The 53,717-nt window shown below is 41.8% G+C and overlaps 2 protein-coding genes across 5 annotated transcripts; both read left to right on the plus strand.

Moving 5' to 3' along the window:
• The first annotated feature begins 9,755 nt into the window (after positions 1-9,755).
• On the plus strand, positions 9,756-21,697 carry SULT1C4 (sulfotransferase family 1C member 4). 4 transcript variants are annotated; one of them, XM_084844498.1, is made up of 10 exons: positions 9,756-9,890; positions 10,053-10,164; positions 12,508-12,713; positions 15,114-15,242; positions 16,293-16,390; positions 17,086-17,212; positions 19,247-19,300; positions 19,393-19,487; positions 20,633-20,813; positions 21,023-21,636. In XM_084844498.1, exons 3-10 carry the CDS (start codon positions 12,542-12,544, stop codon positions 21,133-21,135), a joined length of 969 nt encoding a protein of 322 aa, XP_084700624.1. In that variant the 5' UTR covers positions 9,756-9,890; positions 10,053-10,164; positions 12,508-12,541; the 3' UTR covers positions 21,136-21,636. The 4 variants fall into 4 exon arrangements, with proteins under 4 accessions (XP_084700624.1, XP_084700626.1, XP_084700622.1 ...); XM_084844500.1 differs by lacking the exon at positions 19,247-19,300 and having other exon boundaries at positions 21,023-21,697; XM_084844496.1 differs by having other exon boundaries at positions 9,756-10,164.
• Positions 21,698-22,294: 597 nt separating this feature from the next.
• Positions 22,295-53,457, plus strand: GCC2 (GRIP and coiled-coil domain containing 2). Its single transcript, XM_084844495.1, has 23 exons — positions 22,295-22,400; positions 25,414-25,476; positions 26,525-26,609; positions 26,901-26,968; positions 29,104-29,208; positions 30,260-32,731; positions 33,859-33,919; positions 35,135-35,235; positions 36,425-36,523; positions 37,923-38,042; positions 39,636-39,800; positions 39,914-40,018; positions 40,265-40,427; positions 40,987-41,087; positions 41,213-41,290; positions 42,515-42,652; positions 43,965-44,080; positions 44,845-45,021; positions 45,323-45,540; positions 46,064-46,258; positions 47,656-47,795; positions 49,763-49,964; positions 50,634-53,457. The coding sequence occupies exons 1-23, from the start codon at positions 22,395-22,397 to the stop codon at positions 50,702-50,704; spliced, it is 5,049 nt and encodes a 1,682-aa protein (XP_084700621.1). The 5' UTR covers positions 22,295-22,394; the 3' UTR covers positions 50,705-53,457.
• The last annotated feature ends 260 nt before the right edge of the window (positions 53,458-53,717 follow it).

Genomic DNA, 53,717 nt, shown 5'->3' on the forward strand with positions numbered 1-53,717 from the left:
CCTAGTGTTAATAGACAGTCTAGTATTATTGTGGCATTGAAAATTAGTAATGTTTGACAATGCAATCCAATCATGTCTACACAGAAGTAAGTCCCACTGAGTTCAATGGGACTTACTCCCAGGTAAGTATATATAGGATTCAAGCCTAAATCAACAGTGTTTTCAATAAGGGCCACTAGAGGGAGATGGGAGTAGTACTAATACAATGCAGAAAATATTTTATTAGTAGTGGGTAGTTTTAAAATCGAAAATTCAACTGTAAGGGTTACATTTTTTTTTTTTTAAGCCATTTTCCTTACTCAAGAAGACAGGGGCATGTTGGTGAAATTTAGTAGGAACAAAGCAAGAAAAGAAAATCAGAACTGGATAAACAGAGTTCAGTGGCTGGTAAACTCACCAGTGATGGAACTCTTTATACAAAATCAGATCAGTCCCATAGTATTCATTCTTAACATGGAAGCATTACAATCTGAGAACTAAAAGTACAAAGATCCTGATTTTCTGATACTTCATAAATTGGAAGCCTGCCCAAAAATATTTTAGCAGAGTTCATTTAATTAATAAATAGAAGGAAGATGGTTCTAAGGTCACCTTTTCTAGTATGTCTTTAAAGGAATAAAAAGCTAAATATAGCTTTCAGAAAGGCACAAATGCCAACTCATAATTTTTTTATTGCAGTTTATCAAGTTAAACATTAGAAATCAATAGCTCTAATTAAAGTAAAAGCTTGCCATGGATGTGATGAGAGCTTTTTTTGCAGAACACTGCCATCAGTGGCATAAATTTTTGTCTGGAAATGGAAACTTCACTACTCTTCTTTCTCCCTCTGTTTCCATTATATTTATTGCCCTTTTGTACTGGCTGTCCTCTCTCGCCTCTTATTTAACTATCTACCTAAAATTGCTATCTTGTCCTTCCACAGAGGTCAATACATGCATAAAATAGTACGAGGAATAAATTAAGCCAACTTTGCAAAGACAGTTAGTGTCCTCCTATATTTCCATCACTCTTTCTGGTGCTACTTGGAAATACCCTCTGCTCTTCCCCAGTAGTATATTGGACACCTTCCGACCTGAGGGGCTCATCTTCCGGCGTCATCTCTTTTAGCCTTGTGATACGTTCCATGGGGTTTTCTTGGCAAGAATACTGGAGTGGGTTGCCATTTCCTTCTCCAGTGGACCACATTTTGTCAGAACTCTCTGCCATGAACTGTCCGTCTTGGGTGGCCCTGCATGACCTAAATCATATCCCTTATGAATATACAGTGGAGGTGAGGAATAGATTTAAGGGATTAGACCTGATAGACAGAGTGCCTGAGGAACTATGGACGGAGGTCCATAACATTATTCAGGAGGCAGCAACGAAATCCATCCCAAAGAAAAAGAAATGCAAGAAAGCAACATGGCTCTCTGATGAGGCTTTACAAGTAGCTGAGGAAAGAAGGGAAGCGAAAAGCAAGGGAGAAAGGGGAAGATATATCCAACTGAATGCAGAGTTCCAGAGAATAGCAAGGAGAGACAAGAAGGCCTTCTTAAATGAACAATGCAAAGAAATCGAGGAAAACAACAGAATGGGAAAGACTAGAGATCTCTTCAAGAAAATTGGAGATCTCAAGGGAACGTTTTGTGCAAAGACGGGCATGATAAAGGACAAAGAAGGCAGGGACCTAACAGAAGCAGATGAGATTAAGAAGAGATGGAAAGAATACACAGAAGAACTATACAGGAAAGATCTGAATGTCCCTGATAGCCATGATAGTGCGGTCACTGAACTTGAGCCAGACATCCTAGAGAGTGAAGTCAAGTAGGCCTTAGGAAGCATTACTAACAACAAAGCTAGCGGAGTTGACAGTATTCCAGCTGAGCTATTTAAAATCCTAAAAGATGATGCTGTTAAAGTGCTGCACTCAATATGCCAACAAATTTGGAACACTCAACAGTGGCCGCAAGACTGGAAAAGGTCAGTTTACATTCCAATTCCAAAGAAGGGCAACGCCAAAGAGTGTTCAAACTACCGCACAATTGCGCTCATTTCACATGCCAGCAAGGTGATGCTCAAAATCCTACAAGCTAGACTTCAGCAGTATGTGAACCGAGAACTACTGGAAGTACAAGCTGGGTTTCGAAGAGGCAGAGGAACTAGAGATCAAATCGCCAACATTCACTGGATCATGGAGAAAGCAAGAGAATTCCAGAAAAATGTCTATTTCTGCTTCATTGACTATGCTAAAGCCTTTGATTGTGTGGATCACAACAAACTGTGGCAAATTCTTAAAGTGATGGGAGTACCAGACCACCTTACCTGTCTCCTGAGAAACCTGTATGAGGGTCAAGAAGCAACAGTAAGAACCAGACATGGAACAACCGATTGGTTCAAAATTGGGAAAGGAGTACGATAAGGCTGCATATTGTCACCCTGCTTATTTAACTTATATGCAGAGTACATCATGAGAAATGCTGGGTTGGATGAATCACAGGTCGGAATTAAGATTGCTGGGAGAATTATCAACAACCTCTGATATGCAGACGATACCACCCTAATGGCAGAAAGCGAAGAGGATCTAAAGAGCCTCTTGCTGAGGGTGAAAGAGGAGAGTGCAAAAGCTGGTTTGAAACTCAATATTAAAAAAACTAAGATCATGGCATTTGGCCCCATCACTTCCTGGCATATAGAAGGGGAAGAAATGGAAGCAGTGACAGATTTTATTTTCTTGGGCTCCAAGATCACTGCAGACGGTGACTGTAGCCATGAAATTAAAAGACGCTTGCTCCTTGGGAGGAAAGCTATGGCAAACCTAGGCAGCATAGTAAAAAGCAGAGACATCACCTTGCCGACAAAGGTCCATCTAATCAAAGCTATGGTTTTCCCAGTAGTAACGTATGGCTGTGAGAGCTGGACTATAAGGAAGGCTGAGCGCCGAAGAATTGATGCTTTCGAAATGTGGTGCTGGAGAAGACTCTTATGAGTCCCTTGGACTGCAAGGAGGTCAAATCAGTCAATCCTAAAGGAAATCAACCCTGAGTGCTCATTGGAAGGACAGATACTGAAGCTGAAGCTGAAATATTTTGGCCACCAAATGCGAAGAGAAAACTCCCTGGAAAAGACCCTGATGCTGGGAAAGACTGAAGGCAAAAGGAGAAGGGGACAGCAGAGGATGAGATGGCTAGATAGCATCACCGATGCAATGAATATGAACTTGAGCACGCTCCGGGAGATAGCGCAAGACAGGAAGGCCTGGCGTGCTATGGTCCATGGGGTCACGAAGAGTCGGACACGACTGAACGACTGAACAACAAATATTTCCATCAAGAAACCCCATGCCAAATTCCCATTTCTGAAATTAAAATCTGTCTTGAGTTACTGGTCACATTAAGATTCATATCAGTTTTTTATTCAGGCCTCAAATTGTTGAGAGCAATGTCTCTGAAGACAACTCTGGAACTATCAAGACATCACCATATGTGATGTCAAGGCAACCCTTCAAGTTTAAGACTCATCCCTTTCCTGCTCATGAAAATGTGTGAAGTGTTACATTTACCTGCGAATTATAATTTGTATTTCAGAAGAATCTATAGTCCAGATTATTCTTTTCCAAGTTGATAGGTGTATCTTTTTCTTGGTAATGTTTTTGAGTCTGTTTACAAGTTCAGGATTTTTACTTTGTTCCAGGAACAAAGATTCAATGAATCAAATTCGATGTTTGGATTGGTATGTATCTGTGATGCCTTTTGTGTGATGTCAGTGCTTCCATTGTCTTTGTTCCCCAAGGATAAAGGAAACGAGATTATAGAAGCAATTTTGGCACATTTTGAAGGTGAAGATTTCACTAGATTCCTGAAGGCCCAGCTGGACATGCCATGGGAGATCCATGAAGAAGGGAGATCCAGAGATGACCACAGGAACAGCCAGGGGAGATTTAGTTTGGGACCACAGCACTGGTGGAGGGTGAGGGGACTTTAACCTTTTCCCTGACTAAAATCCTCCCCATTCCCTAAAGTTGCTATTTGCCCTGTGGAACTCCTGCATCATGTCTAGTTTGGCCACGAGACTCATATAGATGTGGCAGAAAATAAGTTTGTGGCTTTGAATTATGCTTAGTACCCATTATTTTTGGCAGCAGACTGACATATAGATATATTTTTTCAATGTGGTAAGCAGTATATAAACCTATTAAATAAATAAATTAAATTAACCAATAAAAGTCTCCTGTTCTATTAAACCCTAGCAGATTTTGAGCTCCCATTGAATTAAAATATGTCATTTTACACTAATACATTAGTGTGCCATACTAAGTAGGTAACTTGCAAAGGTAAGCCTGATTCTCATATGCGACCAGAAAAGGACACAATAAACAAAGATCTATTAAAAATAGATATTAAAAATGCGAAGCCTAGTATCAACAGCAAAATAACTTCCATGTAGCTTCTGAAAGAGAGTGTGGCTTTCCAAGAGAATGTGACGACTGTCACATATGACCTTTTAAACATGTACTATATTCCTGACCTTCTCTGTTTTCTAAAATTCACTTTCATCCTTGCTCCTTTTTTTAACCTCCCCACATTATTTTTTCTGTTTTATATTTCTTTTCTTTGTTGAAGTTTGATATGTGTTATAAATATTTATTGTTTGTAGATTTTGTTAGCAGAAAACTTGAAAATAAAAATTAAAAACCATAATATGTACATGTAATAAATATGTTCTACTGCTGCAGTTTCCTAATGATATTCATATTGTGTAAATTCCCATCTGCTCTCATGTAATCTGTAAAGCAGCCTTGACCACGCATAGCCCTGCCTATGCAAGAATGTTTGTTCAGTCCATATGTTGTTGTTCAGTCGTTCAGTCGTGTCCGACTCTTCGTGACCCCATGGACCATAGCACGCCAGGCCTTCCTGTCCTCCACTCTCTCCCGGAGTGTGCTCAAGTTCATATTCATAGCATCGGTGATGCTATCTAGCCATCTCATCCTCTGCCGTCCCCTTCTCCTTTTGCCTTCGATCTTTCCCAGCATCAGGGTCTTTTCCAGGGAGTTTTCTCTTCGCATTAAGTGGCCAAAGTATTTGAGCTTCAGCTTCAGTATCTGTCCTTCCAATGAGCAGTCAGGGTTGATTTCCTTTAGGACTGACTGATTTGACCTCTTTGCAGTCCAGGGGACTCATAAGAGTTTTCTCCAGCACCACAGTTCGAAAGCATCAATTCTTCGGCGCTCAGCCTTCCTTATAGTCCAGCTCTCACAGCTATACGTTACTACTGGGAAAACCATAGCTTTGATTAGACGGACCTTTGTCGGCAAGGTGATGTCTCTGCTTTTTACTATGCTGCCTAGGTTTGCCATAGCTTTCCTCCCAAGGAGCAAGCGTCTTTTAATTTCATGGCTACAGTCACCGTCTGCAGTGATCTTGGAGCCCAAGAAAATAAAATCTGTCACTGCTTCCATTTCTTCCCCTTCTATATGCCAGGAAGTGATGGGGCCAAATGCCATGATCTTAGTTTTTTTAATATTGAGTTTCAAAACCATAGCTTTGATTTCAGTCCATATAGAGTCATGGAATTATACACACACATAGTGAACATTGTTTTATATTCACATATTTTCCAGTCTATTTAACCAAGGGATTAATGTATTATCAAAATGGTTGAATAACAAGTATCAGGTTCCTCTCAAAGGCTCCAGGTGAACAAAGGTAAATTGACACACCCATAAGGGGATAAGGTGTGTGAAAAGGCACAATTATAACCCTAAAACTCACTGGCATTTCATTAGCACAAATGCTGCTGAAATTAACAGAGCTTCATACATTTCTCTCTCTGCTCTTTATCCATCTCCTTCAGGCATCCCTATTACTACACACACACACATTATTGAAGCACTGTCTTACAAAAGAAGAAGAAGAAGAGGAAACATGTATAACCTATCTTAGAACAATCCTAACGCATTTTGAGTAAAAGGATCTTCAGCGGATTTACTCCACTGAAGTGATAATTCTGCAGTGATTCTTCTTCACAAAGCACATAGTCTTTGTGCTTTGGAGTTATGGAACTCGCTACCATAAGACATAGTGATGACCATCAGTTTGGATGGCTTTAAAAGGGATTAGACAAATTTATGGAGGATACGGCTATCAGTGGCTACTAATTATGATGGCTATATATTACCTCTAGTATCAGTGGTAGTATGCCTCTGTACACCAGTTCCTGGGGAACATGAGCAGGAGGATGCTATTGCATTCATGTTCTACATCTGGTTGGCCCTTGTGAACAGAATGCTGTATGAAATGGACCCTTGGTCTGATCCAGCAGTGCTCTTCCTATGATCCATGGAAGAAGAGCCTTTTGCTCCAAATGTGTTGGGATTTTCTTACATTGACCAGCACCATTTTGCATTTTTCCTGTTTTTTGTGTGTTGGGGGGGGAGACTTCGACTGGTGCTACCCTCCTTTGCTTAATACTTGCTTCTCCCCTCTTCCCTTGGTCTAAATCTGGACGGTACTCTTCTTTGGGCAGGGCTTGATCTGCTTATGACACTCTAAAAACTGTCATGTACATAGGCAGCTCTATACAAATAGTAATGGCTGTAAACAGACAGAAAGTTTATAATGTCTTTGAGCAGGAATATCTCATCTTAATGAAGTGGGGAAGGACATCCAAAGTCAATGTACATTTCTGTGTACTTTCCCTTCTTTGGGTGCCACAGGATGGGCAGTTTTTCACAGGATGGCTATTGTGTGAATCTTGCAGTCCACATTCTGCTGCCACCTTGATCTCCTACAGATGTGCACAACAAGAATTCCTGTTAATCTAACCAGTACAGTCACTGCACGTTGCACACAGGCAGGGCCAACTTGTGTTTCCTCCCATAATGAAGTCTGAGTAGCCTGAGACTTTTAGCATAAGAATTCTCATGTTGATATCAATGGGAGATTAGCTGCAGTCCTGTACTCAGTGAAGTAAGTCCCATTAAACTTAATGGGGCTTACTTCTGAGTAGACATGTATAAGATCGCACCGTAAAGCTGCTGTCCTCCACATATTTATTAGGAAGTGACTCCTTCTCAGACCTCCCAAAAAGAGTTAATGTATTTGGGCAGTGATATATAGTTATGAAACTTGACTCTAGCCAGGTATTAAGTCAAGTTGTGCAGATAGAAACCTCACTGCAAGACCAACTCCAGTGAAAGGGGACAATTTATCAGATGTGCTGCAGTTTTTCATTTCAATTGCCTATTGATTTCAATAGGACTTTGGCATATTTGATTTTACGAGGGTATACCCAACGTCTAGAGAATTAGAGACAGAAATCTAAGGATTTCGGGCATTCATTGAACAATGCATATTAACTACAGAAGTTACTATCCAGAAGCTAGCACAGTTCAGATCAATACAAAGTGGAAGAGCAATAAGTGAAAAAAGCATATAATGAAGTCCAGAGGATACAAGGAATTCCAGAGGAAAAGGTACAGAGGGGTCTATTATTTTAAAATAAAGGTTTGAGTGGATAACTTGGAGTTAGAAGTTAAATCGCTTGGATTAAAGGCATGAAGGTGATCATGAAGCCAGGCAGGTCAATAGCTGCTGACTCTATACAGGGAAATATATCATCATCATCATCATCATGCAATCCCATGAATGTTGACTCTCATCACTCCTGGCATTTTATCCCACTACAAACCGGTCCTCTTGATTTTGGATCCTTTCCAGGATTTAGGCTGGCCCTGTATACAGGCATCTCTCATAGCACTTCCTTCCGCTCTAAACCTTTTCATGGCTGGGTGGAACTGCATGGAACAATCAGAACAGAAGTGGGTTGCTGGGCCCATGCACCCTCCCCTCCCTGATCACTGGTTCCTGTAACATGATTGATGGCTCTGCCCATCCTTCCACTCCTCCACAGCAGGAGGGAAGTCAGAAGCCCTCCTGGTGACTGGGATAGTAGGCTACGGGAGCTGGTCCCCTGCCCCCCCTTCCTCCGACTTTGTGGCAAGGGAGAGAGTCTTCTCGGTGGCTTACCCCAAGGTTGCTGGCACTGCTAGTCCTTCTCTGCTAAATATGTCAGTGTGTGATGGAATTAAATGCAGTATATTGCTTGCACTACTGAGTTTGAGGGGTATACCGATTTCTGGGTTCCCAACTACAGAAGTAAGAAATCCACAAACAGACTTGTATACAGTCAATGACCAAGCCATCCCTAGCAGCCCCCTCCCGCAGGTGACCGCTTCACAGGGGATACCTTCATTACACCCAGCTTGCTTCTACCCGCCCCTGCCCCAGCCCCCATGCTGTTGTCGCTCTTCCCCCTTATTCTGGCTTCTCAGCGACCCTGCAAGGTGGGGTAGGAGAAGAGATAGTGGCTGGCTAGCTTCTGAATCATACGGATGTTTTCACAGGCATGAGTGCAAGTCCATTCAATGGCTGTATGAAAAAAGCCCATCAGACTGATGACCAAAAGGGAGAAGAAGCAGTCAGTGAAGTGAATGAGAGGGGGAAGTTCCAAGTAAATGCATTGAAGGGGATAGGAGACCTTAAGACTGCTACTCTAAGTTGACTTACAATGCACTCCTATCCATGCCTACTCAAAAGCAAGCCACACAAATTTCAATGGCACTTGCTCCCAGGAAAGGAAAGCCTTACAGCCAATGAGTTTACTCAGAAGTAAGCATTGCTGCGTTCAGGAGGATCTTGGAGAAGCATTTAGGATGATTTACCACTATACAGTTCAAGGCCCATAGTGGAATGGGAGACAGGCAGAAACAGCCACTGGAAGTGTGGTCAGTGACCTGCCCCCACCCTCCCACTGATTTGTTGTCATGACAATGTTATTCAACACTGCCCAGAAAGACCCCCTAGCACATGCCCACACAAAGCAGGACAAAGCGCTAAAGGGGAAATACACAGGGGGGAAAATGGTGATTTCAATCACAAGCACAGAAAATGTGGGTTTTTCCCCATTCTCAGTTAACAAGGGAAGAGGGAGGGAAGTTGTGAGATAGCAGCAGGAGAGCAGCAGCATTGTTTAAAGCTCCTGCGAAAACCAGTGATTAAGGGCTTCTTTACATGCAGCTTTTATCCTGCTATTGAGATGGCTCCCTCACAGAAGTTTGCAGGCTCTTTACATGATGCCGTGAACCTCCAGGGCATCTCCTGCACTCATTGCCCTTTGTTCCATTTTTAAATAGATCACCGATAACAAGCTATCAAATTACCCCACTGTGATCCGCTTGAGTTTCCTCCGTGAAAAGAGGAAAAACAGCAAGAGAAGATCACTGAAAGATACGGAAGAGTCAGATATGGGGAGAAGGAGGGGGAAAGGGGAAGGGGGAAAGGAAGCACATGAAAAAGGGAGTCGTTGTGATACTACATTTAAAACAGAAGCAGGAAGCCCAATTTTAAATGCAGGGTTTTAGGCTGGTGTAGAGATGCCCTAAAGAAGAACGATCCTGCTAAAAAAAAAAAAACATGTGAAGCTGGCCTCAGAAGTAAATCCCACTGTTTTCAGTGGAACTTACTCCTAAATATGTGTGCATCAGATTGCAGTCTGTGCAACTTGTGTAAGTTTAATGAGTGTTTCAAATGTTGGCTATTTTTATATTTCCAAGAAGCTGGAAATCATTAACCAACTTTGCCCTTCTCCCATTTCTTAAATGTAGACATTTCAAGCATTAACAGAAACCTTGCATCATGTAAAAAGCTAACTCTGTTTTCATTGGCTTCTTGTGAGTTGCCTTCTCCACCTCCTTCACTTCCTCCTCTTATTTCCACATTCCAAAGAGAAAGTTAAGCTCTTCACACCACACCTGTGTCTAAGGGTGCTTCCAGATGGAGAGGTCCCAGCACTAACCATTAGAAGGCATTGTGCAGCTGCTCTGTCTTTTCTTGCCTAACGGATTTTCCACGGTAAGAAAAAAGACAGGGCGACATCTGGACTCCCATAGAATTCCATGAATGAGGCAAGAAGCCTTGTCTGGAATCATTATAAAAGATTAGCATACTCCATCGTTCAGTTGTGCCCCCAGGAGGCAATATCTAAGAAACTGGGTCTTCCTCATAATTCCGCAGTTCAGAGACCAATACCTTGAAGAGAGAGGACAACTGCAATTTCTTCACAGATTCACTCGGGAGAAAAGTGGACAAGGAATACAAGAACACACCCCACACTTCAGTTTGCACTGTGAGTATCTAGCTACAGTGGAGAAGGGGGACCAGAGCTCACTGGTAGAATAACTGCTTTGCAGGCCGAAGGCCCCATCATCAGTCCCTGGCAAGCAGAATAGCAGATGATGAGAAGGACCTCTGTCTGAGACCCTGGAGAGCTGCTGACTGTCAGAGGGCAGAAAATACTGAGCTAGATGGACCAATCATCTGACCTGGTATAAGGCAGTTTCATATGTTTATGCTATTTCTACTGATGCCTCTGAGGCTTGTGAAAAACAAGCTGTGAGGAGCTATATCAACACTTACATTCCAGTCTGATTGATTGGAAAACAACATAATGAGGCACTATTCTATAAGACCTCATTCAGAAATAAATGGATTTCACTCTGGCTCCAAATATATTTCAAAGTGTTGTTGATCTAAAACTGTGTATGATATTGAAGTGCCTTGGGAATCAATTGGGCGCCTAACACAGCACTTATCAATGTACTGTACTGTTTATCTAGTAATAGATCCAGGATATTCAACATGCCTGTGGCAAGGTATGTGATCAAGCAGTCCCAGTATTTCAGCTGAAATTTCTCGCATAAAAAATTGACAGGATAAATATATTGAAGTTAATAAAACAATTAATTTATTTCACTTCAGGCACAACTGCTTGCAATTGCGCAAATGATTGTGCAAGTAGCTGTGCAACCAGTTATATTAACCAGTTACGCAAGCCCTTGCACCACCAGTTGTGCAAGTGCTTGCACAATGGAAACATTTGGAGGAACTGAACTTGCCCTATTTGGTTTGTGGAATGACACCACTGGACACTGCCCTAAGTCTCCAGTGCCAGTGGGAAAATGTTTGCCTCTTCCTGCCCCCGTGGATGCTCCCTGAGTGCCACATGGGTGTCTGCACTGTGGTCAGGTGGACAAGGGGAGTGTAGGTGGGCTGATTCTGGGGGGGCAAGAGTGGCTGCTGATTGGACAGCAGATGCCCTTCAAACATTATGCGCTAGACGTTAGGGTGGCTACTTACGCATAGCCAAAAAACAGAAGACAGAAGAGGATAAAGATTGGCATAAGATTTACTAATGTGATAATATGTATGTATAGATGCAAATTTAGAAATAGTTACTATAAATTAAATATAAATGCAACATAACTCACTCAAGTAGGGAAAACCAACCAGGTGATTTGTGTGCCTGCTCGGTCTGCTGTCCAGATGCTGTTGCTGGGAAACTTCAAGGCCCCAGCTCTCCCTCTTTATGGTTCTTAATCTTTAAATGGACTTGGATTGGACAAACCTTCAAATTAAGAATGCCTTCAAAATGGAAGAGAATCCTCAGGCAGCCCTTCAAATAGAGAACTTCCCCCTGTAAAATAGGACACATGGACACTGTATAGAAGAGCCACCCCTCTGGGATAAATTAGTTATGGGGGATTTGATGTAGGGGTTGACATTTATGGCTCGGACCACAATTCTGGATAGCAGTGCCAGCTCCAAGGTTTTGAGGGCCCTTGGGCAAGATCCCCTCAATGGGCCTACTCCCTCAGTGAGACTACCTTTGAGACTCACTTCCATTGTCACCAGCTATTATTTGCCCCATCCTCTTTCACATCATTGCTACCACTTACTTGCTAGACAGGCAGAGAGCCAATAAGCAAAGGGGCAGTAGCATCTACTGCTGCTCCTTCTCACCACCCCATTGTCTAGGCCAGAGTGAGAGGCAGGTAAATAATCAGGTTGCAATGATGAAGAGGAGGAACAACTCCCGGGAGCTCTTGTCAGTGGGCCCTGCTTGGGTGTGGGCCCTCAGTAGGTGCCCAGTCATGCCTACCCTTGACACCAGCCCTGCTTGTTAGTGCTTAACTTGTTTGGTCTTAGGCAGTTTATTTGTCCCTCAGTCTCCCTAGTTTGCCTCTGTAAATCTGATGTTGCATTGCAGCAGCAAATGTAGGAGCAATGGAGTCATTTGGCAGCGCCAATCCTACTACGGAGGTTGCGGCTTTGGGCAAGTCATGTGTGTCCCCATCTAGTACAGCTCTCTGTTTCCAACAGTAGCCAAACAAATGCCCCAAGCAAAGTGCAAGGGCAGCAGCATGCCCCTGCAGTTTGCCCCAGCATCTGATATTCAGAAGTATACTGCCTCTGAACAGGCAGTTCCACTTCACTATGGTTGATAGATGAGGCTTTGATGGGCAGTGCTTTGGAGGGGTGGAGCTGAGGGGAAGTGTGGTAGGAGTGGCTTAGCAGAGTGAGAGAACCTGTATCATCCACACTTCCTGGAGGTGCCAGCTATCACTGTACTGTCTTCATTGACTCTTTCCTGACCCATATCTCAACTATAACTTCATATTCTTCTTTAAAGGAGAACAGAACAATTGCTAAAGCATTTGCTCTCCATGCCTTTGGAAAATATGGAAGAACTTAAGGTGGACTTGGACGTGAGACGAACTGAAGTAGGTGAGGTGGAAGGGATTCCTCTGACAAGGATGATCTGTGACACATGGGATAAAATCTGGGCTTTCCAAGCCAAGCCTGATGACCTACTCATAGCAACCTATGCAAAGGCAGGTAAGTAGACCCAAGATTTATACTGGTTCCCACTAGAACTTGTCAAGATTGATTGCACCTACCAGGAAATTGTCCTGCTGCAGACCTTCTAAAAAGAGTGGGAGCAGAGCTTACATTTTCAGGGGGTTTATGCAGGAGAATATCCTGATGGATTGTTCCCATTTTATTTCAATACTTGGTTAATGTATTTGTGCCTGGTGGCTTTACAAAACAGGACCCATTCTTTATATTTCCCCAACCATGAGCTATCTTTGAAGCCAATCTCACGATGCTATTGTGTGTGTTTGTGTGTTTTTTGTTTGTGTGTTTTTATTCTTTTGTAAACTACTCCAGGATTTGTTTCAATCTAGTGTCCAGAGGTATATAAACATTGCTAATAAATACATATTTAATGCATACGTTGTCCAGAAAGTGCCTGCTTTGACCAGATGGTAGCATTATTCATAGGGCTACACCATGTGACTGCTAGGCCAGTGAGAGCCCATAATATTGTTGGACCATCTCAGAGTTAAAATGGGGATAGGCGACATATTGCAGGAGGAAATGGTTGTGCTTCCGTTCCCCCTTTGTGCATCTCAATAGGCAACATGGCACCTTCCTTGCCGCCCACCAAAATGCCCTACTCCTCCTGATTTATTGGTTTTTTAATAAACACATTTTCTTATTGGCAGCTGGGATTGCTTCAAAGCGAATGAGGGTCTCCAGCCACTGCCATCTTTCCATGAATGCCTCTGGGCCACATGTGGGTCTCAGGGACATTCTTGGGAAATGAAGGTGGTAGGTGGCTACAGGCCAGTGCTTTTCTCTGCAGTACACCCAGCCATCAAGAAAAAGAAGCGGGGGGAGAAAAGGGGACCGCTGTCATTGCTACCTGGTAAGCTGTGGGGAGGAGTGGCTACATGGAGCCGTGGGAGGGCTAGGAAAGGCAAGCGTATGCCAGCAGGGGGGTCAGAGAAACCAGTAAACAGTGTGGGGGGGATGCTGGGGGAACTAGCTGGGAGCAGCCTAGGGGGTTGGGGAGGGTGTATGCTTGTATGTCTGAATGGATCGGGGGCAGATGCATCCATTGTGTGTGAAAAAGAAAAGGTTAGGGTTGATCCATGGAGGGGGGATTTTGGAGGAAGGCTGAAAGAGAGCGGGTGTGGGGGTTTTGTGTGCTTACAGTAAGCAGGAGAAGTGAGGGATGTGTGAGTGTGCGCACGCATGCATGATGGGTACATGAGGTGCTTGTCTGAATAGATGGATGCTTGTGGTGAATGAATGAGAGAACGAATGTGTTCATGGGTGATAATCTGGGGTGAGAGAGAAGTAATGGGGTGGATGGGTCGGCTGGCAGAGATGGGGAGAAAGAATTTGCCTTCTGTGAAATAGGTTTCTGTTGGCGCAGAAACTGTGGATTCAAAGGAGTTATTTAGTGTGTTGGGCCTCAGGCAACCTCTGCCTTGTACTCAGTCATTTGGACAGATTACTACCTTTGTGACTAGCCACACCTCCTATGGTAGCCATTTTGTGGTGGTGTCCAGGACAGCTTCTCAAATTCCCAAATGTGCCAATGAGCTCCAAAAGGTTGGCGACACCGAGATTAAAAAGAAAAGTATTAATGGGCAAAACTAGTCTGGGTTGATCAGAAATGTGTAAAAATTACACACTGAGGATCTGTAAGCTGATGCATGATCTAGAACTACCCACGCAATCCTTGCAAACACACATTTGAAAACTCACAAGAGAAAAGGCTTTTGAGGTGAATTTTGAGGGGTGAACTATGGTTAGGGAAAGGGTTTGGGTTCCCCTTTTCCCCTCCTACTTGTCATTTCTTAACTACCACCTCTCAGATAAGCTTTTCAAACTAAAAGTGGGGGAGGCAATGAGCATCTATTTCACACATGTGCGTGATGTAGTTTGTCCCTCATTCATAGGAACATAGGAAGCTGCCATATACTGAGTTGGACCAGCAGTCCACCAAGCCCAGTATTGTCGACACTGACTGGCAGCTGCTCTCCAGGGTTTCAGGCAGAATTCTTTCCTAGCCCTACCTGGAGATGCTGGGGGATTGAACCTGGGACATTCTGTATGCAAAGCATGTGCTCTGCCACTGAACTATGGTCCTTCCCGTCCGTACATGCACAACAACAGCATAAGGAAATAGCCAGTAGTGTGATACTAGCACCCACGACAAGCAGTAGTTCAATGACATAGGTCACAGCTGCCTCGTGGTGGGTCATAGTGTGGGTCAACACACCTCACAGTTTGAGTAACATGGTCATAAGGTTTTTTTGTATTATCTGCAGGGGGGTGTATTCCCTTATTTTCTTCATAGATTTCTAAGTTAACAAGGATCTACATCTTTATTCTGCACTCTCAACTGAAAAATAAAAAACTGGTTGTTTTTTATATTATCAGGTACCACGTGGACACAGGAGATTGTAGACATGATCTACTACGATGGCGACATTGAGAAGTGTAAACGTGCTTCCACTTACCATCGACATCCTTTTATCGAATGGGTTGTGCACAAGACTTTACCCACTGGTAAGCACCAGTGCCCATGTGCCAGCAGGAGTGACGCTTTGTGTAACAGGGATTTAACACTTCACAAAGCAAGCCCCAAAAGAGCAGAAATGCTCATTTCTGAAATGGGGCAGGGAAGCAAAGATCCCAGAAGGGAGCTCTGCTGACCTGTCCATATCTGGAAAGGAGCATTTCTGCTCATTTCAGGGCTTGCTTTATGAAGCGCTAAATCCCCGTTGCGCAACACAGCCCCATCAATGCAACACAATTAGCAGGAGCACAGCAGCCCTGTTGGATACTACTCCGATATGTTAAAAGTAAATATAATAAAATGAGCACCTGCAATCGTATATATGGCTAGCCAGCCAGCCCTGATTGTAAAATTTTATTTTGTTTTAAATAAGAAGAAAAAATGCTGTGGTCAACAGCATGGGCCTCAAGGGACCACAGCATGTCCATACCAGCACGGGTGCAGACACGAGGTGTGTTTGTCACCATGCTGGATGATGTGTGGTCATTGGGGGGCAGGGGCTGGGCTGGGCTGCGAGGCCAGGACTTCTCTCCAACACCATTGCAGTTAGGAAATTAAATCAATGCTTATTTTCTCTCATATACTCCATTGGTCCTAGCTGCTAAAAGCAGAAAATAATTCTATCTGTTCCTCCCCAAACCCCAGGTTTTCGTTTTTCACTTTGAAGATTTTGTTCAAAGAACAAAATGACATATAAATATGCTAATGGAATAAAAGTATAAATAAATAAATGTATAAAATAGAAAACAGATGAATAAGTTGTCCTAAGAAGATAAAGAAGTCAGTCGCAAATTAATAAGTAGCTGGAATGACTTTGGATGTTCCAGACAAAGTCCTATGACAAAAATATGATTCAGCATTTATAATTGCTCAAAGGGTACCAAAAGGAGATAAATATTTGCATTTTCACTGTAGGATAAGTTCTAGCAACACATTGGCATTGTTTACATGTGTCTTGGAATGTCTGTTTCATAGCCCTACGAAATGGTAATCACAGGAGTTAAAAGGAGACTGTTGAATAAAAATGGATTGTTTCACAGGCCTGGATCTAGCTGAAGCAATGCCCTCACCAAGAACGCTGAAAACTCATCTTCCTGTACAATTGGTGCCTCCATCATTTTGGGAGCAAAACTGTAAGGTAACGTGTTGGGGTATGTTGGGTTCTCCGCTCAATAAGGAATTAGGCTGGAGGTCGAGGTCGAGTTAAACACGCTTTATTTCATGCATGAGATTGTTCAGCATTAAGATGAAGAACAACTGCTTAACAACAAAGAAGAATTCTTATACTTTCCTTAGTCAGGACAGCAAATCAAATTTTGGTTCATATTTCAACATACATTTGTCGCAAGCAGAAAATCGTTAGTTAGTCTTGCAGAATCAGCAATTTAGGATATTTCTATAGCTCAATATAAAATAGGAAACATCTGGAGCTCTCATCCAGACTTACTCAAACCATCTCAGCAACTTACAACATTCCTTCAGCTGAAACATTATATGACCTTATTACATATGACCCCTCCTACCTCAGACTTACGGGGTGTCTGTGTAAAGGTCACTAGGGATTTGGCTCCACAGGTAGAAGCTTGAATCTATTTAATTTGAAGTAGAACTGATACCAGACAGGACATTGGCAGATTTCTAGAATATAATTGTTTAGACTCCTCTGATCTTCCAGTATACTGCCAGCCCAAAAGCACAACTTTCAAGCAGGCACAAAGTTTGTAAACAGAAAATGTTTAGGGCTGTAAGAGAAAACATGAGACAGATACAACTAAAACCATCTCTACTTCATGCTGCAAACAAGAAATAATTGGTATTCTTTCATTTCTGCAGATCATCTATGTAGCAAGAAATGCTAAAGACTGTCTAGTGTCTTATTACCACTTTCACAGAATGAATCTAATGATGCCTGAGCCAGGAACATGGGAGGATTTTTTTGAGAAATACTTATCAGGAAAAGGTGAATGGAATGTCTTGTGCCATGTTTTATAAGTTTTTTTAAAAAAAACAGCCGGTGATGTATCTGTTTATTTTAAATAAAATAACCAATCTTTGCATTACAAAATGAGAAGTAGAAAACTCTATTCCAAACATTGCACAGGCAGATAGTTCCTTTCTAGTTAGATGGGAGCAAATCGAAGCTAAAATCAGACAAGATAAAGCTGTTTCTCATCAGTACAACTGCTGATCTAGGAAAAGAAGTTCAGTCTTTATTGGATGAGGTAGCACTATCCTTGAAGACTGGTTTGCAATCTGGGACAGCCCCCAGATATAGCCTTAAGCCTGGATGCTTAGGTGACGGCCATGACCAGAAGTGCTTTTGTCCAACCTGGGTTGGTGCATCAGCTACATCTTTCCTGAAAAATGTAGATCTGGCATGTTGACACATGCCATAGTTACACATCACATCTGGACTACTGCAATGTGCTCAGCATGGGCCTATCTTTGAACAGTGTCCAGAAATGAACTAATCCAAGATATGTTGGCCAGTTTATTGACAGGAACTGGGAACCAGGAGCAAGTGTCTCCATTGTTGAATCAGCTCCAATAGCTTCTGATTTGTTTCTGGGTCCAGTTTAAATGCTGGTTATGACTTTTAAAGCCCTATACAGTTTGGGACTGAGATACCCCAAGAACCACCTTCTCCAACCACCTAACAGCTCAGTAAGATCATCAACAGAGGCTCTGTGGTGTGTTGCACCAACATTTGATGTGGGTTTGGTTCAGGCCAGGGAAAGGGCTTTTTCTTTGGCTGCACTGAGGCTCTGGAACTCTCTGGTTAGGGAGACACACCTTGCTCCTCCTCCGATGGCCTTCGTCACAGTGTGATGGCTTCTTTACATGGCAGCCATGTGGTTTGAGCTGAGGGAGTGCCTTCCTCCTTCCCTGGCATGTGTTAAAAGGGTAGGGGGGTGGCTTCTTTTGTAGCTTAACTTCTGCTGTACTGCTTTCTCGCAGCCCCCAGGAAACCTCTGACTTACTAGACATAAAATGTAAGACTGTGTTGTAAGTCTGCAACCCTTGGCACACTTATGTGGGAGTAAGCTGCATTGAACTCAGTGGGACTTACTTCTGAGCAGACATAAGATCACCCTGTAAGTCTGCAACCGTCAACACACTTACTTGGGAGTAAGCCCCACTGAACTTAATAGGGTGCTCTGAAACAACAGAGGATGTTGCTTCTGAGCTTGGTGGGGTGGGGGATCAGATGTGTCTCCCTTCATTGCAGGGAGGCATTTTACCCTCTTCTCCCTCCAACTGAGAAAATGCAGAGGCAGGCGATTCTTGCCCTCGCTCCTGTCAAATCTCATCCTGACCGCGCCTCCAACAGCTGAAAACAAACACCCACAGCAGGCAGACACAGTGGTTTCTTCCGCTATTGGGGAATTTCACAGGGGGATCATGGCGCTCCTGTTCCGTGGGCTGGAAAAAATACCACATTTTTTGCATCTGGGGAAAACCCAAGAGAAGCTGGAGGAAATGGCGGGAGACACGCAGGAGGGTAATCGCATCATCTAAAGAGCCCACAAACTTCCGAGAGAGAGCCATCTCAATAGCTGGATAAAAGCTCTGTGTGATGAACCCCTTAGAGAGGCAAGGAGAGAAGGCCCTGTAACTGTTTGTAAGAAATCATCTTAATAAAGCACACTGTTTATATGAGGTAGGGAGTGGCTTCTTTGATTACCTAAACAGTGTCACATGAAACAGACAGGAGGTAGCTTATCCTTCATTCCAGAAGGGATGTGTCTCCTGTCCCCTTTTATTGCACCCTTGATGTTGAGGCAATTTTTCTTTTGGGAAAAGTGCCAAGTTGAGCATATTACATGTTCCTAGCCCTGGTGGAATTTGTCAGTTACTCCAGCATTAGTAACTGATTCATAGCAGTAATCCAGTTTAATCCTCTGAATTGGTGTGTGTATTCCTGTTCATAAAAAGCTGTCCTGGGAACAGACAAACCAATTTTACATTTTTAAAACTTTTTCCTTTCTTACAGTCATAGCCATGGAACTGTTTGGTCCTGGTGAACTTTATTCTGTCATGGACAAATGTACATATATTTTGTCAATCTGGTTCTTGGCAACAAATGTTTGGTCAGCAGCATGAACCTCCTCCTGATGCTGTTTTATTTTTATGCGTTAGTGCTCTGGGGCTCCTGGTATGATCATGTAAAAGGATGGTGGGAGGCAAAAGATAATCACCGTATTCTCTACCTCTTCTATGAAGATTTAAAAGAGGTGAGTGTGTATTTGCTTTTTTAGGCAGCAGACCACAAACTAGTTACAGCTAGACAACTGGGAATTACACTAAAAGTGAGTATCCCATTGAACTCAATGGGACTAAACCAGTTTGGAGCATCTCTACACCAGCCTAAAATCCTGCATTTAAAACAGGGCTTTCTGCTTCTATTTTAAATGCAGGATCACAATGACTCCCTTTTTCACGTGCTTCCTTTTTCCCCACCCCTTCCCCCCTCCTTCTCCCCATATCTGAGTCTTCCATTATCTTTTGTTGATCTTGCTCCCTTTCTTGCCGCTTTTCCTCTTTTCATGGCGGAAACTGAAGCAGAACACAACGGGATAATTTGATAGCTCATTATTTGCGATCTAATTAAAAACGGAACAAAGGGCATTTCGTGCGGGAGACGCCTTGGATGATCATGGCATCATCTAAAGACCCCGCAAACTTCCGTGAAGGAGCAATCTCAATTGCAGGATAAAAGCTCCGTGTGAAGGAGCCCCCAAAATATAATTTTAACTGGTTGATGGAATGGCCTGCAAATCATGTGCTTAGTGCTTTGCTGTTTCTAGGTGATCCTTCCCAGAAAGGTTTTGTTAATTCCAACTTGATCATTACCTTACCAATCTTCCTCACAACAGGATAGGGATGTAAGGATGGCCCTGATGCATCAAAGTCCATTTAGTCCAGCATTCTGTTACCAACAATGACCAGCAAGATTATCTGAGTGTTCATAATCAGACAATGAAAGAATAATTCAGAAGTATACTGCCACTGAACGTGGAGGCTCCATGTAGCTTCCATGGATAATAGCCAACAATAAACCTGTCCTCTATTTTTTTCATCCTTTTAATTGCCATTTTAAGTGAGGGCTCAGCACCATAGCTTGTGGCTGTGAATTCCATACATTATGCACTGTCCGAAGAAGGACTTCCCTTTGTCTATCCTGAGCCTTCTAGTGCTAATCAGCTTCAGTGAGTGATCCTGAGTTATAATATTATGAGAGAAGGAAAAAACATTTTCTCTCTCCACATTGCAGAAGTAAAAACATTTCACAGTCTAGGTCATTTTTTACTTCTTTCAGTACGTTCCTTTTTCTGTTCTGAGTTCTGGTAGCTGTTTGATTTAATTTTTCTCCCCACAGAATCCAAGGCGTGAAATTCTGAAGGTGCTGCAGTTCCTGGAGAAAGACCTGGAAGAGAAGGTTATAGATAAAATCATCCAATACACACAATTTGAGGTCATGAAAGATAATCCCATGGCAAACTACACCTCTTTTCCTACAAAGATAATGGACCATTCGATCTCCCCATTCATGAGAAAAGGTGCTATAGTATTTTGTTGTCATTGTTTTTCAGTATTGGATCCCACCCCCCACCCTCCCAGCTAATGACAGCTTGTTTTCAATAGCATTATCAATTTTATTTCTAGTATCTTTCAAGCTAGTGGCATAGGAAACATAGATTTAAAATTCTTAAATGAAACTGAAGAGCTCTTTCAGTTGATACTCTGATTTTGATTTACCTTGCTCTAGGAGCTGTTGGGGACTGGAAGAACCATTTTACTGTGGCACAAAATGAGAAATTTGATTCAGAATATAAGCAGAAGATGGCAGGAACTTCTCTAACTTTTCGCACAGAACTCTGAAGAACAAATGCTTCTATATTGTCGTATAAATACTTTCCATTATTAAGACTGGGATTGCCAGGCCCATTTTTAAGGTGCCCATGGCTATTATAACCTTTAAGATGCTACAAGACTCTTTGATGTTTTTGCTGCTACAGAATAACATAGCAATCTCTCTGGAAATGAAAACAACAGGATCCCTCCTCTCACTGGCATGTTTAAGTGTCTGTCCCACTCTGCCTACCCAACCTTGCTGGCCCCTAAATTACAGGAAACAAACTGTTGCATCCTGTGCATAACCACAGGGTTTTCTTTATTTCCTTCATCATCCTAGGTACACCTGCTTTTTAAAAATACACATCTGACAAGAAATTGATGTGATTGCACTTTCTTCTTTTAGATCTGAGACATTTGGGAAAATGTTATGCAATCATTCCCATGGAATACTAATGTAGTGCATTTATACTGCTACAAGTTCCTTGAAAATAATAAATCAATTACATCAACTGCCTTTTTACCACCAAAAAAAAAAGTCAGACCCCATGATCTTGAGACCTCCTTTAAAAAAAAATCAATTTACTTGAGTAGTAGTGATTCTTTTCTTTGCAACTCCTGACAGTAAGGGAAGAAACGTTATTACTCATTGTCCTGTCGATTTTTTTAGAAGTATGTTTTGTATGCTTTCCAATGGATCGGGACCACTGTTGTTCCAGAAGGGGGTGCTAAACTTTCCCTCCCGTTTTCCCCCCGAAATCCCTCCCTACGGGGACAAAACGCCTCCATTGACTCCGATTGAGACTTTTTCTTCTCTTAACTCCACTGTGGGAGGCGGGGGGGGGGGGAGAGACGTCACACAGCCATCCCGGGACGCCGTGGTTCAGGTGCGAATCGGCGCCCCGCGCACTTACACGAAAGTAAACAAAAACTTTAGCCTTCGCGTAGAGCAACGTCTAGTTCGGCCCCCAGACTACACGTAGGGGAAGCGGGCGTGGTCTGAGGAAAGGCCGGCAAGGGGCGGAGGGACGAGCAGGAAACTTGAGGCACCGAGGGGCAAGCAGGCCTCATCGCCTTACGCGTTGCCATGGCAGCGCGAGCGGGACCCGAGCCCTGCCCGAGCCCTGCCTCGGCGGCGCTGGGGCCAATTTCGCTGACGTCAGAGGCGAGCGCGCGGAGAGCCGGCGACGAAGGCGGAAGTGGCGGCAGAGCGAGAGCCGCGGGCTGAGGCGCCGGGAGAGCCTCGCTTCCCCCCGCCTCCCCTTGCAGCGGGACTCAGCCCCGCAATGGAGGTAACCGGGGGGGAGCCGAGGGGACGTGGGCGCTGGGCCACCTTGTGGGAAGTTAACCCCGATCTGATCGAAGCGGCGTGGTTTGGCTTGTCCAGGTCACTTTCCCTCAGGCCGCTTTTGGGTGGCCCCTCCACCCGGCTGTGTATGAGGGCTACCCGGCTTTGGCTCGATCTCTTGCTGTGCAGAAGCCGTAGCCACGGCCTTCTTCCCACGAGTCCTCGGGGACAAGTTCCACAAATCGGGCAATCTTGACTACTACCAAGGCTGTAATCCTTTCCCTGGGAATTCGCCCCATCGAGCTCAGTGGAGCGGACTTCGGAGTAGACATGGGGTTACGCTGTTCATCAGGCTGAGTTCCCTCAGTGTGGTACGGTTAGGGTTGCCCGCTTTTTATGGGCTGTGTTTCTTTGGCTTTATCAGCAGCCTGATTGGCTTTCACATATAAACAGGTAGCACATTTTCCCTTCTGGCTGAGAGCTGGTGTAGCTAAAAGTGTGTGACTAGAGGGCCCTGGTTCAATTTATATCTGATTTCAGATAAGTCATTATCTCTCAGACTCCCCCGCCCCCCCACCGCCGCCCCGCTCCAGATCTGCAATATGGGGCAGGGAGTGGGAAGAGAATTACTGAGATAATGTGCAACAGCACTTTGAACACTATAAAGCAGCGACGGGTTAGAATGGATAGAAAGTGGATCAGGATCTACTGGGTGATTTGCAGAAGATCAGCAAGGGTTTTCATTCCCATTCACCAAAAAAGGGCTGCCCCACCTTCTGAATTAGTCTGCTAAGATGGCAGAAGCCACAAGTAGATTTTTGTGTGACAGGACTATGAGCTCAAGAATTTGAAAAGCAAATTCTTGGGCATAGCATGTGCTCAGAGGTGCCCTGTTCTTCAATTCTAAGGGTATGTTGCCCACCCACCTCCAGCCACCCTCATGCACCTGGCCCCCGTTGTGGACTTGAGGCTTCTAGGAGAAAAACAGTGGATTCCACAAGCTTGATGTCTGTCAGCCCCTGCTATAAAGGACTCTATAAATGCTGAGTATAATTCCCCATCACTTTTTGTCTGGCTCAGAACAAGTTTATTTGCTAAGCTTCAGCATGCCAGACTGTTGATAAAAATCACAGAATTTAGCATTGGAACCCTGGGCTGGAACCTGGTGAACAATCCACTCCTGTAGCAAAGGAAAAATTGTAATTGTAGTGTTGATAGTGCATGGGTAGCAATTACTTGGAGCATTCATAATACCAGCCTGCATTGCATAGAAAAGGATACAGTGTGACTTCTTTGATCAAGTCTGAGATTTTTTAGAAGTAAGTAGACAAAAACAGTTATCATTTTATAGAAAACTAAATGCAAAAATCAAATGGCTTAAAATTTCTCAAATAGGGAGACAGTTTGTGCTACACGTTTATTGTAAGATGGTACATGCTCATAAGAACATAAGAAGAGCCATGCTGGATTAAACCAAGGTCCACCTAGACCAGCCTTCTGTTCACACAGTCGCAGCCAGCTGCCTGTTGGAAACCCACAAGTAGGACATGAGTGCAAAAGCATCTCATGCTCATGTTCCCCAGCAAATGGTTTGCATAGACATACTGCCTGTGATACTGGAGTTAACACATAGCCATCAGGACTAGTATCCACTGATAGCCTTATCCTCCATGAATATGTCTAATCCCTGTTTAAGCCATCCAAATTGGTGGCTATCACTACATCTTGTGGTAGCGAATTCCATAGTTATGCGCAACTATGCACTGTGTGAAGGAGTACATCCTTTTATCAGTCCCAAATCTCCCACCAGTCAGCTTCATGGGATGACCCCGGGTTCTAGCATTGTATGAGAGAGATAAAAATTTCTTCCTATCTACTTTCTCCACACCATGCATAATTTGTACACCTCTATCACATCTCCTCTTACTCATCTTTTTCCTAAGCTAAACAGTCCCAGATGTTGTAACCTTTCCTCATAGGGGCAACAAGACCCACTGAGTCCCAAGACAATCTTCCTTTTGTGTAAACATTCTTAGTATCGGCCTACAAGTCTTCTACCAGAAAGTGGAGCTGTTACTTTCCATAGAATTTGCCCTCTGGAATTCTAAGGCTCACTTTGTCTCCCAGGTTGTTTAACATCAACATGAAGCTTGTTGGTGCAGTCATCTGGATAATTAGGTTGAAGTGCCACCAGGATGACTGATTGCATCCAACTCTGTGGACATCATGATAAACCATGGCTTACTGTGACAGGAACAAGCCTAGCCTGCCCACCCCTTTTACCCCCTTTTCAGCGCAGGTGCAAGGAGGAGTTGGAAAGCTTTTGCTGCCGTTTTTGATTAACTGTGGCTTGATGCATCATCCACACCTGACAAACTGTGGTTACTCTTAACTCTGATTTGTATGGAACTAGCCAACATCAGAGTATGGGGACTGAAGCTGGCTTCTTTGAACAAACTGTTGTTAAGATAACCACAGTTTAGGGTTTGGGCAACACACTAAACTGCGGTTAATCTACATAGCACTTTTTTTGTAGCATGCTTTCTCTAAGCAGTCCTCATGGTTAACTTCATGCTCGCCTTTAGAAAGCAAACTAAGGCAGCCATCCTAAGCACACTTAGAATGGAGGAAACCCATTAAACATAGCGGTACCTAATTCTGGATAAGCAGGTATAGGATTGTATTATAAGACTAAAAGTCTGTGTGTACTTACCTGGTAGTAAGCGCTACTGAATGCTTTTGAGTAAATATAAGATAGGATTGTGCTGCAAATATCATTTTTTCTGCCAAGCTTTTGAGTAAAATCCCATTTTAACATCTGTGCAGCTGACTATGCTATTTTTAATTAATTGGTATTTTAGCTGTTTTAATGATGGCATTGTTTTAAATTATTTCTTTATTGTTGTAAGTTGCTTTTTGTACCCTCTGGAGTGAAAGGTGGTATTAGACTGGAGAAGCAAAGAATAAATCAGTTCTGATACATCGTGCTTTTATATATACCTTTATTTCTGCTCCAGCTGCAAGATGGTGGTCAAGAAATGGCAGCTTCTCCTTCCACGACTGCAACTGGCAAGTCAAAGGTAAGGTTTCCTTGCAAAATAAAATGGTAATAACGTATAAACAAAAGGATGCCTCTGTCTGTAGGGAGTTTTCGTAAGGCGGCTCATTTTCCAATGCAAGTGTTGGCTTTGCTTTATTTGCAGAAAGCAGAGTCATTGCAGTCATTACAAAGTCATGTTTGGATGCATGAAGAGTTTATTTGGCATGTACAGTTGGCAGCTGATACTGGAAACAAATATACTGGCCTACCCTCTAGAATATAGTTGGCTACATCTAGTTTGAACATTTGGCTTTTTAGTTCCTTATTGCTCATCCATGCAACAATCTTGTTAAATCAAAATGTAGTTTTTACATCATTCAGCTATTCAGTCTAAACTTCCTCCTATGCTTTATCAGTTTGGCAAGCCTAATAGTTCTGTATGCCTGGAGATACTTAGATTTTTTTTTCTGGCTGTAAATCCTTTCAGCACGGTTATATGTTGAAGCGTTTTGGAATAATGTGAGATACAAATGAAAATTCAGTTGGAAATTATGCTGTAATCCAGGCAGCACCTTTCTACCCTTGAGCCCCTGAGAATCAGGATCTGGGTTTGTGGGGAATGGGAACAACAATCTCTTCCCCTTGGCTGGACTAGAATGCTTTTTTCAGTAGTAGGTCTGTGCAGGTGGGCATACCCAAGTTGCTTCTCTAAGCTTTAAAGGGCCAGAATAGTCATTGGAGATACCATCGCAGCAGAATGGAGCAGGTGCACAGATCTATAGTGCTTTTCAAGGCTGAGCTCCTATGTCCATTAACTGCTCTTGTGTAAGTCTTGTCTGCTTTGCGGGTCTGCTGAAAACAAAACAGGGTGAGTGTTTATACTGAACCAAAAATGTGCACGGTACTTTGCAAACTGCACTGCATTTCTCAGAATTCCTTGCGGGTGCAAACGCAATAGAAGTGGATGGCTTCTACCGATAGAATACTGATTGAAGAGCAGATCCAAGAGCAGATCCATAAAAGTTACTTGTGCTGAAGTTCAGTTACTGTTAACTTCAATTTAGAACATATACTTATGAATTTTGCAGCTGGATACATTGCCCAGAGAAGATCTTATCAAATTTGCAAAGAAGCAAATGATGCTGATACAGAAAGCAAAATCAAGATCTGCAGGTACCCTATTGATTTGTTTTAAAGCAGGATGCATGGGGAAAAAATAGGGGGAAAGGCCCATAAGTTGCATTAGCTGCAGTAAATGAGACAAGTCGTGAGGAAAAATCCTTCAGGAATTGGGGCTGGGGGATTGTGTGAATATCTGTCTGACTTGGACCTGTTCCTGTTGATAATAATAGATGAATTAGTAGTATATAATGGACTTCTGGTTTGTAGAAAGGTGGGATGTAAATGAAACAAACTGAATGTATTAATGATCCTTATTCAGAGAAAAATACCATTTTTTCCCAGAACTGGAGAAAGAGAATAAGGAACTGAAAACAAAATCTGCTGCTGGAGGAACTGATGATATTATTCAGGTAGGAATACACAACGTCCTGCATCATATATTTCACAGTCCTCAAAAATAGATTGTCTGATCACATATTCATTGTTTGTGTCATACAGCTCACACTTCTTTTCTTGGCTGACTCATAGGTAATTTACCCAAGAATAAAAATGCAGGGTGTTCTATTTATTGAAAATTATCTTTGTAGAGAGTTTCACCTAACATGATGCTTCTCATATCATAAGAATAGAAGATCATTTGCCACAAGCGCCCTTCAAATTATAATTGCATATTACAATGTTTACTGGTAATCTTGGGTCTGGTGTAGAAAGCTGTTGTCCTGCTCAAAAGTAAGGTCAAGAAAGTGAGAATCCGCTGTCTGTTTTACATTTAATAGCCTGGTTCAGACATAACACTAAAATATGGTTTACCATTGCATACTTAAGCCCTGGGCTGATCCATTTATGCCCCGCTCATAGCCCCAAGGAGGAGATTGGAAGCTTGCATTTCCATTTTCAATTAACCACAGTTTAATGTTATGTCCAAACCTGAAACTGCAGTTTTATTCAAACCCAATTAATAAACCATAATTACGATTAACCAAAGTTTAGGGCTTGGACATAATGTTAAACTGCAGTTGGTTAAAACAGAAACAAAAGCTTCCAATCTCCTCCTCAAGGCTGTGCCAGAGGACAAAGGGGAAAGAGTTGCTGATGAGCTTAATTCTCATTTACCTAATGCTAAACCATAGCTTAGTGTAGTGTTCAAACCCAGCCTGTGATGTGGTTGGCATGACACGACAGCCCACCGTGGCTTAATTTATATGCAGCAGCTGTCATATCATGCCAGGAGCCCATGGGCACCATTTTTTGCATGGCGTCTGTGGGTGCCCGGCTTGCTGTGTCTTGCAAACTCAGGCAGCAGGGTTGTTTGAGGGTTAGACAACCCTCAAATAACCCTAAAACAAGTCATGTGTATTTCAGGGTTGTCTAAGCCTCAAACAACCCCTGCCACCTGGATTCACATGACACAGCAAGCCGGGCACCTGCAGGCACCATGCAAAAATGGCACCTGTGAGCCCCAGGAACAATGCAACAGCCCGTGTGGGTAGAATAAGCCATGGTGGGCTGTCATGACATGCGGACAGGCTCAATGAGTGATAACAAAATCTTTATAATAATCTTAATAATAATTCCTTTCTTGATCTTTCTCCTCCTACTCATCTAGATTAATGTCATATGGTAAGTTCGAATCTTATGCGTTAAGTTTCAGATAAAGGGAAGCTCACTTAGCATAGCTGACTTTTCCATGTGGTGCATTCTGTAAGCAAGGGTGCCCATAGGATGTATTTTCATACAGTGTTTTTTGTTTCCATACAGTGTTTTTTGTTTTCTGGGCTTGATGGCAGTGCCAGTGTTACCCCCCTGCCCCAGCCATCTAGAACTCCAAGAATGCCCCAAGTCAAGTCCTGACTTTATAAAGCTGTCTAATTAAGGATGACTTACAGGGAAATAAATTACAGTAATTAACACTAGAGTGAATATCTCTGTATGGCGTTAATGTCAATATAGAGCCTAAAGTTCATGTCTGTGATTCTGACCAAAAAACCCCTCTGGGTTTGGTGCGGAAGCAGATGATAACTCAGCCAGCTGAGTCTGATGGTAGTGCTTTTGCTGGCACAGGAAACAAAAATGCTGAAGAAAATGCTAGGTGTCGTTCAGTGAGGCTGTTCACACAACACGCTAACTCACGCTCAGTGGTTGAGTGTGGGTTGCTGTTGAGCCGCAGGTTGTTTGTTGTATCATGAGTTAGCGTGTTGTCTGAACCCAGGACATTTTCCAAAGGGTGGCTTGTTAGCCATGCAGTGTGGCTTGTTAACCACCCTGAACAACCCAACAACAAACCATGGGTTCTCAAGCTAGCTTGTTTGAGAACAGTAAGCCACACTTCATGGTTAACAAGCCATCCTGCAGAAAATTTCCTGGGTACAAACAACACGCTAACCCACAGTTCAGCAACAACCCACACTCAACCACTGAGTGTGAGTTAACATCTTGTGTGAACCCAGTCAATATGTTAAAGGAGTAGTCAACCCTCTTGTGCTTTTTTTTTTTTTTTGCAATGAAGTGAGTAACTTTCTTCTCTCTGCACATTTCTCAAAATTAGGCTCTCACAGAGAGGCTGGACGTAGTTCTTCTGGAAAAAGCAGAAATCCAGCAGCAGTGTCTAGCTCTAAAAAAAGAAAATGTGAAAAGGCAACAAGAAGCAGAGGTACTCCACAAGGATAGTAAACAGAAAAGATCTGATATAATTGTGGCTTGTTAAATGTATTTATGTCACCGAAATCTTGTCCTTTCTTTTAATCCCTTTGTCTTCTGATCAAAGGTCAGAAGTATCATGGACTGCCCTTTTCCCTGACACCAGAATAAGAGTGATAAGAGGGAATGGGATATTTAGTAGACCCGTCACCTAGAAAATACACCTACTTCAGATGGGCTTTGCAGTCCTGAAAACATACTCCTGGATCAGTGGTCTGTCAAAGACTTGTAACTTGTCAACAATTTATGGAAAATGCTTTTTTGAGAGAGAGAGAGAGAGAGAGAGAGAGAGAGAGAGAGCGCACTTGCTAATACCTAGACTTGTGTAATGGCAAAAGTGTTATCCCAAAAGATGTAAAATTCAGGCATTGCTGAAAGATTGAAACACTTAATTCTAAACTGTAATTACTCCTGCCAGCTTTCTAATACAGTGTACTGTGTTCTGTCCATTCAGTTTTCCACCTTAGAGAAATCCCTGAAGTGCCTCTTGTCTTCAAAAAGAATGTAAAATATAAAGCGTATACATCTATAAAATATCTTCTACTGCTCCATTTTCTGGTGTACATATCAGTTAAAAGAAAGCAGCTGCCATTCGACATAAAGCATACTATTTCTCAGATCGGGTTGCACGCTCAGTTTTATGAATGGAATGACTTGGAGAACAACTCAGCTGATTAAGATTATATTATTTAGGCATGCTGAGTGCAAGTCTCAGGCATCTTTTTAGAAATCATATTTTGTAATAGATCAAATGCATATTTTGCTCCTAACTGAAGAAGAAATATGTTTTGGGCTGGTATGAGAAGGCAGATGTTAGTGATGTAATGCAAGTTGTGCAGATCTCATACACATGTTTCTCTATATACTTTCTTCTTTGTTCCTGTATCAGATGGGGTTGCGGGGGCATGGGGGTTGATTTTTTTCTTTAATTGGTGTTAAATTAATAAAAGCTTACAAATGTTTTTATGTTTATTTGACACCACTCTATAACTTTTTATCATTAGGCTGTTCTTGCTAAGGATGAAGAATTGCAGAAGAAATTTGCACAGTTGAGCACTGGCTACCTGAAAGAAATGGAAAGTCTTAAACATGAAACAGAAACTGCACAGTCCAAACATGATGAAGCTGTAGCCACACTGCAAAAGGAACTGCATGCAGAACGGAAGAAACAAGAGCAGCTTGCAGAACAGCTTGAGTGTCATAGTAATAGGCATGAAAATATTAAAAGGCTACAGAAAGAACTCCATCAAACAAAGACCATCTGTGAGGAGCAAATCTTGAATCTGAAGGAACAGTTAAAAGCTTCCAATGAGGGTAGGAAGGAGGAAATTGCCAAACTGCAAGATGTTATTGAAAATAATTCTCAGTGTTATCAAAATGAAATTGATGCATTCAGTGAAGAACTAGGCAAACTGAAGACTACTCACCAAGAGGAAGTGTCAGAGTTGATACGTCAGCTTGAAGCTTCTGCTAAAATATGTGAAGAAGAGCGAAATAAGGTAGATCAGCTAAAGCAGGATTTAATAGAGCAATACCAAGTAAAAGAGAAAAGCATGCAGGATGAATTGCAGTCTGATAAAGAGAGGTATGAACACGAACTGGAATACATAAGGCAAACTTTGACTAAAGATGAAGAAAACCAAGTAGCGATTAGAAATGTACAGTTGGAAACAGAAATGGCAGAAAAGGCCAAGCATTTAGAGAATGCTTTAAAAGAACTGGAATCTCAGCATAGTATACTAAGAGATGAATTAACCTATATGAAAAATGTTAAGATGAAACTGGAAGTGGAAATCCAGCTTGCAAAGGATGAATACTTTCATGAGAGGGAAGATTTGGAGTTCAAAATTAATGAACTGCAGCTTGCCAAAGAGGATCACTGTTGTCTCATTGAAAAACTAAAATCAGAGCTTCAGGCAAAAAGAGAACAACACGAGAATACTGAAAAAGAGAATAGCCGAGAAATTCAAGATCTGATAGAAAAGCATAGGAGAGAAATCTGTGAGTTTAAACAAACAGTATCATTAAGTTCAGAGAGAGAAAACCAGTCATTGGTTCATGAAATACAGGATCTTAAAGAACAATGTGAAAGGCATATACAGGAGAAAGAAGAAGCGATTGCTAGTTATGAGAACCTACGAGAAACGTTGGAAACCTTACAAACTGAATTAGGGGAGTCAGCTGGGAAGATAAGCCAAGAATTTGCATCTATGAAGCAGCAGCAGGCTTCTGATGTAGATGAACTTCAGAAAAAGCTTAGAGTTGCTTTCAACGAAAAGGATATTCTCCTTGAGACAGTGAATCATCTCCGGGAAGAGGTAGAACAACTCTCCTCCAAAAGAGAGGAGGTGGAAGAACTGAGGCATAAAATAGGGACACTTCAGGAGGAGAATGAGAAACTTGTTACTTCTGTTCATCAAAGAGAGGCTGCAATAAAAGAACTGGAAGAGAAAGAGAGTGAGCTTTCCTCACAGAATAATAACATCCTTGTGGAAATGAAGTACTCTTCTGAGAAAATAGAAAACCTCCAAGAAAAATGCAAAGTGGGGCAAGCACTAGTTGTGGAGCTTCAACGACAGGCTGAGGCTCTTACCCTTTGCAACCATGAATTAGAGCAACAGGCAGAGGAGTTAACTCAGAAACTGAAAGGCATTTCAGTGGAAAAAGAAATGGACCAGCAAAAGCTGAGGGAAGTAGAACAACAAATCGAAGCTCTTCAGCAAGATAAAGTGTGTCTGTTGTCTGAAGTGGAGAGACTGCATGGTGAAAATAACAAAATAAAGGACGAAAGGGACAGAGTGGGTAAGGAACTAGAAAGCATTGCATCTGAAAAGGGGGACTGGCTCATTTCTAAAGAGACAGTGGATGGCTTGGAAACGAAACTGCAAACGACCTGTGAAGAAAAAGCCCATTTGACTAAATTACTTGAGGAGGAAAAGGCCTTCAAATCACTTGTCACCAGTCAGCTACATAGCCTCCTTGAGAAGATGGGCTCTAGATATCCAGATGAAAATGAAGGAGATAATATTGTTGGTATACTGCAAGCTGCAAATGAATTCTTGGCAAAAATGAAGCAAGAGGAAAAAAGTCTGAGCTCACAGAAGGATGAAAATGTTATTCTACAGCAGGAGATGCAGAGGCTCCAGGAAGAAAGTGCGGCTCATTGCATGGAGCTCCGATCTCTGTTGGATGATTATGAAAAAGAAAAATGTCTTTTAAGAGAGGAGTTGGAAGGGGCTTTCTCTGAAAAAGAAGCCCTGCAGCTAGATATCCAGGAGTGGAAACACACCAGTGAAAAAGTCAGGAAGGAGAATCATGATCTTCTAGGTCGTCTTCAAGATATTTCTGAACACCATGAAAGCAAAATAAAAGGGCAAGAAGAAAAATTCGAAGAAGAGCGGAAAAATCTAAGCTTAATCCTGGAGCAAAAAGAAACTGAATTGAGAAGTGTACAAGCTGAGCTTTCTTTACTAAAGGTTAGGGGTTTATTTTTGAAGTATTCAAATATATCCCCCAAGGTTCTATAGAACGCAAGTTGGAAAAATATCAGGAATAGTTAAGAGCAGCCCAGGAACAGATTTACCTCATCATCTGCTGTTGTGAGAGAGGCCCCAGTGTATTTGAAGACATGTGTCTCTTCTTGGCACTTTGTGCTCACCTTGGCAAACACAAAACAACACCTTGGTGTTGTGTAAAAATGTGAATTCCCCCTTAATCCCCACATTCGTATTTATAGAATTGGAACTAGGATTAGAGGTTGGATTTGTGACCTGAAAAATTTATCATCCCCAAATTCAAAATCATTATATAGAAAGTGGCTTTTAGTTTAGTCTTTTTATTGTAAAAGTCAGCAAAGAGTCTTCTTAATGATTGTGCTAAAGTTACTTTAAATGGTAAAATATGAAACGGCTCAATCCTTATTGATTTCAAAGATAGTTTTCTCCCCTTAGTCTTTGGAGATGGGTATGGGCTAAGGGCCTTCGTGACTTTCAGTATTCCTCATTTTGAGGCACTTAAGAATTGATAGCTCCATGAAGCGAAATGGCTGTTACAACTTAATAACGTTCCAGGGTCGCTCTGTCATTGCCTGATCAAGAGGAAACTTAGGTGCCAGTTTTCTTGTCCATTTAAAAAATGGACAAGAAAATTAATAAATTTCATAAATTCAGTGTAAAAATACATACATTTCTAGATGCTGGACTGTTGTTGTTACTGGAGCTTTCCCTGCCACTTCCATAGTTTTATTTGCTTTTCTTTGTCATAGAGAAACAAATAGAGGCAACAAGGCAATGTTGTCAACACTAGGGAGTCCAGTCTGACACTTTCCCATGGATCAGGCTCAAGGCCCGAAGTGCTGTCACAATGGGAGCACAACTCCCCTTGCTCTGCCTCTGTGAGTTGTCTCTCCTCCCCACCACCACCACCAACCAGCAGGAGCCACCATCAGTGTTGTTGCTCTAGTGTTGGAGAGAAACACTTGCACAATAGGAAGCTCTTCTTGGAGGGCTTCACAGGGCAAACTCTGCCTGGCTTAACTCTTGTGAGAGCTCCTATCAGGGGTAGCCCAGAGCTGCCCACCTCATTTATTTTGTTTACAATGCAGGCCTCTGTGGAGGAGTCTTCCACGAATGGTGACCAACAATCGTCAGAAACCCCCCAAATAGGTAATTCTTAAATCTTTCGTTACTTGCTTTTTTTTTTAAGTAATTAGACAGTGTTTGTGTTTTCATTGCATCTGTCTCAGGTCTGATTTCATTTTTGAAGCGCGCTTTTAAAGTTTGTTATGGGATATTAAAAATGGTCTGGTACTCCACTCTTCCGCTCATACGTTCCTACAGCTTCTACATGGCTGAATACCACTATAGATGTGGGAAAGCAGGGGGTCTTATCCAAAGCATGAACACCTGTAATTCTAGCTTAAATACGTGTCTTCTCCTAGTAATGCACTGCTCTCATGAAGGCAAAATGTGGCATCGCATCTGCGCAGCCCCAGCCCAGGCTCTTTTATTTGGTTCATAGGCTTTTGTTCGATCGCTGAAAATTAGAGCTTCTCTTTTAAAAAGCAAAAGGGACATCTTGTAGCGTGTGGGTTAGTTTGTGTGGGGTGGATGTGTAAGAGGATCATGCTTTCCAGAATGGGATGTAATCGCTTCCCTGGTCCCATCTAGTTTTATGACTGTGAAGAAAAAGTATGGTGAAGAATAACTTTTAGTGCAGATTTAATGTATCAGAGTCATTCTGTTTTCTTATATAAAGGAGAAAATAGTTATTACACACTACAATGAGTAGTTTGGCTGGGAGATCTGTGATATCCTCAGGCTGCTTCAGAATGACCAATGGATATATATATCAAGTCCTTTTACTGCTTCTCTCTGTCTTGCGTGTCCCTTACTTAGAAATGACCAGTATTGTTCTAAATGGCAGAAAGGGTGAAAAGGAGGCATTCTGGGGACATGTTGTGCAGATTGGGGGTGGCTTTGGGTCTGCTGGGTCCAAAGCCCCTTGTTCCCCAAGCAGTCATCTGAAACAGAGCATGGGGCTGATGTAGTTCTTTTCCCTCCCATTGAAACCAGTGGGAGAGAAGAAGAAAAGACAAACCAGCAACAAAAAATGAGGGAAAGGGAAAAGTCTTGTTGAACTTGGAGGGTTTACTTCTTAGTAAGCCTTAAATAGGGTCATGCCATTTCAAACTGAAATCAGATACTGAAATGAGTATATGGGATAGTATTGCATAATGTAGGTATTACATATATGTAATAATTTTAGCTGGCAATTAGTATAAATAATGAAGCTAATACCTACTAATAAAACTGTTGTTTCTTCTTGCAGAAAGCTATTTTGTGTTCGCATTTTTAAGTAGCTTTTCTTTGTTCATTTAGTAAATTTGGAAAAACAGCTGAAAGAGAAAGAAGAAAAATTAAATAAAATTAAAGCTGTGGCTGTGAAATTAAGGAAAGAACTGGATTCAAGCAGGAAAGAGGTAACTGAAATCAAGTTAAATATATCTGGAACCATTCACCATAAGTAATGTGATTCTTGGACAACATGTCAACGGTCCGCAACCTTTTTGGACAAGTGGGCACATTTTGGAATTTGAGAAACTGCTGAGGGCACCACCACAAAATGCCTAATCAGTGGATCGCCACTTTGGCGTCTGCCTGTCATGTCTATGGACCTTAGGCTGCATCGTATTCAGCGACATATGTTTTATGTCTATTGGACACCACAACGTCTCTTTAATAAGGGATCGTCTAATTTGGCTAATTGTTGGTGGTCATGATGATTGGCAGGTCTTGAACCCAGAACCACCCGATCTCTAGGTTTCAGTCTCTGCTCTTCACTAAAGGCCACTTTGCATGTGTCATTTTTTTCTGTGTGGTAATACCTACCTAGAAAGAAACACATGGATACCATTGTGTGTGTGAATTTGAAAGGGGTGGGTTGCAGTGTGTACACATGTTTGGAAGCCAGTACAATTCACACATACAGAGTTTATCTGCCCAGTTGTTCCTGGAAAGACAAGTACCAGTGATGGAAGGATGCATCCGGCATAGAATTTGGTGGCTTGCCGGCAGAAGTGGCTGCTGGAAGCACATTCTATCAGTACTTTACTCTGCATTGACTTGCTATAGATATCTGGAAGTTGGACACAAGAAGTTGGATTTTATTTTTAAAACCAGAAATTACTTGGGTTCTGGATACTATAGAGATAATTTCCTTCCTTAACTCCCTTTGTGTCTAGTAAGAGCTGTAAAGGGTACTGCCTGGACTATTCTGAATGCATCGCATGGATTGTAATCAAAGTGGCGTAGACCAGCAGTCACAGTGGCTGCTTCCTAATCATGATTATATGACTGAGAATTTCCACCTTCTGTTCAAAGTGGCATTTAGTGACAGGAACTGGGCTTGTAGTTGTTGGTTTTATTACCAGTTGTGAGTCTTTTGGATTTTGTTGTTGTTGTTCAGTCTCATGGAATGGAGCACTATCAGATCTCGAGTCCCTTGCAGCCTGTGAAAATCTGCTCTGCAAGATTAGGGAACCCTCTGGAACAGCTTGGGAGGTTGTTTGGGGGAAAGAATTGACAAAAATCCCTGGCCCTTCTGTTTGTGGAAGGTGCTTTGGATCCAGCCATTGCAATTAACAAAGCTATGCTTGTCTTTGCATTTAGGTGCAGTCGCTTAGAGAAGAGCTGGTGTTGTCACAATCTGAGAAAGAGAAGCTGTCTACTTCAATGGGAGATATCATCCAGGGAGCAGAGAGCTATAAGGTAAACTACAGATGCTTTATCTTTATAAGTGCTTGGTGTACTTGAAACACTTAATCAAGGCTTCTCTACATTGCACAACACAGACTTGTATCCAATCATCTGCTTTTAAAGCTGCTATGGAATTAAATGTGGAGGCTGTGTTTACGGTGGATCATGCTGTGCCAAAAAGAAATGCTGCTGAAAGCTTTGTTGGCATACATTGTCTTCCCCTACTGTATAAGCAGGTGTTTTGATCCTCTGCCTCTTGGATTGTCATGTTTGACATTTTTTAAATTGTTTTAATCTTGAGAATTGCAGAAAACTAGCAGAAAGATCAAGTTGTTGCTTTTACTATGTTTAAGTGAGGCAGCTATAAAAAGGGCTGGGCTGGTATCCTCAACTCTTTCCTCACTGAACAAAATGGAGAAAGACAAGGAAAAGACAAGGACCAGCTTAGCCATTGAACAGTTACTGTGATGTCTATGTGTGAGTTAACTGAGCAGTCATTCTCCACATATTTTGTACCTTATATTTTACCAGCGACATTTCACTTGTTTTTAAAGCAGTACAACTTTATGTTCAAATGCAACTTTCCAAATAGTTTGTGGTTTTAAATTGTGAGTTGGTCCGAATGGAACAAATCCGCTACCCCCGCACCATTTCCCAAAATGTGCTCTGGATGGTTTGGGGACCCTGTGGAGCAGATTTGCAGCAGAGGGTGCAGGTAGCTTCAGGAGTGAGGAGTGCAATGGAACTTCCCCATTCTCAAGTAGATGTCTGCTTGTGCCATATTGGAGATGGCCAGCTGTAGACATTGGGGCTGTTCGCACAACACGCTAACCCACACTCACTGGTTGAGTGTAGGTTGTTTTGAACCGTGGGTTATCATGTTGTCTGAACGCAGCCAGGGTGGCTTGTTATTTTTCTGAACAAGCCACCTTGAGAACCCATGGTTTTTGTTGGGTTGTTCAGGTTGATTAATAAGCCACACTGCATGGTTAACAAGCCACCCTGGCTGTATTCAGGCAACATGATAACTCACCTTGTGGGAAATGTTCTGCGTTCAGCTAACCCCCAGTGCAACAAACAACCCACAGTTCAAAACAACCCACACTCAAGCAAGTGTGGGTAAGCGTGTTGTGTGAACAGCCCCGTTAATTCCATCTTCTGCAGTGCAATTTTGCTGATACTTTAAAAGCTCTAAAATGTGTGGAGTCAGATAACCAATGCAGATCTTTCAGATGGGTTGCTGGAAAACAAAATCTAGTCTTATTTCGATTGGAAGAAATAGGTCTTTTTTTCCCCTAGGTGCTTTTGTTGATATAATAAACTGAGAAGGATATGCACACAGTTGTTTCCATGTATAGCACCTTATAGACATTTATAACAAAATTTTAAAAGCATTTGTATGTGCTCCAAGAATCTTTTATTAGAGTTCGAGAAACAAGCAGAACAGCTGGATTTTGAAAAAGAGCGAGCTCGTAATTTTGATCGTCAGATTGATGACCTTACAAGACAGCTGGAGAATTCAACTCAGCAGGTACTGCTTATATAAAATATATAAAAATGGGATTTGTTCTTAATTTGGAGGAGGATAAGCAGAGGGAGAAATTAAATTGAGAAAGTGGATGGGGGGATGAGAAGTCTAAGGCTGGGAAACAAACTTTGGTGTTTGAGACTCAGACCCCGGTTTGTCCTTTGGCAGCTCACTTATCGTCTTCTGATCCAGCACTCTGTTTCCAGCAGTGGCCAGCCAAATGCTCCTGGGAAGCGTACTGCTGGGCTTGAGATCAATGACATTCCCCTGTTTGTCCCACCATCTTTTATTCAGAGGGATACACTGCCTCTCAAAATGGAGGTTCAGCTTAGCTATTATAGCTGTTGGGAGGGGCTTGAGGTGAGAGTTGAGGTGGAACAGGTAAAGTGAGTGGTTTAACAGGGTGGTCAGACTTATATCACCTATATATTTGAAGGCATCATCTGCCAGTGGTCAAAAGGATTGTAAAATAACCTGAAAGGATAAATGTGGAAAAGTTCTTGCAGAGATCTCTGTCTGAGGACATCTGCCATTCTGTTTACACAGAGGGATACAGGTTTTTACCTTCTGATTAATCAGAGTCTCATCAAAATATTGTTAGATAGTATTTAACACCTTTATGGGTAGAGCAGATTTATTTTTAAAATGTGGTGGTAGGGTAATGAGTTGTAATAAAGAGAATGTAGACAGCTGATCTCTTTTTTCCTTTTTCCTTTTTTTTGTATATCAGATGGACAACTGTGGGAGGTCCAGGGGTCATATAGTGGCCCCTCCCCTATGGCCGCGCTCGTGGGAGGGGGGAATCAGCAATTTGCTGCCAAAATACAACAGCAAACTGCACTGTAGCACTACAGGGCACTAGAAAGTTAAATTTAGTACAACATTCCCATTAGAACTATTCAGATCTGAGTGTTTATTTTTAGAACTGCACATTTGTGTAGACCAGGGCATTAGGAAATGCCCAGGTCATTAATAAATATTCTTTTAGACTGTAGAAAATGGTACCTCTTGCATGGTTGTCTGCAGTAATTTCTTCATACTATATATAATGGGGGACTAACTGTTTCTGAATCAAACTAGCTCGATCACTTCAATTTGTTTAGGATTGAACATATTTGGAGATAGAAGTATCCAGGACTAAATCCAGCAGTAAAAGCAGATTTAAAGTTTTTGAACCAGTCTGTTTCACTTTAAGCTCGATGCCCAGGGTGGGCAATCTGTAGCCGCTGGCTTAATTTCATGTAGCTGCTGGCCTAATTTCAAATGCCCCCTGCATGTGATCAGTTCCTTCCCTGACAGCCTCCTAGGTGGGGAGAAAGAGGGGGGGAGGGAAGGATTGACAGAAAGACAGAAAAGGGAATGGCAGAGAGAGGTGGGGGAAGGAGTGCCCCAGCCATTTTGCCCACTGCCAACATGCAGACCCTGAGATATTATTCCTGAGGGAATGCAGCCCTTGGCAGAAAAATGGGAGAAGTTTAGGTAATAGGTAATAGACATTTTCAAATGGTATCTGGATAGGGAATCCAATGTACAAAATGGTGTAACTGAATATTTCCCACCATAAAGTGTATTAACTTGTTCCTACTATCATTTTAGCAAGACCAGTGGCGTTCTGCTCGTGAAGACCTCTTGACTCGTATTGAGACTCTACAGACGAACACCAAGTTGTTAGAAACTCAGCTATTAGAAACCCAGAGAGCGAAAGCCAAAGTGGATAAAGAGCTCGAAGCAGAAAAACTTCTAAAAGAACAAAAGATAAAGGTAAATGGCACTGTTGTAAAAGCCGAAAATGAAACATTATTTTATAAATTAACAGCAGAGAATAAAATAACATAGTTATTTTCTAAATGACCAGCACTTAAACTACTTTGTAGGGCCATGCTACTGCTGTAAAAGAAGTTGAAGAACTGCAGGCACAACTTCAGAAAGAAAAGAAGCATCTCCAGAAAGTTTTGGAAGAGCTGGAGTTGGCCAAGAAGGTAGACTGAAGCTACATTACTTGTCCATCAACAGTTTTTGGCTTCCAGCTGCATATCATGTCATCTTTCAACTGAACGTATGGTTTTGTTTGTTGGTGTCCCAGATCAGAATCTTGCTGTCATTTGCTTGGGTAATTATATGGCATGTTAAACTGGGATAAACATCTGGCATGAATATTAGGTCTCCTGGACCAGCCAGTGCAATTGTGTTAATTTTGCCAATGTTATGTATTGAATTTTGTACAGCATGCGCAGAAGAGTACATTGATGGACATGGAAATAGCTGATTATGAGCGTTTTGTAAAAGAACTTAATCAAAAGATTACCAACAAAAGCAGCAGAATTGAAGACCTTGAGCAAGAGATTAAAATTCAGAAACAGAAACAAGGAACTCTCCAGGAAGAAATCAGTGAGCAGCATATTAACTTTCCTTTGTGTATAGCAAGAAGGCTTTATGTATATATCTCAAAGTAATAAAGAAGCTGTACAATTAAAATCTAAATACAACTCAGTAGCCATAGTTAGGTACTTTCAAGAAATTTAGTTAGATTAAGAAAATGCTATAGTGTGCACAAATCTAAAAATCTGCCTATTAGACAAAAAAACCTTTGGGAATCCTCACAGCTACAGCTGATGATAAACCATTTTTATGGTGATTACTGTGTCCCTCTAAAAAAAAAAAAAAAAAAGAATTTCCAAATTTTTATTTGGATTTGGAGTATTTCTTATCAGAAAAAAGTATTTTAAAATGAAAATGCAGACAACTGTTGTAAGTTGTTGTCATAATTTTACTTCCAGTAAAATGTTGGAGTGAAGCCACAAGAGAGAAATCTGATTACTTTTTTCTCTCCTAAACTTGCAGAAAAACTGAAATTGGAAAAAAAAAAACATTTTAAAATGTGTTTGATAAAATGTCTGCTCCTGATTTCTGAATAACACTTATCCATTACATTTATTTTATTAATTAGAATCATTTCAGAATTCTGTGCAGGGGTATCAGGAAAAGAATGCCAAGATCAAACAACTACTAGTGAAAACGAAAAAAGAGTTGGCAGACTCAAAGCAGGCAGTAAGTCTATGTGCTTCAATATTTATTCTTCCTGGTTTTCTTCTAACAAAGCAATAATGATGTGGCTGCATTTCTGTCTTCTACAGTATCTTGTTCAATTATTTAAGATAGCTCTTTTTCTGCAGGAAAATGAACTCCTGAGACTTCAGGCATCTTTAACAGGAGAGTTGGAAGCAAGTCAGCAGCAAGTGGAAGTTTATAAGGCAAGCCAATGTTTTTTGTTTAGAGTAGTGAGAAAGATGATATTTTACCTTACAGAGTGATAACTAAGGGTACATGTTAAAGCTATATCCATAATCATTTACTATCCTATTTGCCATCTCCTTGACTTAATGCATCTTTCAAGGTGGCATTCAACTCATTTGTAAAGAAGTTGCATTGAAATCAATAAAACTTCGGAAGTAGGCTGCAATTCTATATCATTTCCTGAGAGGAAGCCCCATAGAACTCAGTGGGACTTAATGTTTGAGTAGACGTGTGTCTACTCAACGCTGAAAATGTGTTTCGGATCTGTGTATCATTAATAGTCATTCCTTTACCTAATCTGTTCCCAGCTCACTGGATAAATTTAAACTCTAGACGTAACCGTGAATATGTCTTGTTCCTTCCACACCCAGAGTATGTTCCACATAGCCACATAGCCTAGAAATGTGTTTCATTATGATGTTAATTTCATGGAGGGAATAGGAGCATAAATTCCATTAAATGAGGTAACCACACACCTGTAGAGCACAACATTCTGATCACTGCAAGAATTAAGTATTAAAGTTCGGGTACCACTTAATGATCATGATCCAATCAAAGTTAAGCACTTTTAATTCCTGTTGATTTCAGTAGGAGCCATAAGCACATGCTTAACTCTCTTCCACTGAAAATCAAAGTGGACCCTAAAAGTTCTTAATTGTCCCCAATATATTTATTTACAGATAAAACCAAGCGAAATTGAACTTCCTCAGCAAACCTACAGCTCCCCTCCACACATGCCATGCCGCTGTATTTTACACTCATTTCACTCCTAGTTTGTTTTCTGCATAATTGCATCCAAATGATGTGCTGCCATGTGGAAATTGTGTCCATGTGTTATGTACACCTGGCAAAACAGATATACTTTTTCACACAGAACATGTATGCGGGGGTTTCTTTTTCACTACCCCCATAAGAAAACAATATCAGGTGGCCCTTAGTTGAATTTAACACACCGTGCCAGCTGCTCAGTTGGTTTTTTGAACTTTTACGTAGTTGCAAATGTAGTAATAGAGTACGCATCCCCTTTTGCACAACCTTATGACAGCCACTGAGTAAACAGAAGACTTCACTGTGGAAGAGGGTGATGAAAGCAAAATATAGGTATGCTTGAGCCACCACAGTTAATGCTGTTCAAGTTAATGTGAACCCCATCAACGTATTGAAATAAATACCCTTTGCAGATCCAGTTGGCTGAGCTAACTTCAGAAAAACACAAAATTCAAGAACACCTGCGGACTTCACTAGAACAACACCAGCGGGTTCTGAACACTTACCAGCAGAAACTGGCAACTCTCCAAGAAGAGTGTAGTACAGCAAAGGTATTTTCTGGAAAAATAATCCAATTCCTAACAAGTGGCTCCTCTCTGAAAATGTTGAAAAAGTCACTTACACTTGCTTAGAGTTAGGAGATGCTCCCTGACATTTCCACTTTAGGACCGTACAGAATATTTAGGTGCCTGGTGTTGTACACCTTTCAAATCTGTTCCCCACTGTATGACTGAGGAGGAATGCATATTAAAAGGAATTGAAGTTCAAAAGGCCAAATGCAGATCCATGCTGTCAGCATGGTGTGTGAGTTTCTTCTAGGAGAATTACTCAGTTCATCTGTGTCCAAGATGACAATTGTGCCAGCTGGTACCCGTCCTTTGTTTTTGCCATATATCTATGATTGGTAGACTTTCCCTGTTGTAGTTTGCCACAGCTACAGTGCATAAAAGGCTACAATGAGGAGCCAATTGATTACAAGGAAGTTACAGATGCTAAGCACTGGATTATGAAAAATGGCATTGTGTGTATTTTTGAACAGTTTGAAGACTTGATGAAATAGAATTCATACAGTTGATTAAAAGGTAGTTCTACTGAATCTAGAACAGCTGAAGTAGCAGCAGTTTTAATCATTCAACCTTGCACATGTGTGTTCTACTAGCCATAGTCCTGAGAAAACTATGTTATATTTTCAGTAGTTAGCATTTATACTTGATAAAAAACAGGTGGAGAAACATAGGTTGGATTTCCCAGAAGGATATTTTGGAGAGCGAGGGGGGAATCAAATTATGAGGCGTTTTCAGTCAGTAACATTTGTACTGTGGAAATCCCATAAGGGTCTGCGTACAGCATAAATTATTGATATTCTGCTCATTGGACAGAGCTTTTGTATGCTCTGCAACAGGCTCAAAACAATTTAATGTAAAACTGTCCATCTTGTCTGCATTTACAAATCAGAATGACTCATAATGTAATGTAATTATAACTAGGCATTTGGTTGATGCGACTGCATGAGGGACTGTTGTGATGGCTGGATGTGTCATGGCAAAATGATAGCTTGTGAAGTTTCTGCCCTTAGCTTGCATTGCAATTGTTATATGTAGTAGTTGGTTATGCTTTGATTGCAAAATAACATCATACTTGAATGTGTATCTGGAGTCATGAATAATGTCGATGCTATATTTGAAACAGAAGTGGTTTTACTGGCATTCTGAGAAAGTTGAGCATATATTGATTATTTTGTAATGGCTTATCCTATGACGCTCAAGGGAGGAAGGTAATCTTGCTCAGTCTTTAAAAGTGTATTGGTGGTTGTGTATATGTGCTCCTTATGCAAATACCACCTACCCCCATATATCATTGCAGGCAGAACATGCTGCTGTAACCTCTGAATTTGAAAGCTACAAAGTCCGTGTTCATAACGTTTTAAAACAGAAGAATAAATCCTCTCAATCTGAAACTGATGTGACCAAACAAGAAAGGTAAACATTGCAGAGTTGGTTGACATTAGTGAAAGCTGGTATGAATTGAATTTCCATTTGCAGGACCAAAGTTTCTGAGTTCAATGATTGCCTGAAGATCCTTGCAAAGTCAAGGTAAGGCTTATTTAGGTCATGTGCAAAGTAGAGAGTACCATTTTTATACCACATTTCATATTGGCCTGCTTTAGGTATAACAAACACTATCTTCTCTCCCCTCCTCCAGCACAACTGTGAGGAGATCAAAAGCTTTTGTTTCTATTTTCAATTAACCTTAGTTTAGCATTATATCTGAACCCTAAGCTGTGGTTAGTCTTAACTATGATTTAGGGTAGGTGTGCATAACCTTTTCGGCCACAAAAGCCGCACATGATGCCGGGTCAGGTGCCACACGTGTGTGCGCACACATGCACGTACACGTTCCGCCCCCTATCCCAGTGATCCTGCTACAGATTGCTCTTTTCTTGCAACAGCCAGACAAAATGACAAACATCCTTGTGCTTTTCACAGGGTTCCACATGTTCCTAAGCACAAAAGTTTGACTTGGTTTGGACCTGTATGCTAAAAGTCAGATCAATTAATCACTGCTGTTATCATTACATTCTATAATGCCGTTGTGTACTTGTACCATTCAAACCATGTAAATGCCATGACAAATTCCAATGAAATACATTGGGATTTGTTTTTGTGGTCTACTAATGGTACATTTAATGGTTCAGAAGCAGACCTTAGTCTGCAAATATTGTTTGTTTTTTTCTTTCCTTTAGAGAACACATGGAAAAGGTAATAGACCAACTGAAGATCAAATTGCAAGACACTCAACGTAACTTACAAATTAATGTTACTGAGCTTCAGGCACTGCAGTCTGAACATGACACACTGCTGGAAAGGCACAATAAAATTCTTCAGGAGACTGTGGCAAAGGAAGCAGAGCTCCGAGAAAAGTACGTTTCTACCCTGTGTAAATTATACTGTTATGCTTGTGATTAGCATTTCATATCTGAATTTTGCGCCTGAATGAATTGTTTAGTCTTCAGAAGTAAATGCCACCACATCTTGGGTGTTCCTCTTGTGGGAAGCTCTTTCAATAAATTCTTGCAGTTCCCCACCCACCCACCCCCAGTTGAAAAGTTGTTGACAGTAGTGATTTTAGATGTTCCTGCCTCAGAGTCTCTTGCTTTCTCTAAGTATTGAAACCCTTGCTTTCTAACGTGGGAACTCGGGGGCAAATGCGATATCTTCCAGACTCTGCACAATACAATCTGAAAACCTGGTGATGAAGTCAGAGCATGCACAGACTGTGAGTCAGCTGACAGCCCAAAATGAAGCTCTTCGGAACAGTTTCCGTGATCAAGTCCGGCATCTGCAAGAAGAGCACAGGAAGACTGTGGAGACATTGCAACAGCAGCTGTCCAAAGTAGAATCCCAGCTCTTTCAGGTCAAAAGTGAGCCAAGCACAAAAAGTAAGTTTCTGTCCATTGTCCACTGAAGAAATAATGTTCAGCTGAGACTACCTGGCAAACGTTTTCACTTGTCTAAACTCTAGCTAAGACTTTCTCTCCCCAAAACATACATCTCTGAGATTTTCACTTCCTTTAAGGTGAATTGTCACTTCTATCACCAAACTGGGGGATATTTTATTCTATTACGTTCTGTGGTTGGGCTAGTCCTTTTGTTAGGCAGTGTGAGGCAGCCTGCGTCAGGTGTCAGAATTGGGGAAACTGTTGAAGAGCAACTGTGAATTATTTATTATTATATTTGTATCAAAATAGGTGGTGTTTGGGTTTTCTGCCAGCCTGTCATGGGGCAGCTCTGTTGGGCAATTGCATATGTTTGGGTACTTTTTTCTTATAGAATTCAATAACATTCTCATCAACTTAATGATGAGAATTAAAATTTGATGAGAATTAATTTGATGAGAATTAATTCTCATCAAATAGCGATTTTATTTTAATCAGCGTTCTTTTCTAATGGCTTGTTTTTCAGGTCCAGCTCCTTCCAGCCTACCAACAAAGAACTTGCGAGAACGGAGGGGCACTGACCTTCCTCTTCTTGATGTGCACACAGTAGCTAGAGAGGAGGGTGAAGGAATGGAAACCACTGACACAGAGTCTGTATCTTCTGCCAGCACCTATGTGCCATCATTGGAACAGCTTCTTAATACCCCAGAAACAAAATTGGGTAAGGAAAGCTTCTCAGATGGCTATGCAGCAGTGTATTGGGATTTAAAGTTTGGTTTTGGCATAATACACAATTGATATTACTTGGTAGTTTTTCAGGTCATGGGGAGACTTATTTTTGTTGTCTTGTGCATACCTCCCATACTTGCTTCATATTCCCTTCCCGAAATGATTTCTTAGTTTTTGTGTGTTTGTAATATTTATATCCCTCCTACTAACTGACCCTCTCAAATTGGCTTACAATACACTTAAAATCTAACAAAATAGATGAGATATTAGGAAAGATGTATACCAGCTTTCCCCAGACCTTAGATAGTCCAGCTGCGACGCTGCTTCTGAATCTTTGGGTCACAGAAGGTCTCAGAGGAGAATGACCGTAGCGTGGAAATGGCTGTCAGAACAGCCAGATGTTAGTTCCACTGTTGCTGCTATCTCTCATATCTGCCATCAGAGCCAGAAGCTGCAAGAGACACTGTGGGAACAAAGATGTTAAGAAGCCTCCCCCCAGTCCACAGATGTTCCAACTCAAGTTGAAGCAGCTGTCTCCTTCATAGATCTCTGCTGCTTTTAAGCCACGAGCATACTATCTTTTTGCATCTGAAAAGTTAGGTGTGGGTTTTTTCCACATAATTGTGATTCAGCCATATTTTTCTCTTTCTGCAATTCCATCTAGTGACTAATTTTGACTAATGAGTAATTCGGTAAGCTTTAATACTCAGAGAGATTGGCTAGCATGCTAAAGAATAATGGACTAAGGGCACAATCCTAAGGCCACTGGTCAGCAGATGGACGGCCATAGGATGGGTTGGTTCCCTGAGAACCAATCTCCATCCCCTCCCACACTGCCTCGTAGGCAGCACAGATTGGCCCCGCGCTCTGCGCTCGTAAGAGCAGCACGGAGCAGCGAAAACGGGGCATTCCTGGAGGCGGGGCGGGGAGGGCAGAAGTGCCTTCCCGATGCTTTCTATGTGTCATCTGGCCTCCTCCCTCCTGCCCCCACTCCAACTTCCTGCAGCTAGACAGCCGAAATCGGCTGTCTAGCTGCAAATGCAGGGCGGCTAAAGCACGGAGGAGAAGATCCTCTCTGCGCTGCTCCTGGCCTGCGTTGGATCAATGGTCGCTCCCGAGTTCGGACGTGGCTGCCTATTCTGATAGGATTGCACCCTAAGAGGATATTAAAGTGCTGTGGTTTATTGTTTGTTTTGATCCTGGAATGGTCCTGAAGAGGCATTCTTTACAAGGGCACGGGAATGAAAGCGTTGTCTTTAATTTGGAAATTCTGGTAGAGGTAGGAAAGATGTATATATAACTTTGGAGAGAAACCATAAGAAACAGCATTTCAATTTTTTTTAAAAGTGGAAAGCAAATTTGAAATCCCTTTTTTGATGACAATTTTAGAACCTCCACAATGGGAAGCAGAGCTCACAAAAGAAGAGCTGGTCCAGAAGTTAAATACCACGTCAAAGAGTGCTGATCACTTAAATGGATTGCTTCGTGAATCAGAAGCAACCAATGTAATCCTAATGGAACAAATAAAGGTTAGTAGGCACATGCTTACCAAACTCCCAATTATATTTATGGTGCATGCATACATTTCAGATCTTGTGTACCAAGTCTAAAAATCCTTGTGCCGTTATCTTGTGAACTTAATGCCATTCTTGTTCACAAAGTTCATTAGCTTCTGCCCATCAGCTGAAACAAATACTGTCATGTCTTTCATGTGACTGCTGATAAGTTCTCACAGGAGATGGGGTCTCATGAACAGCTGTCGGCACTTCCCTGGGAATAAGGGTCAAGCAAAGCCAGGACGTATAAATAAATGTAGGCAAACAGAATGCACAAAGGTCAGAAGATCAGCTAAGACAATGGGGAGGGGTCTCCCAAAGCCTAAGATGTAGGAAAATCAGGAACTGGCAGCAGATTAGAATGTTGACAGTTAGCATAACAGCTAATAACATCAAGGCTTGAAGCCACCGTCATTGGAAAAAGCATTTTAGTCCATTACTTGATGCAGAGCCCAAAAGGTAAGTAGACAGAGTTGGAAGCATAGTTCTGATCACTGCACCGTAAAAAAAGGACATCGTAGCTTTGGAGGAAGGGCAACTAAAATGATCAAGCGACTGGAGCAACACCCCTATGAGGAAAGGTTACAACAGCTGGGATTGTTTAGCTTAGAGAAAAGGCAAGTACTGGAAGACATGATAGAGGTGTACAAAATTTGCATGGTGTGGAGAAAGTGGATAGGGAGACATTTTCTCCCTCTTTCATAATGCTAGGCCCCAGGTCATCCCATGATGCTGAATGGTGGGAGACTGAGGACAGATACAAGGAAATACTTCTTCTCGCAGCACGTAGTTAAACTCTGGAATTCACTTCCAGAAGATGTAATGATGGCCACCATTTTGGATAGCTATAAAAGGGGATTAGTCATATTCATGGAGGATAAGGCTATGAAGGGCTACTAGTCCTGGTGGCTATGTGCTCCCTCCAGTATCAGAGGCAGTATGACTATGTACACCAGTTGCTGGGGAACTTGAGTGAGAGGGTGCTGTTGCGCTTATGTCCTGCTTGTGGGTTTCCTGTGGGCAGCTGCTTGGCCACTGAACTAGATGGGCCCATGATCTGATCCAGCTCTTCTTATGTTCTTATGAAGTGGGGCTTGTAAGCAGAACTTAGGAGCCATGGAGATTACTATTGGCCTAGCTGAGGGCATGAAGCATGGAAGCCTGAAGAGAAGATGGGCACTCCAGGCCCCTAGTACCTCAAAAGGAGGCTGTGTTCCATCCATTGACAGATGCTTGGGTCCTGCCCAGCCCCTTTAAACCACCTGAAGCCAGAGGGGAAACTGCTCATGCAGTAGCTTTCTGACTTCCTATGAGAGTTCCCACTATTTACTTACTTACTTACTTACTTACTTACTTACTTACTCACACACACACACACACACACACACAGAGAGAGAGAGAGAGAGAGAGTCTATTGATAGTGATTGAGTCTACTTTCAACAGTAGGAGAAGCTGCAACAACCAATTTATTGGAGGCTCTCTGGTGATTTTTTTCCTTGCTGGTTTTAGCTCCCTTAAGAGCCAGTTCATACAGTTACATTCCTCCATGTGGTCTCTCACACGTGTGCATTACCACATGGAGAAAGACTAGTCTGAAGTTGGCTGTACTCACAGTGAGCTGGCAGCCCTCTCCATGATTGGAGCCGCTAGGAAAAAATGCAAGGGTTGTTCGCGCACTGTTTGCACTGCCCAGTTCATCCTTACCTTTCTTCGTGCGCTGGGCTTACCCCTGTCTGTGATAGCATGACAGGATTCAGTCACATGAACTAATTCTATCAGTCTATTCTGCTATGTTTGCTGGGATCTTTGACCAGTACAGAACTCTGCATGCTATTTCCTCATGCCATTTGTGTTAATGTTGTTTACCTGTGCTTTGTCTAACTTCTTCACATCCACCTTTAGGGTCTTAAGAAATGTCTGTCTTTGTTTTCCATCTCCAGCTTCTTAAAAATGAAATTAGGCGATTAGAAAGGAACCAGGAACGAGAGAAATCTGTTGCTAATCTGGAATATTTGAAGAATGTTCTGTTACAATTTATATTTCTAAAATCTGGCAGTGAAAGAGAGAGGCTTCTTCCAGTAATAGATACCATGTTGCAGCTGAGTCCAGAAGAAAAAGGAAAGCTTGTTGCGATTGCTCAAGGTACAGGAAACTATTTTGCTACTGGCATTATCAGAGAAAGGAAGGTGAAGCGGCTGCTGTTTGTGGCGAGCTTGAAGCAAGATAGGTAGTGAGAAGAAATGTGCTTGTCTTAACCTATAAGGGCACTCGTGCCATCACAACTATTGAAAAAAAAAGACTACTGGACAAAATCTCTTCTATAAATGTTCAATCAAAATTCCTACAACCAAGAAACAAGTTGTGACTGTTCACGTTAAAATCTAAAACAGAGATGGGGAATGTGTTGTCCTCCAGAAATTGCTGGCCCGCAACTCCCATTAGCCCTTCCCATTGGCTATGCTGGCCAGGATCTAAAACTGTAGATGATATGACCCATTTTAGTTTCCCAAAGCAAGGATTATTGGTGGGATATTTTAAAGGGTTGATGTTTAATGAGATATTGAGCATGACTTTAGATCTGAAAATCATTCAGTCTTTGTAGATCCTGCAAGGAAGTGCCTGTAGTAAGTGCTTGCCATTTCTTGATTAACCATGCCTTTCATGGGGGGTAGCTTTGATTCAAGTCAGATTAGACATCCACATTTTGAGGCAAGGTGAATGCACTGGTCAGTTTGAACCATGCTTTCAGCCCTGTGATTAAACCCTCTGGGTGTGTACTTAAAGGATGTATGTCTTCTTGTTTTTTGTAAGGTGAGGAAGAGAGCACATCACAGCCCTCTGGGTGGGCATCATACTTACACAGCTGGTCAGGACTCCGATAAGACTATGCAAGCTCTCTGTGCAAACATTCTGAATCTGCAGTTGCACTGACGGGAATCTCAACACTGAAGAATGAACCATATACATGTGTGGCAAGGGTGACTCTTGTTTTTCTGTTGGTTATTTTAATTAATCATCTCATTTTGACTAAAACTTGTAGAAGACTTGGGAAATAGTGTATTCTCTCCCCTATTCATTGATTTTCTACAGGTGTTGAAGCTCTAATGCATCCATTGAGCTTCCCTACCTGCAAAATCCGTCGCCCTCATTCATTGGAGGAGCAGTTTCGCATACACATCTTTTGTCTGTCTCTGGAGCTGCCTCTTCCGCTGAAATTAATCTGTAAGCTTGTACATGGAGAAATTCCATATGTACATTGGAACTCTGGATTGGATGTCTGACTTCAGCAAACATCCTCATTTTTATTTGTCTGAGAAATGTACTATGCATGTTGGTGATCAGTGGTAAGACTAATGTCAAGTTGGCAAATATGACCACAGACTTCCTAAATTTGTTGTTCAAAATATTGTCTCCTTAATGCCCAGCAACATCAGATAGATATGATTTACTTAAAAATTGTTTATTCTTCTCAATGGTACTGCAACGCAAAAATAAAATCTTTGGCTGTCTGCCCTATATTCAATTTATTCAACCCTAGGAATTTTGCCAGACGTATTTAGTGATTCCTAAAGCTAATAAGTAATATCTAGTATTTAGGACGTTGCTGTGTCAGATCCTTTGGAACCATTAGCTAATTAGGACCTGAAAACAAGCTGCTTTAAGAACTGAGATTTCAAATCCAAAAAAAGCTTCATTAAAACAAAGACTAGAAGCTGCATTGCACTCAGTCTAAACACTCGTTGACATCACTGATTATGCTAGTGATAATTCTGAAAGACAAAGTGGAGGGCATCCTAAAATAGGCTAGAGTTTGCTGCAGGTTGTGAATCCTATACTTGTTTATGGTCATCAAGAATGAGTGCTTTCTAGAGACAAGCAGGTAAATATAGCTTCCAGCTATACGTTTTTTTTAAGAAAGGATGCCATTTTGCCACATCCATAGCAGTCTTTGTGATACTTGTTCTTGATCTGTGAGCCCTGCTTAAGTGTTAAATCTCTTCTTTATGCACAAAGGAGACACAGAAGTATACATAGGGTTGGATTCCGTTTTAGACATACTTTGAGTAGACCCATTGAAATGAATGTCATGAGTAACTTAAATGCCATTTATTTCAGTGGGTCTACTCTATGTCTGACTAAGACTGGATCCAATCCATTGTTTTTGCAGTACTTTTTCCCCCCGCCACAGCGTTTAACACAAATAGATGAGGTGGACTGAGAAACAATCCCCTTGATATACTAGAGGTTTGGAGAAGGTCACTGCTAATGCCCTTGTGGCAGAACCTCATCGGTCTGACAGTTACTGAAGCCGAAACTGTTTCTTGGCTGTTTCTGATATTGGTGGGAGGGGTGATCCTGTGCATATGCACTATCACTTACCAACTCATTGCAATTTCAGTGAAAAGTGACTATGTAGGGTATTTGGCCAGTCCTGTATCTAAAAATAAGTGCAAATGTTATTTGAGAGAAGCAATATTCACTCAGAGAAGGCAAGTGAATGGCAGAACTATTTTAGAGGCCACCTAGGCATCTTCCAGGCAAATCAAGGAGTTCTGTAATCCATGACTTCAACATGTATTTTCAGACATAAGAGTAGAATAGAAGAATGCACCAACTCCTTAAAGTATAGCATGAAAACATAGCCCTCAGCTATTCTACATAATTTAATCTATTCCTACTACTTGCTACAATGACTTAGCATTTTCTGCAGTTCAGAAAGCAATTGGAAGGTGACTTCAACTTAGGCACATGAAATGTTTAAAGTGCTTCTCAGTAAAAAGAGGTGCATTTTCATTTGAAATATCAGATTAGAAGTATCTTTGCTGTCAGCTTCAATAGCATTGGCAGATGCGGATATGTAATCTATTTCAACATCTGTGTTGTGACTGTTCAGATTCTTACCGTGATTTTCATATCTGCAGTCCGTTCTCAGAGCATAGCCATGCCTTAAATCCTACTTAAGTTTAGCGCTATGAGATGTTAATTTGTCTCACTGCAAGCAGTGAAATTGGTATGTCTTTTTTTTTTTAAGCCGACAAGGATAGAGTGAAGAGTTGGATATCTTGATTTATTGCCATATCATGTACTTTTTACCTGTTTAAACTGAGCAGGAAATGACTTTGCACTTTCTTTAATAGTTCATTATTATCAGAATTAGCATACCCGAATACTTGCTACAGACTGAAAATTATTTTCCTATCTGCACAGTGTTATTAACAGCTGTGACAAAAAGAAGCATTTTGTCTTTTAGTCATTTCAAATCCTCTTATTGGGAAGGGTCCAGAGATGCCCATGTGCTTGCACTATTGACGTTGCACTAGTGGAAACCAACATTAGTAGCATTTGTTAGTGCGACAGGTTTCCCTGTCGCAAGTGCTTTTGATGTGCAAGCGTCGGTTTCTGTTAATGCAGTTTCAATATTGGTAGCACACAGGCACCATTGGATCCTTCCGTTTATTGTTTCAAACTGTGAATAAATTATGCTTATAGTTTTTGTTATTTTCAGATTTCAATTGTATATTCAGCATATTAAAATACTATACTTGTGAATGTAACATATTGTTTGCATGCTCTAAACATACCTTTTACTACAGAGAAAGGTTGGAGATGCAGATTAAAATAAGTACAAAACCTGGCTTTTTGTAAATGTACGTATGTTACATTGCTGCTTTTAGAACCCTTATACTTGAAGCCACTTCAAAAGAGGCAAGATTAGAATCAAGGGTACTATCCTGTGGTTGCTGGGATATTGTGGACCTCCCTCTCTGTGGCAGAGGTCCATTCCTGGAGGCCTCCTCAGCACATTGGAAACCTCTGCTGCCATTCATCCTCTGCTGTTGGTGCTCCGACAGGGGGAAGGGGCATGTCCAAGCAGATCGAGGAAGGGCTTTGGAT

Source organism: Heloderma suspectum, chromosome 3, assembly GCF_057233095.1.
Source record: "Heloderma suspectum isolate Gila_16-S chromosome 3, 16-S_ref, whole genome shotgun sequence".
NCBI lineage: Eukaryota > Metazoa > Chordata > Lepidosauria > Squamata > Helodermatidae > Heloderma > Heloderma suspectum.

What these genes read in the sequence shown, in the direction of transcription:
- SULT1C4 (XM_084844496.1), top strand. Translation starts at nt 12,542, where the DNA reads ATGCCTTTGGAAAATATGGAAGAACTTAAGGTGGACTTGGACGTGAGA. An exon ending in AGCAACCTATGCAAAGGCAG is followed by an intron (nt 12,714 to 15,113) that starts GTAAGTAGACCC and finishes TTATATTATCAG; the next exon opens with GTACCACGTGGACACAGGAG. An exon ending in TCTATGAAGATTTAAAAGAG is followed by an intron (nt 19,488 to 20,632) that starts GTGAGTGTGTAT and finishes TTCTCCCCACAG; the next exon opens with AATCCAAGGCGTGAAATTCT.
- GCC2 (XM_084844495.1), top strand. An exon ending in TCCTAATGGAACAAATAAAG is followed by an intron (nt 47,796 to 49,762) that starts GTTAGTAGGCAC and finishes TTCCATCTCCAG; the next exon opens with CTTCTTAAAAATGAAATTAG. An exon ending in GCTTGTTGCGATTGCTCAAG is followed by an intron (nt 49,965 to 50,633) that starts GTACAGGAAACT and finishes GTTTTTTGTAAG; the next exon opens with GTGAGGAAGAGAGCACATCA.